A 72,089-nucleotide genomic window follows, 5' to 3' on the forward strand; every position below is an offset into this window, starting at 1 on the left:
GCTCTCCTTGAAACAAAAGAACTGCGAGTGATCTCCAGAAAAACGATCCGGGAGATTTACTTTCGGCTCCTTAACCCCTGAAGGCACTGCTGCTGCGGGAAATCCGCCAGCGGCCTGCGAGGTGTGCATTTTAATGGACAAATCATTAAATTGTCGAGTCAGGACCTGCACCTGATCGACCACCTGTTGCAAAGTATTTTTAGGGGTATGCTCCATATTCCCACAAAATTTCAACAGGATTATTAGGCTGCTGAATATGTTATGCACACCAGTGCCAGCAGGAATGTACTGGTGTCTGAATGGAGAGGGATGCAAAACAAATGAACTCACAGACAGACTGGGGAATATGACATTACATACATAGAAGGTGATAGGGTAACAAAATAAACACAAAGTGAACAGAGAAGCCCAAAGGCTAAGAAACTGGGTGTCTCCCTAGTATTAGGAATGCTCAGATGGAAAGAAGCGAGATGTTGTGATTTAATACGTAGAGAACCCGAAATGCTGTTGCTAAGGGCAACAGCAAAACCCTAAAGGGTTACCAACGGGTGTGGCAGTAAACTCCTTGGTCAGAGATGGAGTAATAGACACAAGGAGAGTCTCCACAATCCTAGTCCTCACTTGCAGTGCACTGGTTCAGCTTACTGCCACTAAACTGACACCTGAACACCTTGCACAGTGAGAAAGGATTTTGGCAGGCAAGTCTGAGAATACAGCCGCAAACCTGCTAGGTTCACAGAGTAGCAAAAGAACCCCAGCAGGTTAAACGACTGACTCCAGTCTTACTGCTAGGTCTGGATTGGCAGAGTGTAATACCAAATCCCAAGGCCTATTTGCAGTAAGCAACAAACAAATACAAAGTTTACACAGTACTAGCTAGCTTTCAGGAACTGACTAACCAACAAAGATTCAGCAGCATCTGCCTAACCTGAGAAGAGGGTTTATATAGCAGGTGCTGTCCACGCCCCACTCAGACCTCACAGACTGTGAGCACAAAAACCAGCACCGGATCCCCTGCCGTGCACAGAGCCTGTAACCACTGCACAGCAAAAGACCCGAACCGGAGTATCAGCTACGCTCAGGTTACTCCGCTAGCACTTGTCTCCCGGTTGCAATGACGTCGTGGCAACACAGAGCAGGAGACCCTAACAGTACCCCATCTGTGTCACCCCTGTCTGTCTACCCCTCCCCTTAGAATATAAGCTCTCACGAGCAGGGCCCTCTTCCCTCATGTGCTTATCCTTTTCTTACTTTAATAATCCTCAACTGCCCAAATCACGCAGTTTTTTGGCCACCTGGAACTTATCTCTGTCATTTACTGGTGTAGTTATGCTTAGTTACCCTGTACTTGTCCTATATTGTCTTCAACTGTAAGTCACTGTTTTCCTGTTTTGATTATGTGCATATGTACTCTGTAATTGGGCGCTGCAGAACCCTTGTGGCGCCATATAAATAAAGGATAATAATAATAACATAGAGGCAGTGTTGGGTACAGGTGGAGGCACAGAGAGGCAGTATAAGGTACAGGTAGAGGCACTGAGAGGCAGTAAGGGGTACAGGTAGATGCACAGAGAGGCAGTATGGGGTACAGGAAGAGACACAGAGAGGCAGTATGGGGTAGAGGTAGAGGCACAGAGAGGCAGTGTGGGTTACAGGTAGAGGAACAGAGAGGCAGTATGGGGTGCAGTTAGAGGCTCATAGAGGCAGTGTGGGGTACAGGTGGAGGCACAGAGAGGCAATGTGGGGTACAGGTAGAGGCACAGAGAGGCAGTGTGGGGTACAGGTAGAGTCACAGAGAGGCAGTATGAGGTACAGGTAGATGCACAGAAAGGCAGTATGGGGTAAAGGTCAATGCACAGAGAGGTAGTGCTGTGTACAAGTAGAGGAACAGAGAGGTAGTATGGGGTGCAGTTAGATGCAAAGAGAGGCAGTATGGGGTACAGGTATAGGCACACAGAGAGGAAGTGTGGGGTAAAGGTAGATGCACAGAGTGGCAGTATGGGGTACAGGTAGAGGAACAGAGAATCAGTATGGGGTACAGGTAGAGGCACTGAGAGGCAGTGTGGGGTACAGGTAGAGGCACTGAGTGGCAGTAAGGGGTATAGGTAGAGACACACAAAGGCATTATGGGGTACAGGTAGAGGCACAGAGAGGCAGTGTGGGTTACAGGTAGAGGAACAGAGAGGCAGTATGGGGTGCAGTTAGAGGCACATAAAGGCAGTAAGGGGTACAGGTGGAGGCACAGGGAGGCACAGGTAGAGTATGGGGTACAGGTAGATGCACAGGGAGCAGTTTGGGGTAAAGGTAGAAGCACAAAGAGGCAGGATGTGGTAGAGGTTGAGGCACAGAAAGGCAGTATGGAGTACAGGTAGAGGTAAAGAGAGGCAGTATGGGGTACAGGTAGAGGGACAAAGAGGCAGTATGGAGTACAGGTAGAGGAACACAGAGAGGCAGTATGGGGTAAAGGTAGATGCACAGAGTGGCAGTATGGGATACAGTTAGAGGAACGGAGAGGCAGTATGGGGTACAGGAAGAGGCACAGAGAGGCAGCATGGGGTACAGGTAGAGGAACAGAGAGGTTGTATGGGGTGCAGTTAGAGGCACACAGAGGCAGTGTGGGGTACAGGTGGAGGCACAGAGAGGCAATATGGGGTAAAGGTAGAGGCACAGAGAGGCAATATGGGGTGCAGATAGAGGCATATAGAGGCAGTGTGGGATACAGTTGGAGGCACAGGAGAGGCAGTGTCGGGTACAGGTAGAGGCACAGAGAGGCAGTGTGGGATAAAGGTAGAGGCACAGAGAGGCAGTGTGGGGTACAGGTAGAGTCACAGAGAGGCAGTATGAGGTACAGGTAGATGCACAGAAAGGCAGTATGGGGTAAAGGTCAATGCACAGAGAGGTAGTGCTGTGTACAAGTAGAGGAACAGAGAGGTAGTATGGGGTGCAGTTAGATGCAAAGAGAGGCAGTATGGGGTACAGGTATAGGCACACAGAGAGGAAGTGTGGGGTAAAGGTAGATGCACAGAGTGGCAGTATGGGGTACAGGTAGAGGAACAGAGAATCAGTATGGGGTACAGGTAGAGGCACAGAGAGGCAGTATGGGGTACAGGTAGAGGCACTGAGAGGCAGTGTGGGGTACAGGTAGAGGCACTGAGTGGCAGTAAGGGGTATAGGTAGAGACACACAAAGGCATTATGGGGTACAGGTAGAGGCACAGAGAGGCAGTGTGGGTTACAGGTAGAGGAACAGAGAGGCAGTATGGGGTGCAGTTAGAGGCACATAAAGGCAGTAAGGGGTACAGGTGGAGGCACAGGGAGGCACAGGTAGAGTATGGGGTACAGGTAGATGCACAGGGAGCAGTTTGGGGTAAAGGTAGAAGCACAAAGAGGCAGGATGTGGTAGAGGTTGAGGCACAGAAAGGCAGGATGGAGTACAGGTAGAGGTAAAGAGAGGCAGTATGGGGTACAGGTAGAGGGACAAAGAGGCAGTATGGAGTACAGGTAGAGGAACACAGAGAGGCAGTATGGGGTAAAGGTAGATGCACAGAGTGGCAGTATGGGATACAGTTAGAGGAACGGAGAGGCAGTATGGGGTACAGGAAGAGGCACAGAGAGGCAGCATGGGGTACAGGTAGAGGAACAGAGAGGTTGTATGGGGTGCAGTTAGAGGCACACAGAGGCAGTGTGGGGTACAGGTGGAGGCACAGAGAGGCAATATGGGGTAAAGGTAGAGGCACAGAGAGGCAATATGGGGTGCAGATAGAGGCATATAGAGGCAGTGTGGGATACAGTTGGAGGCACAGGAGAGGCAGTGTCGGGTACAGGTAGAGGCACAGAGAGGCAGTGTGGGATAAAGGTAGAGGCACAGAGAGGCAGTGTGGGGTAATTGTAAAGGCACAGAGAGGCAGTAGGGGGCACAGTGAGATGCACAGAGAGGCAGTATGGGGTACAGGTAGAGGCACAGAGAGGCAGTATGGGGTAAAGGTAGAGGCACAAAGATGCATTATGGAGTACAGGAAGAGGCACAGAAAGGAAGTATGGGGTAAAGGTAGAGGCACTGAGAGGCAGTAAGAGGTATAGTTAGATGCACAGAGAGGCAGTATGGGGTACAGGTAGAGGCACAGAGAGGCAGTATGTGGTACAGGTAGAGACACACAAAGGCATTATCAGGTACAGGTAGAGGCACATAGAGGCAGTGTGGGTTACAAGTAAGGGAACAGAGAGGCAGTATGGGGTACAGGTAGAGACACAGAAAGGCAGTGTGGGTTACAGTTAGAGGAACAGAGAGGCAGTATGGGGTGCAGTTAGAGACACATAGAGGCAGTGTGGGGTACAGGTGGAGGCACAGAGAGGCAGTATGAGGTACAGGTAGAGGCACTGATAGGCAGTAGGGGGCACAGGTAGATGCATAGAGAGGCAGTATGGGGTACAGGAAGAGACACACAGAAGCAGTATGGGGTACAGGTAGAGGCACAGAGAGGCAGTGTGGGTAACAGGTAGAGGAACAAAGAGGCAGTATGGGGTGCAGTTAGAGGCACATAAAGGCAGTGTGGGGTACAGGGGGAGGCACAGGGAGGCACAGAGAGGCAGTATGGGGTACAGGCAGAGTGACAGAGAGGCAGCATGGGGTACAGGTAGATGCACAGAGAGGCAGTATGGGGATAGGTAGAAGCACAAAGAGGCAGAATGTGGTACAGGTTGAGGCACAGAGAGACAGTGTAGGATACAGGTAGGGGCACAGAAAGGCAGTATGGTGTACAGGTTGAGGCACAGAGAGACAGTATGGGATACAGTTAGAGACACATAGAAGCAGTATGGGGCACAGGTAGAGGCACAGAGAGGCAGCATGGGGTACAGGTAGAGGAACAGAGAGGTAGTATGGGGTGCAGTTAGAGGCACACAGAGGCAGTGTGGGGTAAAGGTGGAGGCACATAAAGGCAATGTGGGGTAAAGGTAGATGCACAGAGAGGAAGAATGGGGTGCAGATTAGAGGCATATAGAGGCAGTGTGGGATACAGTTGGACGCACAGGAGAGGCAGTGTGAAGTACAGGTAGAGGCACAGAGAGGCAGTGTGGGGTAAAGGTAGAGGCACAGAGAGGCAGTATGGGGTACAGGTAGAGGATGGAGAGGCAGTATGGGGTACAGGTAGAGGCACAGAGAGGAACTGTGGTGTAGAGGTAGAGGCACAGGGATGCGTTATGGAGTACAGGAAGAGGCACTGAGAGGCAGTATGGGGTACAGGTAGAGGCACAGAGAGTCAGTATGGGGTACAGGTAGACGCATAGAGAGGCAGTACTGGGTACAGGTAGAGGCACATAGAGGCAGTATGGGATACAGGTAGAGGGACATAGAGGAAGAATGGGGTAAAGGTAGAGGCACAGAGCGGCAGTATGGGGTACAGGTAGAGACACAGACAGGCAGCATGGGGTACAGGTAGACCCCCACTCTAATATATACTGCAGACGCCAGGCGCATCTTATTACCATATACGATAAAAGTGCGCTGTACATCGCAAAACACTGCATCCCATAAGAGAAAACAATACACCCACACATTATCTGAGTTCCAAAGCTCATTGATGTATATATTTGTTATTAAAAGGATATGGATTCAATATATTACAATGTACAGTATACCTATAGTTACAACTCATACAGTAAGCAGTTAATATATACAGTTACATACAGTTACATACAGTACAATACCATTCCCTCAATGCTTATGTCTCTCTCTCTCTCTCTCTCTCTATAAAATCATGCTGGGACTCCATCTTACTCTGAGACCAAAACATGAACTGAACTCATGTGTGATCAGCAATGTGTTATCTAGTTTGGGGTAGGGAACTTACTCATTCATGATGAGTCACTAGTCTCTTTGTATATGCTAAACAGGTTCAGCCTTGGGAACGTCCAAAGGGGCTGGCATGAGCTTCATGCCCACTACCTGTTTGGAATATATATTGTTCTAACAAAAGTGATTTTAGCTTACATACATTTAATCATAATTATTTGTTGCAATGTCCTACAACTTTATAACAAGTATCAAATTAATCTACACATTAATCTGGTTGCTTAAATACCAAATATGACAGGTGTATCTGGTTTCGTTCAAAAAATACACATTCATGACATTACTTCTTTATATAATTTTAAATCATCATGATGTCTGGCGCTTGATATTATTATAGTTATGTACTGTATGAAATAAGTGTCGAAACCATCTCTGTGGCATGTCCGTGTAAATGCGTGTGTTACCATATATTGCTGTGCTCGCTGCGCGTATTTGCAAGTATAGTGACTCATAATGTGTGTAGTCTGTATGTTCTTTTTATGTAATATTTTTGACTACGACAGTCCACCCTTTGGCAGTAAACAATAACTGCCATCATTTATTAACCTAAGGAAAAAAAAATATTTCATACAATATTCGGTGACCTAGACACAAGTATGTATGCATTTCGCAAATCAGACACTTGACTATATTTGGGGAAGACAGGGAGGAGGACGAGACATCCTCTATATGCACTCGGCTGTCACGGGACCACTGGTTGGGTGTGGGACAACATTCAACCTATAGAGTATGCTGGGACAGTGCTTTGGCCTATAATGTCTGATTTGCAATGAACATTTCACAAATACATGTATCTACGTCTTTGTACACTGATGTTTGGATTCGATTGAGGTTCTGCTGGGTAGATGAAGAAGACACAAACAAATCGTGACAGTGACATATAAAATTTTCATGATCTATATATTCCTATCATTTTCTGAACATTGTTTCCATTTCTGGAACGTATGCTAGGTCTGTTTAATCATTGAACAAGGGTTATAAGTAGTGTCCTTCCTAAATAACATAAACCTTTGGAGTTCGGGGAGAGCCACTCATAAACCTTTTCTTACTTTAGCCTAGACAATGAACTTATTCAAAATTGGCACTATTTTTGTGACCTAATTTCATTGGCGAAGTATATAAGGTAGTTATTTTATATTTATATTCTATATAGGATTTTTTCTTCTGCACTTTCAGGCTATCAGACTAAACACTAAGCCTGTTTTTGGTGCTCATTTTTAAATATGGAAATAAAAATTTTAATTTTTATATTGAATAATTATTACAAAAGAGTGCGCCACACACTAAGCCTCTTTTTAGTGTTGGGCCCACTAGTGGCTCACACTAATAACTCTTCCCCATAAAATACTATAACTCAGCTTAGTGGCGCACCTCCAACCCCCAATGACTTTCACAGGGACTTTTCATTGGCCCTAATTATAAATCTCTCTTTAAATGGTTGGTTCATTTATTGAAATTCTTTGATAAATCACTGTTCACCTGTGCAGCGTCCTTTGGACCTTGTGTCCACTCTTTAGACACACCAATACATAACAATAATTCCTAAAGGGTGTTAAAGTACAAAGTCGATTTGTATTTCCTGAAAAGATCCGTCTGCAGGAGGGATATGGGATGGCTCTGTTGGTATTGCTTTACCAATATTCTTCCTCAAGCAAGCAAGACAGGTCATTGCTCTCTTACCTGCATGAGAATAGAATCCTGGTGCACACCAGTAGGCTCTCATCAGCCTGCACATACCCTCTTTGCCTAGATGAGTCAGACCGTGTGCCACCTCAGCTAGACTTGGAAGGATGGGTTCTGGGGGCTACTGGCTTTCCGTGTCCACCTGTCCACAGTCCTGAGGACTCCTGGCCATACCCCTTTGTCCTCCAGACTGCCTTTTCCTGTAGGGAACACAAATTTTTGTATCTTAATTTAACTATCGTGTGTTTGCAATGTAGAGTACCATGAGCATAACTCGAAAAAAAAAAAAAGAAAAAAGAAACATCTCTAGAGGAGAGAAAGAATAAGAAAATGAAAAAGAAAATGTCAGGTTTGCCATTCACCAACAGGCATATCAGTGTCTATACAAAATTTCCCTTCACCAGTATTCCCATTCTCCACCCTTTGTGCATGACAAGGCACACTGCAGTAATACTGGTGTCTTCGTGCTGTTGAGATATACTGGGTTCGGCCAGAACTCGGAAGGACCTAGGCATGTGGAGCTTGAACTGTACTCGGGTCCATGTATTGTACCACCCTGTGTGAACGCAAAAGATGAAGAGGAAAACTGTAGAGAAACAGAATAGAGGTTGGTGACAGATGAGTTTGTAGAGGTGAAGATTTTATAAAAATTTGACAACTGGATTGGGCACTACGGGGAAGTGATTCTCTACTTGGTCTACTCCCCTTAAAAAAATGTCTGTGTTTGTCGTATCGCTATTGGGACTATCCCAGCCATCAATCCAGTGTCCTGTCCATCCTAAGTTCATAGGGAACCCGGTATCTGTGAGATAATTTCCTCTACCTGTGATGGACATGCATCTAGAACAGTAGAATGCGACATTAGTCTTCGTGGGTGTCTAACATACTTTGTACTTCCTGAGCGGGAGCATAGTATATGTATATCATATCTAACAAAATTAAGTTAATCAGGGGCCATTTCTGCTAGGAAAAAGAAGCAAAAGTTTAGAGGCCCCATCTTAACCCCAGCAAGTTTTGTCAGAGGATAATGTTGCATTTATTTTGTTCTTCCCATTAGCCGACTCTGTGTTTTCTATATGACTTATGATTCCTTACTATATGTCCCTTGGTCCCGTCTATGTGTTTAATAATGTGGCTTGTGTTTTCTGTCTAGGGGATCTATATTGACTATGTGTCCTACTACTCCTACAATCTCTGGCAAAATGCCCTTCCTTCCTACAAGTGTAACATATTATTGACCATTAGGGATCTGGGGTTTGGACTGATGGGTCTTTCCTGTATGTGCCAGTATACTTACCGTCCTCAACCTCTCCATCTGTTGTTCTCTGCACCTAGCACTATTCTTGTGATGTTCAATAGCACACTATCTAAGATTAGCTACTGTGACCCCTTTCCAATTTTGCAAAGATGTCTGCACCCTGACACTCAATGCCTTATTGAGCCCGTCCATTTGCACAGAGACAGCCACCTCCCATTTGCCGAATTAGTGTTTACCAGTGGTCTTATCCAGATTGAGAGTTTTCTATTACTGCAAGAGACAAAAAAAAAAAGTTTAACAAGCTTCTAGGTCATGCGAAGTATTCATTCAATCCTTCTCATCCCGTATTAAGGGTCTGTACATGGTCCAACAAACATTTCCGAGCTCATCTTTACTAGGGGCATTACTAGGAATGAATATTTCTTATATGGTAACTGAAAGAAGGAGAGCGAAATGACAGGCATAGGAATGGAGAGAGTAAAACCTCCTGTGAGGGGTGGACCTAACTGTTATGAAAAGTACAGCCAATGGTAGAGAGGGGAGGGATCAGTATATATAGGGATGTATAGGCTAGCTAGGTCTCTCTTGCTGCTGGTTTGCCTGCTGGTGAGTGTTGCTGAATTGCGCATGCACTAGTGTTTCTTAGCTAGCTAATTAGAGTATTCAATTATCACTGTTTCACAGTATTCACTGTAATAGCTTCACCCTCCTCTCTCATCTCCCCCACATACTGCTTTGGTATAATGGCCGCCTCTCGCCCCCTCCGCTCTGCCGTGACCCCAGCTCGTTACCGCTCTGCTGGCGATGAAGCTGGGTCTGCGGATGGGCCTGCGGGCTCATCTGCCCGTTCCCCGTCCACCGGCGCGGGCGCGGGTGCCCGCGCAGCGGTGGCTGGGCGGACCCGGTCTTCCCTGCCCCTGACTTTGGGTCCGGTGTTAACCTCTGGCCGCGGGCGGCAGGGGGGGCCGGGGGCACGGGGGAGCCGTCCGGAGGTGGCCGGCATCGGCCGGGCATCGGCCTTCACCTCCTCCTCTTGAGGGTGAGGTGCCGTTGCCGGGAACAGGCACCCGCGGGCGTGCGCGTGCGCACCAGAGCGGGCGGCCTTCGGGGGCTCCCATCCCATCTCCCCACCCATCCCCCTTGTCACGGGTGCGGAGTGATGCCGGGCGAGGGGGCCGGGGTGGGCGGAGAGCGGCAGCAAGTCGGCCGAGGCCTGTCGCGGGGCCTCGTCCGGCGGTCCCTGCTGGTGGCCCGGACGGTGGCGGGAAGCTGCAGGCCGCGTGCACGGGGGGCGCGCCCGCCCGCGCTCTCAGCGAGTGGTGCCATTTGCGCACGTGTGCGCGCAGCGGCGCCGCCAGTTTCAGCGTCTCCCCTGCTGCCTCCCTTACAGCCGGAGTCCGGCGGGGAGCGGCGGCGGGGGGGGGAGGGCGTCCCAGGATAGGGAGCAGCAGCATTGAGCCACGCAGAGGTGCCTTCCCTGCAGACGGAGAGAGCTCCGGCCTGCGGGGGGAGGGCATGCGCGGGGGACAGGTGGCAGGCACAGCAGCGATAGTGAGGGCCAGCAGGTGCAGGATAGGTTAGAGGATTGGTGGGGGTCCACGCCAATCGTGGTCAGTGGGGCCAGCGGATCACCAGCAGGCCACACGGGGCATTGGCCGTTGGGTCCCTTATTGGCGCCTGCCGGCCGACGGGCCAGCAGAGGTGCGCCGGCATCTGCGGGGGCTCCCGCCGGTGCCGGCCGCGATTTTTGGGGAAGTCAGGAGGCTTCCAGAGAGTTGGCGTCGGCTCTGTCGACGGTGGTGGCGGCATTGGGCCCATTGGCCGCAACAGCATTCCCAGGGGCAGCAAGGCATTCTGGCACGCGCGCTGAAGCGGGGGCGTCCGGTACGCAGCAGGGGTCAGCGGCTCAGAGAATAGCGCGCGCTTGCCGTGACCTGGGGGCGGCCGCGGCGCAGTTGGGACACCGTCCAGTACGGATGGAGCGCGGACGCGAGGTGGGGACGTCTTTGCCCCAGATTGCTAGGCATGCCCCGGGAGTGGCTTCCGGGTCCCGTGCTTTGTCTTCTTTTTCAGGTGATCGCGGAGAGGTTGAGGTGGACGTGAGCGATGAGGAGGATTTCGAAGTTTCCACGCCGGAGGACTCCCAGTCCGAACAGTCGACAGCGTCAGGTGAGGTTGACCAGTCGGCATCGGGCTCCAGCGTGCGCTCCAGTTCTCTCAGTTCCTCCTCTTCTTCATCCCTGTCGTCACAAGCGTCTGACGTCAGTAGCACGACTAGGGCAAAAAAGCGTGCGATGAAGTACCCTAAGAGGGTGGCGGGGCAGCAGGAGAGGCGGAAGAGACGCAAGCAGCTTAGCGAGGACGCTCGCAGGGCCAAGAAGCGCCGCGATTTGCCGGGAGTAGTCCACTGTGATTATACGGCAGTTTTGAGGGGGTTGCGGGATAGCTGCCGTAGGAAGATCTGCAGAGGCGATTACGTGGATATGTTCGTGCTGACTAAGGACGCGAAGAAGGAGTATAAGGCAGCGACGGCTAAGAAAGGCATCGGAGCTGAAGCTTTCCGTACTTTAGACAACTGGCTGGCCGGTTTTTGCGTCTTTGCGGCGTGTTATCTGGAAGATAGGCCTGAGGAACATATGAACGTCATAAGATTCCTGCACTTGATACACGATATGCAGCGCACATCGTCAGGAATCGAATGGCGGACGTATGATGAGAAGTTCCGAGAGAAGCAGGACTGCTTACAGATTATTGACTTCGGTTGCAAGGACGTGGAGGTCTAGCTCCAGGTCACCCGGGCTTCTCAACCCGCAAAGGAGCCCCGGAATCCAGGGGGCGGACGGGCAACGCGCAGGATCGTCCGCTCAGGGGAGTAGCACAGAAGGGGGACCGGGTAGGAAAGGTAGGTTGGCTATCCGCGGGGGTGGGCAGGCCGCCGCGAGGGGGAAGTGCTTCACATTTAATAATGCGACCTGTTCCTTCGGCAAGCAGTGTCGGTTTCGACATTCGTGCTTGCAATGTGGCGGCTTCCACCCGGCTTCCAACTGTTTTAAAGGAAATCGGCAAGGCGCGAGGGGAAAGCAAAGCTACGCAAGACCCGGCGCAAGCTGAATCTCTCCGCAGGGCCCCAACGTTAATTAATTTGGACGCCATGTCCAAATGGTTGGATTGGTATCCGAATAGTACGGATGCTCAGTTTTTGTTTCAGGATTTTAAGTTTGGTTTCCGATTGCCAGTTGCGGGCGAAGTATCGGTCAAGGCTCTCCGGAATCTTCAGTCCGCTCGCGCCTTGCCGTCTGTTTTGCGCGAGAAAGTTGATAAAGAGGTGCGAATGGGTAGGATGGAGGGCCCGTTCAGCTCGCCCCCAGTGGATGACTTGGTCATTTCCCCAGTGGGGGTAGTCCCCAAGATGACTCCGGGTGCCTTTCGGCTCATTCAACATCTTTCTTACCCGTCAGGGTCGTCGGTCAACGACGCGATACCGCCGGCGCACTGCTCAGTGGTGTACCAGTCGTTTGACGAGGCGCTGGAGTTGGTTCGTAGTTACGGCCCGGGAGCTCTGATGGCTAAGATCGATGTTGAGTCCGCGTTTCGGTTGCTCCCGTTGCATCCGGACTCATTCCGTTTTATGGGTTTTCGGATCGGAGCAGAATATTTCATTGACAAATGTTTGCCGATGGGATGTTCCGTTTCCTGCTCGTTTTTTGAAAGGTTTAGCACATTCTTGCATTGGTGCGGGGAGTCTTCTTCAGGGGGTCATGGAGTCGCACATTACCTCGATGATTTCCTCTGTGTGGGACCGGCGAATTCGCCGCGCTGCAGCGACTTGCTGTTCAGCATCCGCGCGTTGTTTTATCATTTTGGCGTTCCTGTAGCCGAGGATAAAACGGAGGGGCCGGTTTCCTGTTTGTCGTTCTTGGGGATTAAAATCGACACGGTGGCAGGCTCGTGTCGCCCTCCTCAGGCCAAGGTCGCGAAGCTCCGCGAGGTTATTTTCCAGTTCGTGATGTTGCGCAAAGTCACGCTGAGGCGGGCGCAGTCCTTGCTGGGCCTCTTGTACTTTGCTTGACGGGTGATCCCGATGGGCCGGGTTTTCTGCCGAAAACTGGAGAGGGCGACTGCGGTGTGTGCCAGGCCGCATCATTTCATTCGTTTGTCCTCCGAGATTAAGAGGGATTTGGCCATCTGGGCCTCATTCATGGAGGACTTTAATGGGGTGCGTATCTGGCTGACCCTAATGATCGACAATGCTAGGTTACAGCTGTTTACCGACGCGGCGGGTTCCTCTGGGTTCGGTTGCTACCTAGAGGGATCTTGGGGCGTGGCCTCGTTGCCTGAGAATTGGCATCGCGAAGGTTTCACTAAGGACCTTTTGCTGCTTGAGCTTGACGTGACAAAGAGCGGGCTTCTGGTAAAGGCGATGAAAGGGTGGGCGCGCGTGGCGCCAACGCCACCTGATAGGCGCCGGCCATCGATGCGGCCTTGCTACCGGCTGTCATCGATGCGGTAGGCAGTATTGCGTCGTCAATTATTGAATCGCTTTTGTTCCAGTTGGCGTTCTCCGTGGCTTACCACAGAGCCTTTCGGGTTTCGGAGCTGGTAGCGCCATCTAAGCGGGCAGACTCGCGCATGCTTCTGGATGACGTGGTGGTGGGTGAGAGGTCCTTGCTGTGCAGACTACATCGCTCTAGGACGGACCAAGCAGGTAGAGGGCGATGGGTCACTTTGGTACCGTCTCTGGAGGGGAGCATTTGCCCGGTGAGATTGGCATCGAAATATGCAGCGGTTCGGCCCGGTGTGCAGGGGTCGTGGCTGCTGCATTATGACGGTTTACCTTTGACGAAATATCAGTTTCGTTGGATGCTGAGTCGCTGTCTGGCGAGCTTGGGCCTTTCACCCGCTGCTTTCGGTATGCATTCCTTCTGAATTGGGGCGGCGACGTCGGCGGGTTTTTCCGTTGCGGAGATTCAGGCAGTGGGGCGATGGAAGTCGTCAAGTTACAGACGATACATTCGCCCAGTTTCATGAGTTTTTAGTTTGATTAACAGTTCAGTTTTATTAGACGTTGTATAAGTTCATGTTGTAAGGTTAAGTACGTCCTTGTGCAGTTGTGTCTGTTTGTCTTCCCTGTTCATCCTACTCAGAGATTAGCTACTCGCCGCTGCTGGCAGCGGGGGTCTGGAGTTCTTTTGCGATTTTTTTTGCCTGACTTGACGGACTGAATTTCAATCTACAATTCGGCTGATCAGTACAAATCAAAGTCCCTCAGCAGGTTTTTACGCTTTCACCTCCAGCTGAGTTCTTACATGTTTTTTCCCATTTTAAACCCCCCCCCCCCTTTTTATTTTCCTTATTTTACTTTGATCTTTCCCGTTGTATTTTTATGTTATGCTTCGATTGGCTGGAAGCTTGTGTAGATCGGCTAGGCCGTGACTTATGCAAGACACGAAAACCCCTTTTTTCTTTTGGCAGATCCTTCAGGTTAATGCATTCAATAAGCTCCTGTTAGGATTCTTATTAACCGATTTTTACTCCTTTCCTTCTCTTCAGGTTGGGTTGACGACGATTTGGCAATCTGGGTAGTTGGCCACTCTTATGTTTACTGGGAAGCCAGGTTTTTGGCCTCGGAGGGGGCGCAGTTTTTTCCTTGGGCTCATGGCGTTCGTTGGCTCGGTTGGCGAGGGATGATGTGGCAAGATCTGAAGAGTAGATTGGTCAGTCAGGTCAGCGAGCATGGAGTCCCTAGGGTGCTGGTTGTCTATTTGGGTGGCAACGATCTGGGGAAGAGGACATCTTTGGAGCTGCGATGGGCCATGATGGAGGATCTGGCCAGTGTGGCCGCAGCGTGGCCCAATTGTGTTTTGGTGTTCTCTATGATGGTGCCAAGGTTGCGTTGGCGAGGAGTGGCGGACGGTCGCCCGATTGATGAGGCCAGGCAAAAGGTGAATGCGGCGGTGGCGAAGTGGGTGTTGGCTCACGGAGGGAAAGTGGTTCACCACCCTAGGATTCGGTTTCGTGCCAGTCACCTTTTCGGCCTGATGGTGTGCATCTGTCCAAGGAGGGGATGTTGTTTTTCCTGGAGGATCTGTTTCTGGTGTTGCAGGAGTTAGGTTGAGGGTATGGTGGCAGTGCGAAGACTCTGGGGAAGAGTCTTTCGCTGTTGGCGGAAAAGAACGGCAGGTTGTAGTTTGACTTGTTAGTTACAGTTGTTTACAGTATTGGTGCGGTTTAAGTGCACTCACCTCCATTGACTTTTAAGGCCGCTAGATCACCCATCAGGGGGCAGCGTCATCACCCATCAGGGTGGGCAGTCAGCGTGGAGGTCTGAGTCGCGCACCTATTACCTATGTATGGTTTGTGGTAAATTAGGATCGTTTGGGTTTTAATGTTTTTTGAGATTATCGTCAGTGTAATATGTGGAATATAGCCGTTCTTTTTTCTGCCACCATATGCCGGCTGAATCGGCATGTTAACTTAAATTTTCCTTTACAAGTTTTTTCTAATGGTTAGGGTACAATAAATAGCTAACAATTTTCTGACAAATTCAAGTCTCCGTGTCATTATTTCTTGGTATTAAAGGTACTGAATGCTTTACTTTTTGAATAAGGGTCCACACATTATCATTAGGAGGTTTAGGAGAGCGAAATGACAGCATAGGAATGGAGAGAGTTAAACCTCCTGTGAGGGGTGGACCTAACTGTTATGAAAAGTACAGCCAATGGTAGAGAAGGGAGGGATCAGTATATATAGGGATGTATAGGCTAGCTAGGTCTCTCTTGCTGCTGGTTTGCCTTCCCGCCCTCCCACCCCATTTAGTAGAGGTTTTGGCACGGAGTGCCTTAGCTCTAAATTGTTAGTTGTGATTTATCGTTGGCTATTTGTTGGCGGAAAAGAACGGCAGGTTGTAGGTTGACTTGTTAGTTACAGTTGTTTACAGTATTGGTGTGGTTTAGGTGCACTCACCTCCATTGACTTTAAAGGCCGCTAGATCACCCATCAGAGGGCAGCGTCATCACCCATCAGGGTGGGCAGTCAGCGTGGAGGTCTGAGTCGCGCACCTATTACCTATGTATGGTTTGTGGTAAATTAGGATCGTTTGGGTTTTAATGTTTTTTGAGGTTATCGTCAGTGGAATAGAGCCGTTCTTTTTTCTGCCACCATATGCCGGCTGAATCGGCATGTTTACTTAAATTTTACTTTACAGGTTTTTTCTAATGGTTAGGGTACAATAAATAGCTAACAATTTTCTGCCAAATTCAAGTCTCCATGTCATTATTTCTTGGTATTAAAGGTATTGAATGCTATACTTTTTGAATAAGGGTCCACACATTATCATTATGAGGTTTAATAGCCGGGGGTTACCTTGTCTCTGTCCGCTTTCCTACTGGCAAATACTAATGTGTGGACAGGTTTTTTCTCATTTCTGACGTTACTTTCTTGATTTTTTTTTTGTTTTACTATATATGTACACGAATGATACCATACTTACCTGTTCCACTGGTCTCAGCCACTTCCCCCACAGGCTACTGCTCTTCTTTCACTGGTTGGATACTCCTCTGGGTACATGAGAAATGGCTGAAAACAATCAGGTCACCTTCTCTTCCTAAATAAAACTTCAACATTCATTAGTACATATATAGGTTACAGTCATATTTTTCATATTTTTATTATTTTCTATAGTTTGTATGCTGGCCGTAACTACTTCCACTTCTACATATGGCGGTGTACTTGCATTCTCTTTTTTTCTTCCTACTTGTTTATTGTTGCTACAAGTTCAAACAGTTCTTATATTTCCATTCTTGTCTTATATGACTTTGGTTAGACACATAACCTGCAATACCTTAGGATCAAACTCACCAACCCCTCTTGCTGCCACAGGTTTAAACACTTTGTATGTCTGACCCTTTGTTTTCTGGATTTTATCAGACATATCCTTATCCTTAAGTTCTGCAATACCTCTGGTTCAAAGCTGTCCACCTTAGGGAATGGTACCCTATCTTTGTCAGTCATACGTAACCATTCATTGCAAAAAGCTTCCGTGTGTGAACCATACTTTTCACACATAATAAACCTTGCTGACCCTCTCAGTCGCAATTCTGACCTTCTCGGTCCCGAGTCTGACCTTCTCGGTCCAAACTCTTCTTCAGCCTGAACCCTAGCTACCAAACGCCCACTGCTTGTGCAATTGGATCCCATCACGGACTTTTTGCCAATAAACGCAATCCCCAATGCACACCACAAATAGATGGTGAAAGACACCTAGCGCTTTCACTCGCTCCTTCTCCACTGAGTACCACGACTCACTCCAATAGTGAACACCGCGTACCCAGTGAGGCCCTATTGGTTTCTATTTACTGGAAGTGTTAGGAGTGACTTACTTTTTCCAGTAAATATCTGCCGCTGGAGATTTTCCTGAGAGAGACCAGCAAAAACTCCCTATACACTTTTTTATACACAAATCACGCTTGCATATGCTCCATACAGCGCTAATGATACCGCGATTCTACGCAAAAAGCTCGTAAAAAGGGTATCAAGTTGCGCTATCTATCGCACCCACAAAAGCGCGGTACAATCGCACAGCGTAAAGGTACTTGTTACCTATCTGCCGTGCAACCACGGGTCAATGTACAAACTGTGATCCTTAGCTCGGAGCGTAACAAAAAACCTTTTTACTTCAATACTACACAATGCACAATTCCCTATTACGCGCCTCTGCAAATCTCCTCACAATTTGCGTATTAAACCTTATACTAATGTGAGTCAGCCGCCTCACACCATCAAGCCTCCACTTACTTGATGTACCACACTACGGGATCCCGAATTCCCTGGGTTCAATATCCACTCACTCCTAGGTTCGCTCACTCAAATACACTTTGGTTTTTTTTTCTGTACAGAAAATGTTAGTTCATTCAGATAGGCAGCTTTACCCCAGAGGCAATACAGTTTAAACAAAAGTTTTATACTAATCTGCTTTAGAAACCGGGTAGTTTTGTGCTCTTGTATTAAATGTCTACTATCCCACCTTTGAACTAAACAACACCATTGTGTAATTTGTACTTAGCGCCCACATTCTTACGCACTTTGTGTACACACACGACCGTGCGTGTCTCACGCTGCATGCGCAGTCTTTTACTTTGTCCGAGACACGTGTACAAAACCCAGCATCCGCAATAAAACAAATCACACAGCTCTATAAATGTGAACAATACTAATTACTATTGTCCACTAGACACAACTTGTTCTGTATAAACTTTTATGCAGACCTGCGTTTGTGTCTTTACACTTCCTTAAAATACTGTTATTTCAAATGTACCTATATAGCAACAAATGTATCCTATTTCACACAGATCTATAATGACTCTAGCAATAATCAATAATTTAAATGATATGATTCAGTTTGGATAGCTATCTTGCAGAACATACACTGATATAAATATACATATAATTATAATAATATTATATATATATGTACCATTCACTATGAGACACCATACTTCTTATTTGCATATCAAAGCTATTTGCTTTTCCACTGCTAAAAAAAAAACAGTTACACAGGTTAATTTGCATTTCATTGGCTATCCTATAGCAAGCAGATTCTACAAGTCTTGGAAGGAAAAAGAAAAAAAAAACCCTTTCTTTCCTTTTTCTATCTGTGTGCAATATCTTACTTGATGTAAAGTAAATACGCACAGTCAAGAAGGACAGGAAAAAAAAACTTATCTCACCATTTACTCTCACTAGGCCCAACTGAAACTATTTGTAATTGACTATGGCATGGGTTAAATAAATGCATTGGTAAATCATAAATTGTGCTTGATGTGACCAAGGAAACTGATTATTCTGAGCAGACTAAAAATCAGCTATTTAGAAAATGATCTTCCTAAAATGGCCACTGCTCCTCCCCCTTCCACAACCATGAGGTTTACACAAAATGGTGGACAGGTCATGTGGATAGTCCAAAATGGAGGACAGACCATGCGGCTTCCTTTGTCACAAAGAAATCACACATTAAACAAGCACCTGAAGTTATTTTAGGCCTGAGTTAAAAAAAAACTATATAAGGCTATGCAGCAACTTTTAAATGTACTTTTAAACCTGCTTAACAGATAAACAATCCAATCTGAATCAAACACAATATGACTTATTTGAACTTTGTTTTGCAACAATAGAAATACATTTTAGCATCTTAAATATTTTGAGAAACGCATTGTCCCTTGAAATTTCATATCATTGGCTTACTGATATCACAACAATACACGTGGATGTTATTTTCATCAGTGTCGCGATGCGTCCATCGGAGCCGGTCGATTACAGCCGCGTTTGTATTGCACAGTGCATCATGAAGACCCTGATATCCCGTAAGAGCCCTCATCTGTGAATGCCAAATTGCTTTCTCACAAATATTTAAAATGCCCACTCTAATATATACTGCAGACGCCAGGCGCATCTTATTAGCATATACGATAAAAGTGCACTGTACATCTCAAAACACTGCATCCCATAAGAGAAAACAATACACCCACACATTATCTGAGTTCCAAAGCTCATTGATGTATATATTTGTTATTAAAAGGATATGGATTCAATATATTACAATGTACAGTATACCTATAGTTACAACTCATACAGTAAGCAGTTAATACATACAGTTACATACAGTTACAGTTACATACAGTTACAGTTACATACAGTTACAGGCCAGCAATACAATACCATTCCCTCAATGCTTGTGTCTCTCTCTCTCTCTCTCTCTCTCTCTGTAAAATCATGCTGGGACTCCATCTTACTCTGAGACCAAAACAGGAACTGAACTCCTGTGTGATCAGCAATGTGTTATCTAGTTTGGGGTAGGGAACTTACTCATTCATGATAAGTCACTAGTCTCTTTGTATATGCTAAACAGGTTCAGCCTTGGGAATGTCCAAAGGGGCTGGCCTGAGCTTCATGCCCACTACCTGTTTGGAATATCTATTGTTCTAACAAAAGTGATTTTAGCTTACATACATTTAATCATAATTATTTGTTGCAATGTCCTACAACTTTATAACAAGTATCAAATGAATCTACACATTAATCTGGTTGCTTAAATATCAAATATGACAGGTGTATCTGGTTTCGTTCAAATAATACACATTCATGACATTACTTCATTATATAATTTTAAATCATCATGATGTCTGGCGCTTGATATTATTATAATTATTTAATGTATGAAATAAGTGTTGAATCCATCTCTGTGGCATGACCGTGTAAATGCGTGTGTTACCATATATTGCTGTGCTCGCTGCGCGTATTTGCAAGTATAGCGACTCATAATGTGTGTAGTTTGTATGTTCTTTTTATGTAATATTTTTGACTTCGACAGTCCACCCTCTGGCAGTAAACAATAACTGCCATCAATTATTAACATAAGAAAAAAAAATATTTCATAGAATAATCGGTGACCTCGAAACAAGTATGTATCTATTTCGCAAATCAGACACTTGACTATATTTGGGGAAGACAGGGAGGAGGATGAGACATCCTCTATATGCACTTGGCGGTCACGGGACCACTGGTTGGGTGTGGGACAACATTCAACCTATAGAGTATGCTGGGACAGTGCTTTGGCCTATAATGTCTGATTTGCGACGAACATTTCACACATACATGTACCTACATCTTTGTACACTGATGTTTGGATTCGATTGAGGTTCTGCTGGGTAGATGAAGAAGGCACAAACAAATTGTGACAGTGACATATAAAATTTTCATGATCTATATATTCCTATCATTTTCTGAACATTGTTTCCATTTCTGGAACGTATGCTAGGTCTGTTTAATCATTGAACAAGGGTTATAAGTAGTGTCCTTCCTAAATAACATAAACCTTTGGAGTTCGGGGAGAGCCACTCATAAACCTTTCTTCCACATATATTAATGAGCTCTTTATCTGCAATGTGTGAATAGCCATTGTCTGATTGTTCCTGATTACCTCTGAACTCCATAACTACTAGAACTTTGAATTTTCTCTGAGTTTAGCAAACTGATGGGCTAATCCTGGGATCCTATAAGGAAATCACTCCTTCCTCCAGAACCAGTTCCATTCCCACACTCGACTCCTCATAAAAAAAAAACTTGCAAAAATAGAATATCCTGAAATAAAATGTTTGTCAGCGGGAAAGAGAGAAAAGAGAAATAGAACAAAACAACTCTTGTTCATAACAAATCAATTACAATGACTGGTCTTTCTGCAATCCTTTAGTACGCTCAGGTAGTGTTCAACAGTGCCGCCTCTCAGTCTTCACGGAACAGAGTCTCTTGTGATACTTTTGCGATCTCACTCCATTTACGAGTTCCTTCCAGACTACCGACTTTCCTGTAATGGGAATCGTGGACCCAAGTCTCTCTCTCGGCTACTTTCACTGGGATAGTCCTCTCAACAAAACTTGGTATGGTCCTTCCCACCTGTCTATTAGGCAACCTGAGCGTAAGAACAATCACATAGTCTCTTGGTTCACAATCAAGACAGTTAGCATTTGGCATACTAGCAATCAACAGTTTCAAGTTCTTTTGTCAAGTTCCCAAATGCTGGCTCATCTCTATAAAGTACTGTAGTGTCACCTTATTGGTGCATCTCTAATCATTGTGCGGATCAATCATGACATGAGGTTATCTTCCAAAAACAACCCAAAAAGACACAAATACCAAAACAAAAACAAATTTCGAAGAGTGTGATTTGTTGAGTGAAGATCTGGGAGTGGTTCCGAAGCTACATAATACTAGTGGCAGTATCTATGATCACAATAGTACAATTTCAAGCTTTGCTCCTACTTCTAGGGGTACCATTATCTACACACAAATTTCTGCGCAATTTTTCTTTGCGGTAAACACAGCAGCATCCGTGGTGGCAGGAAATGCCTCTACCCAGTTTGAGAAAACGTCAGTGCACACCAATACATAACAATAATTCCTAAAGGGTGTTAACTGTACAAAGTCGATTTGTATTTCCTGAAAAGATCTGTCTGCAGGAGGGATATGGGATGGCTCTGTTGGTATTGCTTTACCAATATTCTTCCTCAAGCAAGCAAGACAGGTCATTGCTCTCTTACCTGCATGAGAATAGAATCCGGGCGCACACCAGTAGGCTCTCATCAGCCTGCACATACCCTCTTTGCCTAGATGAGTCAGACCGTGTGCCACCTCAGCTAGACTTGGAAGGTATTTTCTGGGGGCTACTGGCTTACCGTGTCCACCTGTCCACAGTCCTGAGGACTCCTGGCCATACCCCTTTGTCCTCCAGACTGCCTTTTCCTGTAGGGAACACAAATTTTTGTATCTTAATTTAACTATCGTGTGTTTGCAATGTAGAGTACCATGAGCATAACTCAAAAAAAAAAAAGAAAAAAAAGAAAAAAGAAACATCTCTAGAGGAGAAAAAGAAGAAGAAAATGAAAAAGAAAATGTCAGGTTTGCCATTCACCAACAGGCATATCAGTGTCTATACAAAATTTCCCTTCACCAGTATTCCCATTCTCCACCCTTTGTGCTTGACAAGGCACACTGCAGTAATACTGGTGTCATTATGCTGTTGAGATATACTGGGTTCGGGCAGAACTCGGAAGGACCTAGGCATGTGGAGCTTGAACTGTACTCGGGTCCATGTATTGTACCACCCTGTGTGAACGCAAAAGATGAAGAGGAAAACTGTAGAGAAACAGAATAGAGGTTGGTGACAGATGAGTTTGTAGAGGTGAAGATTTTATAAAAATTTGACAACTGGATTGGGCACTACGGGGAAGTGATTCTCTACTTGGTCTACTCCCCTTAAAAAAATGTCTGTGTTTGTCGTATCGCTATTGGGACTATCCCAGCCATCAATCCAGTGTCCTGTCCATCCTAAGTTCATAGGGAACCCGGTATCTGTGAGATAATTTCCTCTATCTGTGATGGACATGCATCTAGAACAGTAGAATGCAACATTAGTCTTCGTGGGTGTCTAACATACTTTGTACTTCCTGAGCGGGAGCATAGTATATGTATATCATGTCTCACAAAATTAAGTTAATCAGGGGCTATTTCTGCTAGGAAAAAGAAGCAAAAGTTTAGAGGCCCCATCTTAACCCCAGCAAGTTTTGTCAAAGGGTAATGTTGCATTTATTTTGTTCTTCCCATTAGCCGAATCGGTGTTTTCTATATGGCTTATGATTCCTTACTATATGTCCCCTTGTCCCGTCTATGTGTTTAATAATGTGGCTTGTGTTTTCTGTCTAGGGGGTCTATATTGACTATATGTCCTACTACTCCTACAATCTCTGGCAAAATGCCCTTCCTTCCTACAAGTGTAACATATTATTGACCATTAGGTATCTGGGGCTTGGACTGATGGGTCTTTCCTGTAAGTGCCAGTATACTTACCGTCCTCAACCTCTCCATCTGTTGTTCTCTGCGCCTAGCACTATTCTTGTGATGTTCAATAGCATACTTTCTAAGATTAGCTACTGTGACCCCTTTCCAATTTTGCAAAGATGTCTGCACCCTGACACTCAATGCCTTATTGAGCCCGTCCATTTGCACAGAGACAGCCACCTCCTATTTGCCGAATTAGTGTTTACCAGTGGTCTTATCCAGATTGAGAGTTTTCTATTACTGCAAGAGACAAAAAAAAAAGTTTAACAAGCTTCTAGGTCATGCGAAGTATTCATTCAATCCTTCTCATCCCGTATTAAGGGTCTGTACATGGTCCAACAAACATTTCCGAGCTCATCTTTACTAGGGGCATTACTAGGAATGAATACTTCTTATATGGTAACTGAAAGAAGGAGAGCGAAATGACAGGCATAGGAATGGAGAGAGTAAAACCTCCTGTGAGGGGTGGACCTAACTGTTATGAAAAGTACAGCCAATGGTAGAGAGGGCAGGGATCAGTATATATAGGGATGTATAGGCTAGCTAGGTCTCTCTTGCTGCTGGTTTGCCTGCTGGTGAGTGTTGCTGAATTGCGCATGCACTAGTGTTTCTTAGCTAGCTAATTAGAGTATTCAATTATCACTGTTTCACAGTATTCACTGTAATAGCTTCACCCTCCTCTCTCATCTCCCCCACATACTGCTTTGGTATAATGGCCGCCTCTCGCCCCCTCCGCTCTGCCGTGACCCCAGCTCGTTACCGCTCTGCTGGCGATGAAGCTGGGTCTGCGGATGGGCCTGCGGGCTCATCTGCCCGTTCCCCGTCCACCGGCGCGGGCGCGGGTGCCCGCGCAGCGGTGGCTGGGCGGACCCGGTCTTCCCTGCCCCTGACTTTGGGTCCGGTGTTAACCTCTGGCCGCGGGCGGCAGGGGGGGCCGGGGGCACGGGGGAGCCGTCCGGAGGTGGCCGGGCATCGGCCGGGCATCGGCCTTCACCTCCTCCTCTTGAGAGTGAGGTGCCGTTGCCGGGAACAGGCACCCGCGGGCGTGCGCGTGCGCACCAGAGCGGGCGGCCTTCGGGGGCTCCCATCCCATCTCCCCACCCGTCCCCCTTGTCACGGGTGCGGAGTGATGCCGGGCGAGGGAGCCGGGGTGGGCGGAGAACGGCAGCAAGTTGGCCGAGGCCTGTCGCGGGGCCTCGTCCGGCGGTCCCTGCTGGTGGCCCGGACGGTGGCGGGAAGCTGCGGGCCGCGTGCACGGGGGGCGCGCCCGCCCGCGCTCTCAGCGAGTGGTGCCATTTGCGCACGTGTGCGCGCAGCGGCGCCGCCAGTTTCAGCGTCTCCCCTGCTGCCTCCCTTACAGCCGGAGTCCGGCGGGGAGCGGCGGCGGGGGGGGGAGGGCGTCCCAGGATAGGGAGCAGCAGCATTGAGCCACGCAGAGGTGCCTTCCCTGCAGACGGAGAGAGCTCCGGCCTGCGGGGGGAGGGCATGCGCGGGGGACAGGTGGCAGGCACAGCAGCGATAGTGAGGGCCAGCAGGTGCAGGATAGGTTAGAGGATTGGTGGGGGTCCACGCCAATCGTGGTCAGTGGGGCCAGCGGATCACCAGCAGGCCACACGGGGCATTGGCCGTTGGGTCCCTTATTGGCGCCTGCCGGCCGACGGGCCAGCAGAGGTGCGCCGGCATCTGCGGGGGCTCCCGCCGGTGCCGGCCGCGATTTTTGGGGAAGTCAGGAGGCTTCCAGAGAGTTGGCGTCGGCTCTGTCGACGGTGGTGGCGGCATTGGGCCCATTGGCCGCAACAGCATTCCCAGGGGCAGCAAGGCATTCTGGCACGCGCGCTGAAGCGGGGGCGTCCGGTACGCAGCAGGGGTCAGCGGCTCAGGGAATAGCGCGCGCTTGCCGTGACCTGGGGGCGGCCGCGGCGCAGTTGGGACACCGTCCAGTACGGATGGAGCGCGGACGCGAGGTGGGGACGTCTTTGCCCCAGATTGCTAGGCATGCCCCGGGAGTGGCTTCCGGGTCCCGTGCTTTGTCTTCTTTTTCAGGTGATCGCGGAGAGGTTGAGGTGGACGTGAGCGATGAGGAGGATTTCGAAGTTTCCACGCCGGAGGACTCCCAGTCCGAACAGTCGACAGCGTCAGGTGAGGTTGACCAGTCGGCATCGTGCTCCAGTGTGCGCTCCAGTTCTCTCAGTTCCTCCTCTTCTTCATCCCTGTCGTCACAAGCGTCTGACGTCAGTAGCACGACTAGGGCAAAAAAGCGTGCGATGAAGTACCCTAAGAGGGTGGCGGGGCAGCAGGAGAGGCGGAAGAGACGCAAGCAGCTTAGCGAGGATGCTCGCAGGGCCAAGAAGCGCCGCGATTTGCCGGGAGTAGTCCACTGTGATTATACGGCAGTTTTGAGGGGGTTGCGGGATAGCTGCCGTAGGAAGATCTGCAGAGGCGATTACGTGGATATGTTCGTGCTGACTAAGGACGCGAAGAAGGAGTATAAGGCAGCGACGGCTAAGAAAGGCATCGGAGCTGAAGCTTTCCGTACTTTAGACAACTGGCTGGCCGGTTTTTGCGTCTTTGCGGCGTGTTATCTGGAAGATAGGCCTGAGGAACATATGAACGTCATAAGATTCCTGCACTTGATACACGATATGCAGCGCACATCGTCAGGAATCGAATGGCGGACGTATGATGAGAAGTTCCGAGAGAAGCAGGACTGCTTACAGATTATTGACTTCGGTTGCAAGGACGTGGAGGTCTAGCTCCAGGTCACCCGGGCTTCTCAACCCGCAAAGGAGCCCCGGAATCCAGGGGGCGGACGGGCAACGCGCAGGATCGTCCGCTCAGGGGAGTAGCACAGAAGGGGGACCGGGTAGGAAAGGTAGGTTGGCTATCCGCGGGGGTGGGCAGGCCGCCGCGAGGGGGAAGTGCTTCACATTTAATAATGCGACCTGTTCCTTCGGCAAGCAGTGTCGGTTTCGACATTCGTGCTTGCAATGTGGCGGCTTCCACCCGGCTTCCAACTGTTTTAAAGGAAATCGGCAAGGCGCGAGGGGAAAGCAAAGCTACGCAAGACCCGGCGCAAGCTGAATCTCTCCGCAGGGCCCCAACGTTAATTAATTTGGACGCCATGTCCAAATGGTTGGATTGGTATCCGAATAGTACGGATGCTCAGTTTTTGTTTCAGGATTTTAAGTTTGGTTTCCGATTGCCAGTTGCGGGCGAAGTATCGGTCAAGGCTCTCCGGAATCTTCAGTCCGCTCGCGCCTTGCCGTCTGTTTTGCGCGAGAAAGTTGATAAAGAGGTGCGAATTGGTAGGATGGATGGCCCGTTCAGCTCGCCCCCAGTGGATGACTTGGTCATTTCCCCAGTGGGGGTAGTCCCCAAGAAGACTCCGGGTGCCTTTCGGCTCATTCAACATCTTTCTTACCGGTCAGGGTCGTCGGTCAACGACGCGATACCGCCGGCGCACTGCTCAGTGGTGTACCAGTCGTTTGACGAGGTGCTGGAGTTGGTTCGTAGTTACGGCCCGGGAGCTCTGATGGCTAAGATCGATGTTGAGTCCGCGTTTCGGTTGCTCCCGTTGCATCCGGACTCATTCCGTTTTATGGGTTTTCGGATCGGAGCAGAATATTTCATTGACAAATGTTTGCCGATGGGATGTTCCGTTTCCTGCTCGTTTTTTGAAAGGTTTAGCACATTCTTGCATTGGTGCGGGGAGTCTTCTTCAGGGGGTCATGGAGTCGCACATTACCTCGATGATTTCCTCTGTGTGGGACCGGCGAATTCGCCGCGCTGCAGCGACTTGCTGTTCAGCATCCGCGCGTTGTTTTATCATTTTGGCGTTCCTGTAGCCGAGGATAAAACGGAGGGGCCGGTTTCCTGTTTGTCGTTCTTGGGGATTAAAATCGACACGGTGGCAGGTTCGTGTCGCCCTCCTCAGGCCAAGGTCGCAAAGCTCCGCGAGGTTATTTTCCAGTTCGTGGTGTTGCGCAAAGTCACGCTGAGGCGGGCGCAGTCCTTGCTGGGCCTCTTGTACTTTGCTTGACTGGTGATCCCGATGGGCCGGGTTTTCTGCCGAAAACTGGAGAGGGCGACTGCGGTGTGTGCCAGGCCGCATCATTTCATTCGTTTGTCCTCCGAGATTAAGAGGGATTTGGCCGTCTGGGCCTCGTTCATGGAGGACTTTAATGGGGTGCGTATCTGGCTGACCCTAACGATCGACAATGCTAGGTTACAGCTGTTTATCGACGCGGCGGGTTCCTCTGGGTTCGGTTGCTACCTAGAGGGATCTTGGGGCGTGGCCTCGTTGCCTGAGAATTGGCATCGCGAAGGTTTCACTAAGGACCTTTTGCTGCTTGAGCTTTTCCCCATTATGGTAGCACTGGAGGTTTGGGGCGATCGTCTGGCTCATTGCAGCATTTTGTTTAGATGCGATCAATAACCAGAGGGCAAAGTCACTGGTGGTTCTGAGGGTGCTTGGGCGATTGCTGCTGACTGTCAAAGTCAGAAAAATGTCTCTATGCACACTGCCATATTTGCACCGCACACTGGTACATGCTGCGCATGCGTGCGCTTTCCCGTGACTGCGCATACCCGCTATTGCGTGCACCCGCTCGCACGGTATGCGTATTTACGGTAAAGAGTATGTAGTCGTAGCGTGCGACTCATTCGTTACAAATGTTCACAATTAATGTAGTTTATAGATCATGGTCCCTTTGATAGATTCTGAAAGTTTGGTTAAAATAGAATGTCCCTGAGCTGAGGAATCCCTCTTTGCATCGTACGAAGGGTCTAACAGGAATCATACAGCAGTGTTTGGTACCCATCGGAAGAGTATTTAATTAGTAATATTCCGGTGTTGGTTTGGAGCGTATTAATCGCTCGTGCGAATAGTTATGGACATAAGAAGTTTATGTCCATTTCTATTATTTACACATACTCAGGTATGCGGCGGGAAACCCAGTTTCCCACCCACCTGAGCTGTTGGAAATCGTCACAGCCCACCTGTATGAATCAACCTATGACCTTTTGTTATGATGCAGGGCCGAATTCCGACGTCCAATGGACAATGGGATTGTAGGGACTATGAGATTGCATTGTGTGTGGGGCATAAATAGGCAGGCCGACCATATCCAACTTCACTCTCTCATCAACGGTTATCTGCTGATAGCCGGGAGCTGGATATCGAGGCGCATGCGATCATACCCTTTGTGCGTAAGTTTTCTCTCCGTAATCATTGTCTTACTGTGAGCCAATTTCTCTCATCTCTCTCCGTCTCTCTCTCTCTCTCCTCTTTTCTCTTATATCTCTCATAGTATTATAGCATTGTATTGTATTGCATTTAGGTCAGTGTAGTATTGTCTTTTTGTATTTATTGTTTAGTTCTGTGGTTAGGAAGTCTTTGTTATATTGGAGTGTATCATTTGTACTGTTATCCCCTTTTTACAAGTATATTAGATATAATACAGTTAATAGGCTTCGGACCCTAAACCAGTATCTGTGTATTTTCTATAGTGTTAAGTGTTCACTTGAGCGTCGGTGACGCTCAAGCAGCTTTGTAGTTAGTCAGGTTACACAAGGATGCACGTACACCCTGTATTCACATTAAGGTATTCTGTGTATTTCATTGGTATAAGGTTTAGACATAAAGGTATAGCATTGTGAGCGTCTGCGCCGCTGGTGACCTCGTGGTCTTGAGCGTAAGCTACGCCACAGCGAATCATTACTCTAGTCATAGCCAATAACGTGTCCTGTGATCACTGGGCCGTGAGCGAACGTGACGCTTGAGCGTCTCGCCTACGGCTGAGCGATCGTTACGCAACTAGCGTACCATTACGGTACTTCTTAAGCAAACAGCGTACAGTGTTCTTAGACTTCATAAAGGGTTGTTTATACGACAAAGGAATTTAGCATTGTCAATTGGGGACTCGTCCTATCCTTCTCATATCTGCACTAGGTAGATCAGCAGACATTATCCCCCCAGCAAAGGGTGGGAGGTTGTCTCCCAGTGCTGACGGGATAAGCGTCTGCTTCGCTTAGATAAAGAGTGCTGAAGGAATCCGGGAACCGGAAGTAAGAACAAAACGCTTGTGTCTTTTAAAACTGTTTTATTTCTCTTCTGTCTTGCGTATACACGCACGCATACATTTATCTGCATTTCTTTTTCAATTTCGTATATCACTATTCCTGTTTGCCAATTTTTATAGTTGATAGAAAGTGCAAAAAAAGAGATTTGCTGTTATTTCATAGTAAAGGTAATAGTTAAAGTATAGAACAACACACGATTTGTCTAGGAGACAAGGCAGTCAGTGTGGATTGCGGTAGATGATCAGGGATCATTTACATTGATAAAAGTATATATTGTGTTACGGTGGATCTTTGCATTGCGTACACGTGTCGCTAACAAAGACTAGCGTACGCAATCCAAAAGGCAGACGCACGCAGCGTTCATTACGCAACGTAGCGTCCGGTTACGCCCACGCAGCTCAAGTCACGAAAAGTTGAATTAGCGCAAAGCGATAATTAGCGCAAAGGCGATAAGTAACGCACCGCGGTAGATAACGCGAAGCGGTAAATAACGCAAATCTATTTTTGGAAAAATCTGAAATTTAGTTTAACAGATCCTGCTCCTAATTGGTAACACTGTTGGACTGAAGACAATTTCTGCGCAGAAATAGATATAGAAACAAAAGTGTACATGTGTTGAGTGAGTGTGTTTTTTATACATAAGTTTATACAACTTTAAGGTGGAACCAAAAGGAAAGTCGGGTACTCGTCAAGGGACATACGTGTAAGTGACATATACGGTGGCTAGGGAGGCATCCCTGGTTAAATAATATTTGAGCATTAGAGTATAGCGGACCATAAGGTAACAAGACCAGGAGGTCATAAGGTCAAGACCAGGAGGTCACAAGGTACTAAAAGGTCCGCTATAAAGGTACAAGAGGCACAACGCCTGGGGTGTTGGTGCAGAACCCATATAGGCCATAAGCTCTTGCTGAAGGAATCGCGGCCGGAAACATCGATTCCATTAAATCTCTCAGTACATAACAGGTAGTGCTTATGTACTGAACGATTGGACCGCACGTAATTATGTGCAGTAGTTAGTAATCTGACCTAATACCATTAGAGTAAAGTGGTCACAAACGCTATTTGTACATTCTGACGTGATTTGTGTAATTTTTTATTTTTAAAGGGAAGTTCGCTGGTCACTCAGGAACTATCTAACAACCCCACCTTTACTGGAAAGAGTAAGTGTCCTGCGGGTAACCCTCATATGTTCCAGTAAACAGAAGGTTTTTGGTAGGGCCCTGTATCGAGTACGCCAGCACCACGTCGGTGTGATCAGGTCGTATTGGTCGAGGTGGGCGAGTGAGTGGGGTACTCGGTAAACCGCCACCGCCGGCCTACTGTGGAGTAATTTGGTTGTCTGTAAAGGCTTGCTGAAAACCTTGATACAGAAATCCAAGGAGGACTAAGCAACACCTGCAGACTATGGGGGCCAGTTGCTCAGGTAGGGGGCGATCAACCTTGGTTCAGGTTGATTCTGTGAACCGACCAGTTGGGTCGGCACGATATGTAATGTGTGAAAAATATGGAAGTCACACCGAATCTTTATGTGATGAATGGGAAAGAATGACTGTACAAGACAGGGACAAATTCCCAAGAATAGGTAGCTTTAGTCCAGAAGTGTTACAAAATTTAAGGAGGAGGATATGTCTCGTAAAATCAACAAAGAGACGAATTCAACATCATGATTATTTACAGTTATGGCACCAGGAAGGTGAGATACAGAGAGGTTTGGCTCTGGCGGCAGGATCTGGGGCAGTCAGGAAGCTGATAGCCACAGCTCCTCCTCCACCATACATTGCAGGAGAGAAGTTGATTGCGGAGAGAAACGCACTGGGTTGTAAAACACAAACTCTTAGTAACCCTGTAAATGTTAATGATGTTAACCAAATAACTCATGCAAGTATTAACCCGTGCAAGATGTACCCTGTTTTGAACCTTCCTCAGGAGTGTGATCAAGAAGACGATTCAGCAACAATTTCAGCTCTCTCTCTTGCAGCCACCATAGCAGAGACCACAGTAGGCACAGCGACACCCACGAGATTAGTGAAAGCCCCTAGCGGAGGGATAGGTGAGGTCGTGTCAACGGGTAAGTACGGCACCATGCACTACACTGAAACAATTGTACCACAACAAGCAGTAGAATCTACACAGGAAGAGGCTGTTAGAATTGCTCCTGTAAGGGTAATAGCAGTTCCCAATGGAAAAACAGATGTGTCTGGAGCCACTCCCATAAGGAACATTGCCATGTACACTCCATTTTCCAGAATGGAATTAAGAACAATAGTGTCCGAATTTCCTGACCCCAGGAAGGACTTAGTTGCTAGCCAAAAATACATCAGGGATCTAGGTAACACTGTAGAACCCAACAACAAGGATTGACAGATACTGCTAAGAGCTTGTTTACCTTCCAATGTTGACGCAACTCAATTTTTAGCTGACTGTGCATTGGATAAAGATGTACCGCTTACAGACGTGTACAACAAGGATAATGTAAAAAGGATAAATTTACAGCTAAAGGAGTATTTCCCAGCCGTTGTTAAATGGAACAAGATATTCTCCATTAAGCAAAAGGAGTCCGAAACGGCAACAGAATATTTTCACCGGGCACTATTAGAAATGGCAAAGTACACTGGTATAGAAGACATTAAGACCAACCCAAGCCATCGAGAAGTAGCAGTATCTGTACTGATGGATGGTTTGAAAGAAACATTAAAAGCTAGGGTACAGACCACGCAGCCATGTTGGCGAGGTCTGTCAGTGTCCACATTGAGAGAGGCTGCTATTGATCACGACAGAAACATCACTAGGCACAGGGAATCGCAAAGTGATAAGTTGATGTCCGTAAGTATACAGGCGCTGACCACAAGGCAGCCTGCGTATGTACCACCGAACCCTGTGGGTAAGGCAAGTGTAATAACATGTTTTTCTTGTAACAGACCGGGACACTATGCACGAGAATGTAGAACAAAGAGTGTACAAAGATCTTTTCAACCCCCTAGACAACGACACGACACACGACATTGGGAGCAGGGTCCACAGAGGCGGAGTTTTGAGCCACATACAGGGGAAACAAAAAGATATCCCCCGAACAGAGATTGGCATGCCTCTGGTAGTTCCCAGCTAACCCCCGCACAAGTAGTCGCTGCCAGCAGGATTCAGGGAGGTCAGCATACCCAATAGGGGTGTGGCCATACCTGTAATCTGCACCCAGTTAAGTTGATTGCTAGTCTTGGAAGCGAACCAGAGATTGCAATCAATGTAGCTGGTAAAACTTTAAACTTTCTTGTAGACACAGGGGCGGCCAAGTCAGTGATAAATTCGACAGTGGGCATGAGAACCACTGGTAGGACAATTCCAGCCATGGGAGTAACAGGAGTAGTCCAGCACTACCCTGTTAGCAAACCAGCCGAGATTACAATAGGGCCTTTGCATACCAAGCATTCCTTTTTGCTGGCTGCATCGGCACCAACTAATCTCCTGGGAAGAGACTTACTATGTAAAATGGGTTGCGTCATTTATTGTACTCCTGAAGGTGTATTCTTGGACATCCCTGAGAATCACGCTCAGGAAGTACGAGACATGTTAGACTCCCCATCAAAATTAATGTCACATTCCATTATGACAAATAGGAACCCATCCCAAGTAGAAGAGATGACATCTCAGATACCAGAATCACTTTGGACAAAAGATGGACAGGACACTGGATTAATGGCAAACGTAGCTCCAGTAGTTGTACAAGTAAAAGATGGTAGGATAGCTCCAAAAATCCCACAGTATCCTCTGAAGCCAGAGGTGGAGTTAGGAGTTTTCCCAGTAATAGAGCGCTTGCTACAACAGGGCATTCTAGTAAGAACGTCCAGCACAGCAAATAGTCCCATCTTCCCTGTTAAAAAGAGTGGGGGGAGGGGTTACAGGCTAGTGCAGGATCTAAGGGGGATTAACAAAATAGTATAGAGTCAGTTCCCCGTAGTGCCTAATCCAGCTGTCATCCTAATGCAAATTCCTCCCACTGCCAAATTTTTCACTGTTATTGACCTCTGCTCCGCATTCTTTTCGGTACCTCTGCACCCTGACAGCCAATATTTGTTTGCATTCACATACAGAGGAGTCCAATACACGTGGACTCGGTTACCCCAAGGTTTCATAGATAGTCCAAGTATATTTTCTCAAGCTTTGCATGATTGTTTACAGTCTTTCCAACCGGAGAGTGGATCAGTGTTGATACAGTACGTGGATGATCTACTACTGTGTTCTGATTCATTGGAGGCATCCCTGAAGGATACGAAACAGCTCCTGTTTCATCTTTCAGACACAGGTCACAAGGTTTCCAAAGACAAGTTGCAATTATGCCAAACTAAGGTAAAATATTTGGGACACTGTCTAACACAAGGACTGAGACACCTGACCGCTGATAGAATCCAAGCCATTAGAGACATGACACTGCCACAAACCCAGCAACAGATCAGGACGTTTTTAGGAATGTGTGGGCATTGCCGTAATTGGATCCCAGGGTTTTCCATATTGGCGCTACCTTTGCAGGAAATGGTCTCCTCAAACAAACCTGATCGGATTTCGCATACAGACGAATCCGAAACAGCATTTGAGAGACTCAAACAGTGTCTAACGCAGGCACCAGCACTAGGTATGCCAGACTATGGGAAACCCTTTGAACTATACGGAACAGAAAGTGCTGGGTGCGCAGCAGGTGTACTAACACAAAAACACGGTGACGCCAGCAGGCCAATTGCATACTACAGCGCCCAGCTAGACACGGTAGCGCGATCCCTCCCCACATGCTTGCATAGCGTTGCGGCGATAGCATTGCTAGTGACGAAAAGCGAAGATGTCGTGCTAGGCCACAACCTCACAATCCATACACCGCATGCGGTATCTGCCTTATTGAATTCTGCCCAAACCAGACACGTCTCATCAGCAAGGTTTACAAGATGGGAATTGGCATTAATGGCCCCAGTAAACATCACCATAAGGAGATGCAGTGCATTAAATCCTGCAACATTTCTCCCAGGTGTGCCTGGTCAGGCACAAAGGGTGGAAGGTGAGAGTGATGGGGAAGGAGGATTTAATGCAAAGGAAGATACACATGATTGTATGGAATATTTGACCCAAAATTTTACCGCAAGGCCTGACATCAGTGACAACCCACTGGAAGATGCAGAACTCACGTTCTACACGGACGGTAGTTGTCATAGACAGTCAGACTCGGGAGACTTGTGTACTGGATACGCAGTCGTAGATGACCAAGGCACCATAGAAGCGGAACCGCTAGGCCCACCTCACTCAGCCCAGGTTGCTGAACTGGTCGCCCTAACCAGAGCATGTGAATTGGCTAAGGGTAAGTCAGCCAATATCTACACCGATTCTAGATACGCCTTCGGGGTAGTACATGATTTCGGAGCGCTATGGCGGCTCAGAAATTTCATGACGGCGGCTGGTACACCGATAGCGCATGCAGCTTATATAAAAAGGCTTCTAACAGCGATACAGGAACCCGACAGAGTGGCTGTTATCAAATGTAAAGCACATACATATAGCCAAGACCCAGTATCCCTTGGTAACAGCCGAGCAGACGAGGCCGCAAAGCTTGCAGCTGCTACCCCCATACGGACAGACACCACACAACTGATGGTATTTAATACCATCAACACACAGAAGTTGTGTGAGATGCAGAATTTGTGTTCCACACAGGAAAGAGCAGTCTGGAGGGCAAAGGGATATGGCCAGGAGTCCTCAGGGCTCTGGACGGATGGACATGGTAAACCAGTGGCCCCCAGGGCATACCTTCCATGTCTGGCTGAAGCAGCTCACGGGCTGACTCATCTAGGCAAGGAGGGGATGTGCAAATTGGTAAGAGCATACTGGTGCGCCCCAGGATTCTCCTCTCATGCGAGTAAAAGAGCAATGTCATGCCTTACCTGTCTGAGAAAGAATATTGGAAAAGCAATACCTACAGAACCATCCCATATCCCACCTGCCGGCGGCCCTTTCCAGGTAATACAAATTGACTTCATTCAATTACCCCCATGTCGAAATTTGAAATATGTACTTGTTTGTATAGATGTTTTCTCGAATTGGGTCGAAGCTTTTCCAGCAGCTACAAATACCGCTATGTTTACAGCTAAGAAAATTGTGCAGGAATTTGTATGTAGATATGGTATCCCTAGAATCATTGAAAGTGATAGGGGTACCCATTTTACAGGTGATGTCTTTCAAGGAATGTGTAAGTTGATGGGAATTGATAGTAAGCTGCACACTCCGTACCGTCCACAGGCGAGTGCGAAGGTCGAAAGAGTGAACAGCACTATTAAAAATAAATTGAGTAAGGTAATGACAGAGACAGGATTGACGTGGCCAGAAGCTTTACCCATTGTTTTGTATAGCATCAGAACCACTCCCAGGTCCCCCCTTAATCTGTCTCCTTTTGAAATCTTGTTTGGTCGACAACCGCATGTCATGATTAACCCTCAGGATGATTTGAAATGTAACAATGAAGTAACTGTAAAGTACTTGATTAACATGAGTAAGCAGTTGAGGAGTCAAAATGATAATCTGAAGTTGGTGATTCCTGATTTACCAGGTAGTAATTGTCATGACATTGAACCTGGGGATTATGTAATGATACGAAATTTTCTACGCTCAGGTTGTCTTATTGATAGATGGGAAGGACCATACCAGGTCTTATTGACTAGCACCACAGCATTGAAGGTTGCTGAGAGAGAGACTTGGGTCCATTCATCCCACTGCAAAAAGGTTGCTGATCCAGAGAAGTCCCGTGATAAGGAACAGACGGTAGAGGTTGTATCACTGGAGTGTCTGTTCCATGAGGACTGAGGCGGCACCTGAGCCTTGAAGACCGAAAGCAGTTGTCGACTCCCTTCTCCCTTTTATTGTTTTTCTCCACTTCCCAGCCCCTCTCCCTTAAAATTTCTTTTTCCCCCTTCTCATTCTTCTCTATTTCCTCCTCAAAGATGGACTTGCCCCAAGAGACTGTGATCCGGATTTTGATGTTAACCATGATGTTGACCAGAGCAGTCTGTTCCGGCGAGAGTACCATAGAGGTCGAAAGAGGTTCTGGAATGGGTTCCGATTATGATGATGGAGGCGTAGTTTTCCAAGATCAACCAAACCAACAAGCAAAGGCGAGTATCAGAAAACGATCCGATAGAAGAAATTGTGATGGATTGTTAGCTGAAGAAAATTGTATCTGTAGGCTCTGTGATAATCTGGTTGAAGATGGGTGCATAAAGAAATGCCAATCCAGTTTTAATATCCATATGGACCGGCATCCATTGAGTGACTATCACTCCTTAGTGGGTAACGTGTTAAACCAAACAGATTGTTGGGTATGCTCTCAAGTACCTCAGGGTCACAGCAAATCAGGACTAGTACCATTTCCTTTAACGTTAGGGGAGGTACTTGAGCTAAGTGGTGGGAGACCGGTGGACCGGAGGTTTAACATCTCCAGCCCTCCTAGTTTGAAGCTCCACCAATACCATGTGGATAGGTCCCTCATATGTTTTAACATCTCCAATCCCAGAAAACCGGGAAATTGGGAAGTGTCATGGAGTAACCACACCATGACCTTTTCACACAGAGCAGATAGAATGCCTACAGATACAGAGCTCGTACGCCATATAGCCAGTAGAGGAAAATCTTTTCGGTATCGATATACCTTAGGAAATAGGATTACTAGAGTTGGAGAGGTATCACCAGGATACTGTGCACATATCGTACAAACTGATACGTGCATTAAGCAGATGGAAGAATTAGGGTCAGGAGATTTCACCTGGAAGGTTTGTAACATGGTCATGTCCTTCTCCGTCCCTTATGTTCTCCCCGATGATGCATATTTCATATGCGGGAGAAAGGCGTACAAGTGGCTTGCCCCAAACTCTGAAGGATTGTGTTATATTGGAAAAGTATTGCCTGAAGTGATGACTGTTACACATGACAAAATGAAGGACATACACCGTGGTGCCCAAGCTCCTTATACTCACACTCATTACGAGCACCGAGTTAAAAGACAGCTGTCAGAAAGGTTAGAGCATCCGGCCTCTGATCTTATCCATGAATCCACCGGGATTCAGGTTCTGGTAGTGTTAGATTTCACTCGTACCGCTCGAGGAGTGATGAATTATAGATACATTTCCGCACTCGCCAATTTGTTAGATAATATCACTGAAATGTATGATGACACGTTTAGATACACTGGAAGAGAACTTCAAGCTTACAAAACAGAACTAGTTCAGCATAGGATGGTTCTTAATTATCTTACAGCAGTAACAGGTGGATATTGTGTTACATTGGCAACACAGTACGGCATAAAGTGTTGCACGTATATCACAAATAGCACCGAGGATCCGGTAGAGGTCATAGACCAAAAGATGGACGATATTCTGCAATTAAAGTGGGAATTTCGTCGAAAACACAATCTCACCCTTGCTGCTGTAGGTAATGAGCTGACTGGTTGGGTGTCATGGTTGAACCCGCGAAATTGGTTCTCCGGTTTAGGAGACTGGGCTCAAGGAGTCATAATGAATGTTGGAAAGTTTCTACTATGTATCTTGGGTGTCGTTATATCGATTGGATTGATATTTAGATGCGGGCAGGCTTTAATGAGGTGCAAACAAAGTACAAAAGTGATGAGCTTGAGGAGTGAGGAAACCGTAATTAACCTGGATTTGATTTATGACCCAATGATAGAAACCAGAATGTGATGAAAATGCGATTATACAGTCTGTTTCTTTCACCTGTTTTTCTGTTTTTCTCCAAGATACAAAGACCCCCTTGGACGAGGAAGCTGACGAGACGAGATGTATACAGACAACAGACAAGCACCAAAGATGAAGTTTTGACAACCTATGATATGGACACTTGATGAACTTTGCCATGGATCCCCAGTTTCCCTAGTATTTTTAAACTCACGCTAGCCCAACATTTTTTGTAAATCCGATGGCTCTGACAAAGCTATTTGCTCATGCCCAAGGAGCAATACAGCGCAAAGAAGACGACTCTCAACAGATACCGAACACAACTTCAACAACAGATGTACATTTCCCTGACATAGAATATCATTGCATTTTTCGTAAGTGTTCTTTATCTTCATCTCTACAACCCCCAGGTAACGACACACATAGACGATAGGGAATACAGGCACAGATAGCAGCAACCACATACCTCCCCCATTCATGTATCATCAACTAAAATGTGCATCCCCATTTTGTTACAACCACAGCCGAAATGAGCTCGGTAGAGTTTGACAGCCCATCCACAGACCTGTACCACAGGATAAGAAGGAATTCAAATGTATACTTCGCAATACCTCGAAGCTTGATTTACCACACGTACGGCACGATGATACATGACCCTCCAAACATGGACTCATACACACATGCTTCTACTTTCTCACTAGGTCATACCCTTTTCACACCTACTCCTCTCTTCTTCCTTACCCCACCATGGAAATCAATTAACCCCTGACTTACATTTTTCTCCTTAAATATTTTAGAAGGTGGCAGTTATTATTGACTGCCAAAGGGTGGACTGTCAAAGTCAGAAAAATGTCTCTATGCACACTGCCATATTTGCACCGCACACTGGTACATGCTGCGCATGCGTGCGCTTTCCCGTGACTGCGCATACCCGCTATTGCGTGCACCCGCTCGCACGGTATGCGTATTTACGGTAAAGAGTATGTAGTCGTAGCGTGCGACTCATTCGTTACAAATGTTCACAATTAATGTAGTTTATAGATCATGGTCCCTTTGATAGATTCTGAAAGTTTGGTTAAAATAGAATGTCCCTGAGCTGAGGAATCCCTCTTTGCATCGTACGAAGGGTCTAACAGGAATCATACAGCAGTGTTTGGTACCCATCGGAAGAGTACTTAATTAGCAATATTCCGGTGTTGGTTTGGAGCGTATTAATCGCTCGTGCGAATAGTTATGGACATAAGAAGTTTATGTCCATTTCTATTATTTACACATACTCAGGTATGCGGCGGGAAACCCAGTTTCCCACCCACCTGAGCTGTTGGAAATCGTCACAGCCCACCTGTATGAATCAACCTATGACCTTTTGTTATGATGCAGGGCCGAATTCCGACGTCCAATGGACAATGGGATTGTAGGGACTATGAGATTGCATTGTGTGTGGGGCATAAATAGGCAGGCCGACCATATCCAACTTCACTCTCTCATCAACGGTTATCTGCTGATAGCCGGGAGCTGGATATCGAGGCGCATGCGATCATACCCTTTGTGCGTAAGTTTTCTCTCCGTAATCATTGTCTTACTGTGAGCCAATTTCTCTCATCTCTCTCCGTCTCTCTCTCTCTCTCCTCTTTTCTCTTATATCTCTCATAGTATTATAGCATTGTATTGTATTGCATTTAGGTCAGTGTAGTATTGTCTTTTTGTATTTATTGTTTAGTTCTGTGGTTAGGAAGTCTTTGTTATATTGGAGTGTATCATTTGTACTGTTATCCCCTTTTTACAAGTATATTAGATATAATACAGTTAATAGGCTTCGGACCCTAAACCAGTATCTGTGTATTTTCTATAGTGTTAAGTGTTCACTTGAGCGTCGGTGACGCTCAAGCAGCTTTGTAGTTAGTCAGGTTACACAAGGATGCACGTACACCCTGTATTCACATTAAGGTATTCTGTGTATTTCATTGGTATAAGGTTTAGACATAAAGGTATAGCATTGTGAGCATCTGCGCCGCTGGTGACCTCGTGGTCTTGAGCGTAAGCCACGCCACAGCGAATCATTACTCTAGTCATAGCCAATAACGTGTCCTGTGATCACTGGGCCGTGAGCGAACGTGACGCTTGAGCGTCTCGCCTACGGCTGAGCGATCGTTACGCAACTAGCGTACCATTACGGTACTTCTTAAGCAAACAGCGTACAGTGTTCTTAGACTTCATAAAGGGTTGTTTATACGACAAAGGAATTTAGCATTGTCATGACATGCTTACATAAGAATGTATGGTTCCGCGTGCAGCATGTGCCAGGACTTGTGAACGGAATTGCCGACGCGTTGTCCCGCGGTCAGTGGGAGAGATTTCAATGTCACGGTTATGTCTGGCAGGTGATCGGACCGGACTGGAGGGTCTAGCGATGCGGTCAGTGGCTCCGAACACGCTCAAGGCTTACGGTTAAGCTTGGAGCGAGTGGGAAGAGTTTGTTCGAGGACGTAGTCAAGAAGGTAAGAGCGGGCATCGGATGATGCTTTCTTTTATTTGGCAGCTTTTTGTCACGGGTAGGCCCAGAGCGGTGGTGTCCCAATACTTAGCAGGGATTTCATTTTTTAATAAAACCAAGGGTGTCCCTGACGTGACAAAGAGCGGGCTTCTGGTAAAGGCGATGAAAGGGTGGGCGCGCGTGGCGCCAACGCCACCTGATAGGCGACGGCCCATCGATGCGGCCTTGCTACCGGCTGTCATCGATGCGGTAGGCAGTATTGCGTCGTCAATTATTGAATCGCTTTTGTTCCAGTTGGCGTTCTCCGTGGCTTACCACAGAGCCTTTCGGGTTTCGGAGCTGGTAGCGCCATCTAAGCGGGCAGACTCGCGCATGCTTCTGGATGACGTGGTGGTGGGTGAGAGGTCCTTGCTGTGCAGACTACGTCGCTCTAGGACGGACCGAGCAGGTAGAGGGCGATGGGTCACTTTGGTACCGTCTCTGGAGGGGAGCATTTGCCCGGTGAGATTGGCATCGAAATATGCAGCGGTTCGGCCCGGTGTGCAGGGGTCGTGGCTGCTGCATTATGACGGTTTACCTTTGACGAAATATCAGTTTCGTTGGATGCTGAGTCGCTGTCTGGCGAGCTTGGGCCTTTCACCCGCTGCTTTCGGTATGCATTCCTTCTGAATCGGGGCGGCGACGTCGGCGGGTTTTTCCGTTGCGGAGATTCAGGCAGTGGGGCGATGGAAGTCGTCAAGTTACAGACGATACATTCGCCCAGTTTCATGAGTTTTTAGTTTGATTAACAGTTCAGTTTTATTAGACGTTGTATAAGTTCATGTTGTAAGGTTAAGTACGTCCTTGTGCAGTTGTGTCTGTTTGTCTTCCCTGTTCATCCTACTCAGAGATTAGCTACTCGCCGCTGCTGGCAGCGGGGGTCTGGAGTTCTTTTGCGATTTTTTTTGCCTGACTTGACGGACTGAATTTCAATCTACAATTTGGCTGATCAGTACAAATCAAAGTCCCTCAGCAGGTTTTTACGCTTTCACCTCCAGCTGAGTTCTTACATGTTTTTTCCCATTTTAAACCCCCCCCCCCTTTTTATTTTCCTTATTTTACTTTGATCTTTCCCGTTGTATTTTTATGTTATGCTTCGATTGGCTGGAAGCTTGTGTAGATCGGCTAGGCCGTGACTTATGCAAGACACGAAAACCCCTTTTTTCTTTTGGCAGATCCTTCAGGTTATTGCATTCAATAAGCTCCTGTTAGGATTCTTATTAACCGATTTTTACTCCTTTCCTTCTCTTCAGGTTGGGTTGACGACGATTTGGCAATCTGGGTAGTTGGCCACTCTTATGTTTACTGGGAAGCCAGGTTTTTGGCCTCGGAGGGGGCGCAGTTTTTTCCTTGGGCTCATGGCGTTCGTTGGCTCGGTTGGCGAGGGATGATGTGGCAAGATCTGAAGAGTAGATTGGTCAGTCAGGTCAGCGAGCATGGAGTCCCTAGGGTGCTGGTTGTCTATTTGGGTGGCAACGATCTGGGGAAGAGGACATCTTTGGAGCTGCGATGGGCCATGATGGAGGATCTGGCCAGTGTGGCCGCAGCGTGGCCCAATTGTGTTTTGGTGTTCTCTATGATGGTGCCAAGGTTGCGTTGGCGAGGAGTGGCGGACGGTCGCCCGATTGATGAGGCCAGGCAAAAGGTGAATGCGGCGGTGGCGAAGTGGGTGTTGGCTCACGGAGGGAAAGTGGTTCACCACCCTAGGATTCGGTTTCGTGCCAGTCACCTTTTTCGGCCTGATGGTGTGCATCTGTCCAAGGAGGGGATGTTGTTTTTCCTGGAGGATCTGTTTCTGGTGTTGCAGGAGTTAGGTTGAGGGTATGGTGGCAGTGCGAAGACTCTGGGGAAGAGTCTTTCGCTGTTGGCGGAAAAGAACGGCAGGTTGTAGTTTGACTTGTTAGTTACAGTTGTTTACAGTATTGGTGCGGTTTAAGTGCACTCACCTCCATTGACTTTTAAGGCCGCTAGATCACCCATCAGGGGGCAGCGTCATCACCCATCAGGGTGGGCAGTCAGCGTGGAGGTCTGAGTCGCGCACCTATTACCTATGTATGGTTTGTGGTAAATTAGGATCGTTTGGGTTTTAATGTTTTTTGAGATTATCGTCAGTGGAATATAGCCGTTCTTTTTTCTGCCACCATATGCCGGCTGAATCGGCATGTTAACTTAAATTTTCCTTTACAAGTTTTTTCTAATGGTTAGGGTACAATAAATAGCTAACAATTTTCTGACAAATTCAAGTCTCAGTGTCATTATTTCTTGGTATTAAAGGTACTGAATGCTTTACTTTTTGAATAAGGGTCCACACATTATCATTAGGAGGTTTAGGAGAGCGAAATGACAGCATAGGAATGGAGAGAGTTAAACCTCCTGTGAGGGGTGGACCTAACTGTTATGAAAAGTACAGCCAATGGTAGAGAAGGGAGGGATCAGTATATATAGGGATGTATAGGCTAGCTAGGTCTCTCTTGCTGCTGGTTTGCCTTCCCGCCCTCCCACCCCATTTAGTAGAGGTTTTGGCACGGAGTGCCTTAGCTCTAAATTGTTAGTTGTGATTTATCGTTGGCTATTTGTTGGCGGAAAAGAACGGCAGGTTGTAGGTTGACTTGTTAGTTACAGTTGTTTACAGTATTGGTGTGGTTTAGGTGCACTAACCTCCATTGACTTTTAAGGCCGCTAGATCACCCATCAGAGGGCAGCGTCATCACCCATCAGGGTGGGCAGTCAGCGTGGAGGTCTGAGTCGCGCACCTATTACCTATGTATGGTTTGTGGTAAATTAGGATCGTTTGGGTTTTAATGTTTTTTGAGGTTATCGTCAGTGGAATAGAGCCGTTCTTTTTTCTGCCACCATATGCCGGCTGAATCGGCATGTTTACTTAAATTTTACTTTACAGGTTTTTTCTAATGGTTAGGGTACAATAAATAGCTAACAATTTTCTGCCAAATTCAAGTCTCCATGTCATTATTTCTTGGTATTAAAGGTATTGAATGCTATACTTTTTGAATAAGGGTCCACACATTATCATTATGAGGTTTAATAGCCGGGGGTTACCTTGTCTCTGTCCGCTTTCCTACTGGCAAATACTAATGTGTGGACAGGTTTTTTCTCATTTCTGACGTTACTTTCTTGATTTTTTTTTTTGTTTTACTATATATGTACACGAATGATACCATACTTACCTGTTCCACTGGTCTCAGCCACTTCCCCCACAGGCTACTGCTCTTCTTTCACTGGTTGGATACTCCTCTGGGTACATGAGAAATGGCTGAAAACAATCAGGTCACCTTCTCTTCCTAAATAAAACTTCAACATTCATTAGTACATATATAGGTTACAGTCATATTTTTCATATTTTTATTATTTTCTATAGTTTGTATGCTGGCCGTAACTACTTCCACTTCTACATATGGCGGTGTACTTGCATTCTCTTTTTTTCTTCCTACTTGTTTATTGTTGCTACAAGTTCAAACAGTTCTTATATTTCCATTCTTGTCTTATATGACTTTGGTTAGACACATCACCTGCAATACCTTAGGATCAAACTCACCAACCCCTCTTGCTGCCACAGGTTTAAACACTTTGTATGTCTGACCCTTTGTTTTCTGGATTTTATCAGACATATCCTTATCCTTAAGTTCTGCAATACCTCTGGTTCAAAGCTGTCCACCTTAGGGAATGGTACCCTATCTTTGTCAGTCATACGTAACCATTCATTGCAAAAAGCTTCCGTGTGTGAACCATACTTTTCACACATAATAAACCTTGCTGACCCTCTCAGTCGCAATTCTGACCTTCTCGGTCCCGAGTCTGACCTTCTCGGTCCAAACTCTTCTTCAGCCTGAACCCTAGCTACCAAACGCCCACTGCTTGTGCAATTGGATCCCATCACGGACTTTTTGCCAATAAACGCAATCCCCAATGCACACCACAAATAGATGGTGAAAGACACCTAGCGCTTTCACTCGCTCCTTCTCCACTGAGTACCACGACTCACTCCAATAGTGAACACCGCGTACCCAGTGAGGCACTATTGGTTTCTATTTATTGGAAGTGTTAGGAGTGACTTACTTTTTCCAGTAAATATCTGCCGCTGGAGATTTTCCTGAGAGAGACCAGCAAAAACTCCCTATACACTTTTTTATACACAAATCACGCTTGCCTATGCTCCATACAGCGCTAATGATACCGCGATTCTACGCAAAAAGCTCGTAAAAAGGGTATCAAGTTGCGCTATCTATCGCACCCACAAAAGCGCGGTACAATCGCACAGCGTAAAGGTACTTGTTACCTATCTGCCGTGCAACCACGGGTCAATGTACAAACTGTGATCCTTAGCTCGGAGCGTAACAAAAAACCTTTTTACTTCAATACTACACAATGCACAATTCCCTATTACGCGCCTCTGCAAATCTCCTCACAATTTGCGTATTAAACCTTATACTAATGTGAGTCAGCCGCCTCACACCATCAAGCCTCCACTTACTTGATGTACCACACTACGGGATCCCGAATTCCCTGGGTTCAATATCCACTCACTCCTAGGTTCGCTCACTCAAATACACTTTGTTTTTTTTTTCTGTACAGAAAATGTTAGTTCATTCAGATAGGCAGCTTTACCCCAGAGGCAATACAGTTTAAACAAAAGTTTTATACTAATCTGCTTTAGAAACCGGGTAGTTTTGTGCTCTTGTATTAAATGTCTACTATCCCACCTTTGAACTAAACAACACCATTGTGTAATTTGTACTTAGCGCCCACATTCTTACGCACTTTGTGTACACACACGACCGTGCGTGTCTCACGCTGCATGCGCAGTCTTTTACTTTGTCCGAGACACCACGTGTACAAAACCCAGCATCCGCAATAAAACAAATCACACAGCTCTATAAATGTGAACAATACTAATTACTATTGTCCACTAGACACAACTTGTTCTGTATAAACTTTTATGCAGACCTGCGTTTGTGTCTTTACACTTCCTTAAAATACTGTTATTTCAAATGTACCTATATAGCAACAAATGTATCCTATTTCACACAGATCTATAATGACTCTAGCAATAATCAATAATTTAAATGATATGATTCAGTTTGGATAGCTATCTTGCAGAACATACACTGATATAAATATACATATAATTATAATAATATTATATATATATGTACCATTCACTATGAGACACCATACTTCTTATTTGCATATCAAAGCTATTTGCTTTTCCACTGCTAAAAAAAAAACAGTTACACAGGTTAATTTGCATTTCATTGGCTATCCTATAGCAAGCAGATTCTACAAGTCTTGGAAGGAAAAAGAAAAAAAAAACCCTTTCTTTCCTTTTTCTATCTGTGTGCAATATCTTACTTGATGTAAAGTAAATACGCACAGTCAAGAAGGACAGGAAAAAAAAACTTATCTCACCATTTACTCTCACTAGGCCCAACTGAAACTATTTGTAATTGACTATGGCATGGGTTAAATAAATGCATTGGTAAATCATAAATTGTGCTTGATGTGACCAAGGAAACTGATTATTCTGAGCAGACTAAAAATCAGCTATTTAGAAAATGATCTTCCTAAAATGGCCACTGCTCCTCCCCCTTCCACAACCATGAGGTTTACACAAAATGGTGGACAGGTCATGTGGATAGTCCAAAATGGAGGACAGACCATGCGGCTTCCTTTGTCACAAAGAAATCACACATTAAACAAGCACCTGAAGTTATTTTAGGCCTGAGTTAAAAAAAAACTATATAAGGCTATGCAGCAACTTTTAAATGTACTTTTAAACCTGCTTAACAGATAAACAATCCAATCTGAATCAAACACAATATGACTTATTTGAACTTTGTTTTGCAACAATAGAAATACATTTTAGCATCTTAAATATTTTGAGAAACGCATTGTCCCTTGAAATTTCATATCATTGGCATACTGATATCACAACAATACACGTGGATGTTATTTTCATCAGTGTCGCGATGCGTCCATCGGAGCCGGTCGATTACAGCCGCGTTTGTATTGCACAGTGCATCATGAAGACCCTGATATCCCGTAAGAGCCCTCATCTGTGAATGCCAAATTGCTTTCTCACAAATATTTAAAATGCCCACTCTAATATATACTGCAGACGCCAGGCGCATCTTATTAGCATATACGATAAAAGTGCACTGTACATCTCAAAACACTGCATCCCATAAGAGAAAACAATACACCCACACATTATCTGAGTTCCAAAGCTCATTGATGTATATATTTGTTATTAAAAGGATATGGATTCAATATATTACAATGTACAGTATACCTATAGTTACAACTCATACAGTAAGCAGTTAATACATACAGTTACATACAGTTACAGTTACATACAGTTACAGTTACATACAGTTACAGGCCAGCAATACAATACCATTCCCTCAATGCTTGTCTCTCTCTCTCTCTCTCTCTCTCTCTCTGTAAAATCATGCTGGGACTCCATCTTACTCTGAGACCAAAACAGGAACTGAACTCCTGTGTGATCAGCAATGTGTTATCTAGTTTGGGGTAGGGAACTTACTCATTCATGATAAGTCACTAGTCTCTTTGTATATGCTAAACAGGTTCAGCCTTGGGAATGTCCAAAGGGGCTGGCCTGAGCTTCATGCCCACTACCTGTTTGGAATATCTATTGTTCTAACAAAAGTGATTTTAGCTTACATACATTTAATCATAATTATTTGTTGCAATGTCCTACAACTTTATAACAAGTATCAAATGAATCTACACATTAATCTGGTTGCTTAAATATCAAATATGACAGGTGTATCTGGTTTCGTTCAAATAATACACATTCATGACATTACTTCATTATATAATTTTAAATCATCATGATGTCTGGCGCTTGATATTATTATAATTATTTAATGTATGGAATAAGTGTTGAATCCATCTCTGTGGCATGACCGTGTAAATGCGTGTGTTACCATATATTGCTGTGCTCGCTGCGCGTATTTGCAAGTATAGCGACTCATAATGTGTGTAGTTTGTATGTTCTTTTTATGTAATATTTTTGACTTCGACAGTCCACCCTCTGGCAGTAAACAATAACTGCCATCAATTATTAACATAAGAAAAAAAAATATTTCATAGAATAATCGGTGACCTCGAAACAAGTATGTATCTATTTCGCAAATCAGACACTTGACTATATTTGGGGAAGACAGGGAGGAGGATGAGACATCCTCTATATGCACTTGGCGGTCACGGGACCACTGGTTGGGTGTGGGACAACATTCAACCTATAGAGTATGCTGGGACAGTGCTTTGGCCTATAATGTCTGATTTGCGACGAACATTTCACACATACATGTACCTACATCTTTGTACACTGATGTTTGGATTCGATTGAGGTTCTGCTGGGTAGATGAAGAAGGCACAAACAAATTGTGACAGTGACATATAAAATTTTCATGATCTATATATTCCTATCATTTTCTGAACATTGTTTCCATTTCTGGAACGTATGCTAGGTCTGTTTAATCATTGAACAAGGGTTATAAGTAGTGTCCTTCCTAAATAACATAAACCTTTGGAGTTCGGGGAGAGCCACTCATAAACCTTTCTTCCACATATATTAATGAGCTCTTTATCTGCAATGTGTGAATAGCCATTGTCTGATTGTTCCTGATTACCTCTGAACTCCATAACTACTAGAACTTTGAATTTTCTCTGAGTTTAGCAAACTGATGGGCTAATCCTGGGATCCTATAAGGAAATCACTCCTTCCTCCAGAACCAGTTCCATTCCCACACTCGACTCCTCATAAAAAAAAACTTGCAAAAATAGAATATCCTGAAATAAAATGTTTGTCAGCGGGAAAGAGAGAAAAGAGAAATAGAACAAAACAACTCTTGTTCATAACAAATCAATTACAATGACTGGTCTTTCTGCAATCCTTTAGTACGCTCAGGTAGTGTTCAACAGTGCCGCCTCTCAGTCTTCACGGAACAGAGTCTCTTGTGATACTTTTGCGATCTCACTCCATTTACGAGTTCCTTCCAGACTACCGACTTTCCTGTAATGGGAATCGTGGACCCAAGTCTCTCTCTCGGCTACTTTCACTGGGATAGTCCTGTCAACAAAACTTGGTATGGTCCTTCCCACCTGTCTATTAGGCAACCTGAGCGTAAGAACAATCACATAGTCTCTTGGTTCACAATCAAGACAGTTAGCATTTGGCATACTAGCAATCAACAGTTTCAAGTTCTTTTGTCAAGTTCCCAAATGCTGGCTCATTTCTATAAAGTACTGTAGTGTCACCTTATTGGTGCATCTCTAATCATTGTGCGGATCAATCATGACATGAGGTTATCTTCCAAAATCAACCCAAAAAGACACAAATACCAAAACAAAAACAAATTTCGAAGAGTGTGATTTGTTGAGTGAAGATCTGGGAGTGGTTCCGAAGCTACATAATACTAGTGGCAGTATCTATGATCACAATAGTACAATTTCAAGCTTTGCTCCTACTTCTAGGGGTACCATTATCTACACACAAATTTCTGCGCAATTTTTCTTTGCGGTAAACACAGCAGCATCCGTGGTGGCAGGAAATGCCTCTACCCAGTTTGAGAAAACATCAGTGCACACCAATACATAACAATAATTCCTAAAGGGTGTTAACTGTACAAAGTCGATTTGTATTTCCTGAAAAGATCTGTCTGCAGGAGGGATATGGGATGGCTCTGTTGGTATTGCTTTACCAATATTCTTCCTCAAGCAAGCAAGACAGGTCATTGCTCTCTTACCTGCATGATAATAGAATCCGGGCGCACACCAGTAGGCTCTCATCAGCCTGCACATACCCTCTTTGCCTAGATGAGTCAGACCGTGTGCCACCTCAGCTAGACTTGGAAGGTATTTTCTGGGGGCTACTGGCTTACCGTGTCCACCTGTCCACAGTCCTGAGGACTCCTGGCCATACCCCTTTGTCCTCCAGACTGCCTTTTCCTGTAGGGAACACAAATTTTTGTATCTTAATTTAACTATCGTGTGTTTGCAATGTAGAGTACCATGAGCATAACTCAAAAAAAAAAAAAGAAAAAAAAGAAAAAAGAAACATCTCTAGAGGAGAAAAAGAAGAAGAAAATGAAAAAGAAAATGTCAGGTTTGCCATTCACCAACAGGCATATCAGTGTCTATACAAAATTTCCCTTCACCAGTATTCCCATTCTCCACCCTTTGTGCTTGACAAGGCACACTGCAGTAATACTGGTGTCATCGTGCTGTTGAGATATACTGGGTTCGGGCAGAACTCGGAAGGACCTAGGCATGTGGAGCTTGAACTGTACTCGGGTCCATGTATTGTACCACCCTGTGTGAACGCAAAAGATGAAGAGGAAAACTGTAGAGAAACAGAATAGAGGTTGGTGACAGATGAGTTTGTAGAGGTGAAGATTTTATAAAAATTTGACAACTGGATTGGGCACTACGGGGAAGTGATTCTCTACTTGGTCTACTCCCCTTAAAAAAATGTCTGTGTTTGTCGTATCGCTATTGGGACTATCCCAGCCATCAATCCAGTGTCCTGTCCATCCTAAGTTCATAGGGAACCCGGTATCTGTGAGATAATTTCCTCTACCTGTGATGGACATGCATCTAGAACAGTAGAATGCGACATTAGTCTTCGTGGGTGTCTAACATACTTTGTACTTCCTGAGCGGGAGCATAGTATATGTATATCATATCTAACAAAATTAAGTTAATCAGGGGCCATTTCTGCTAGGAAAAAGAAGCAAAAGTTTAGAGGCCCCATCTTAACCCCAGCAAGTTTTGTCAAAGGGTAATGTTGCATTTATTTTGTTCTTCCCTTAGCCGAATCGGTGTTTTCTATATGGCTTATGATTCCTTACTATATGTCCCCTGGTCCCGTCTATGTGTTTAATAATGTGGCTTGTGTTTTCTGTCTAGGGGGTCTATATTGACTATGTGTCCTACTACTCCTACAATCTCTGGCAAAATGCCCTTCCTTCCTACAAGTGTAACATATTATTGACCATTAGGGACCTGGGGTTTGGACTGATGGGTCTTTCCTGTATGTGCCAGTATACTTACCATCCTCAACCTCTCCACCTGTTGTTCTCTGCGCATAACACTATTCTTGTGATGTTCAACATCACACTATCTAAGATTAGCTACTGTGACCCCTTTCCAATTTTGCAAAGAAGTCTGCACCCTGACATTCAGTGCCTTATTGAGCCCGTCCATTTGCACAGAGACAGCCATCTCCCATTTGCTGAATTAGTGTTTACCAGTGGTCTTATCCAGATGGAGAGTTTTCTATTACTGCAAGAGACAAAAACAAAAAAAGTTTAACAAGCTTCTAGGTCATGCGCAGTATTCATTCAATCCTTCTCATCCCGTATTAAGGGTCTGTACATGGTCCAACAAACATTTCCAAGCTCATCTTTACTAGGGGCATTACTAGGAATGAATACTTCTTATATGGTAACTGAAAGAAATTCCCGGGGGATACCTTGTCTCTGTCCGCTTTCCTACTGGCAAATACTAATGTGCGGACAGGTTTTTTCTCCATTTCTGACGTTACTTTCTTGATTTTTTTGTTTTACTATATAAGTACACGAATGATACCATACTTACCTGTTCCACTGGTCTCAGCCACTTCCCCCACAGGCTGCTGCTCTTCTTCTTTTACTGGTTGGATACTCCTCTGGGTACATAAGAAATGGCTGAAAACTAGAGATGAGCGGGTTCGGTTTCTCTGAATCCGAACCCGCACGAACTTCATGTTTTTTTTCACGGGTCCGAGCGACTCGGATCTTCCCGCCTTGCTCGGTTAACCCGAGCGCGCCCGAACGTCATCATGACGCTGTCGGATTCTCGCGAGACTCGGATTCTATATAAGGAGCCGCGCGTCGCCGCCATTTTCACACGTGCATTGAGATTGATAGGGAGAGGACGTGGCTGGCGTCCTCTCCATTTAGATTAGGAGAGAGAGAGAGAGATTGACCTGAGGCTGATACTGTAGAAGAGAGTGCAGAGTTTAGTGACTGACCACAGTGACCACCAGCAGTGCAGTTGTTTTATTTAATATATCCGTTCTCTGCCTGAAAAAAACGGTACACACAGTGACTCAGTCACATACCATATCTGTGTGCACTGCTCAGCCCAGTGTGCTGCATGCCTGCATCATCTATGTATATATTATATATCTGACTGTGCTCAGCTCACACAGCTTATAATTGTGGGGGAGACTGGGGAGCACTGCAGTGCCAGTTATAGGTTATAGCAGGAGCCAGGAGTACAAGACAGTCACATACCATATCTGTGTGCACTGCTCAGCCCAGTGTGCTGCATCATCTATGTATATATTATATATCTGACTGTGCTCAGCTCACACAGCTTATAATTGTGGGGGAGACTGGGGAGCACTGCAGTGCCAGTTATAGGTTATAGCAGGAGCCAGGAGTACATATTATATTAAAATTAAACAGTGCACACTTTTGCTGCAGAAGTGCCACTGCCAGTGTGACTGACCAGTGACCTGACCACACTGACCACCAGTATAGTTAGTAGTATACTATATTGTGATTGCCTGAAAAAGTTAAACACTCGTCGTGTGACTTCACTTGTGTGGTGTTTTTTTTTTATTCTATAAAAAACTCATTCTGCTGACAGACAGTGTCCAGAAGGTCCGTCATTATATAATATATATACCTGTCCGGCTGCAGTAGTGATATATATATATTTTTTATATCATTATTTATCATCCAGTCGCAGCAGACACAGTACGGTAGTTCACGGCTGTAGCTACCTCTGTGTCGGCACTCGGCAGTCCATCCATAATTGTATACCACCTACCCGTGGTTTTTTTTTCTTTCTTCTTTATACATACATACTACTACATCTCTTTATCAACCAGTCTATATTAGCAGCAGACACAGTACAGTACGGTAGTTCACGGCTGTGGCTACCTCTGTGTCGGCACTCGGCAGTCCGTCCATAATTGTATACCACCTAACCGTGGTTTTTTTTTCTTTCTTCTTTATACATACATACTACGACATCTCTTTATCAACCAGTCTATATTAGCAGCAGACACAGTACAGTACGGTAGTTCACGGCTGTGGCTACCTCTGTGTCGGCACTCGGCAGTCCGTCCATAATTGTATACCACCTAACCGTGGTTTTTTTTTCTTTCTTCTTTATACATACATACTACGACATCTCTTTATCAACCAGTCTATATTAGCAGCAGACACAGTACAGTACGGTAGTTCACGGCTGTGGCTACCTCTGTGTCGGCACTCGGCAGTCCGTCCATAATTGTATACCACCTAACCGTGGTTTTTTTTTCTTTCTTCTTCATACATACATACTACGACATCTCTTTATCAACCAGTCTATATTAGCAGCAGACACAGTACAGTACGGTAGTTCACGGCTGTGGCTACCTCTGTGTCGGCACTCGGCAGTCCGTCCATAATTGTATACCACCTACCCGTGGTTTTTTTTTCTTTCTTCTTTATACATACATACTACTACATCTCTTTATCAACCAGTCTATATTAGCAGCAGACACAGTACAGTACGGTAGTTCACGGCTGTGGCTACCTCTGTGTCGGCACTCGGCAGTCCGTCCATAATTGTATACCACCTACCCGTGTTTTTTTTTTCTTTCTTCTTTATACATACATACTACTACATCTCTTTATCAACCAGTCTATATTAGCAGCAGACACAGTACAGTACGGTAGTTCACGGCTGTGGCTACCTCTGTGTCGGCACTCGGCAGTCCGTCCATAATTGTATACCACCTAACCGTGGTTTTTTTTTCTTTCTTCTTCATACATACATACTACGACATCTCTTTATCAACCAGTCTATATTAGCAGCAGACACAGTACGGTAGTTCACGGCTGTAGCTACCTCTGTGTCGGCACTCGGCAGTCCGTCCATAATTGTATACTAGTATCCATCCATCTCCATTGTTTACCTGAGGTGCCTTTTAGTTGTGCCTATTAAAATATGGAGAACAAAAATGTTGAGGTTCCAAAATTAGGGAAAGATCAAGATCCACTTCCACCTCGTGCTGAAGCTGCTGCCACTAGTCATGGCCGAGATGATGAAATGCCAGCAACGTCGTCTGCCAAGGCCGATGCCCAATGTCATAGTACAGAGCATGTCAAATCCAAAACACCAAATATCAGTAAAAAAAGGACTCCAAAACCTAAAATAAAATTGTCGGAGGAGAAGCGTAAACTTGCCAATATGCAATTTACCACACGGAGTGGCAAGGAACGGCTGAGGCCCTGGCCTATGTTCATGGCTAGTGGTTCAGCTTCACATGAGGATGGAGGCACTCAGCCTCTCGCTAGAAAAATGAAAAGACTCAAGCTGGCAAAAGCAGTAGCACCGCAAAGAACTGTGCGTTCTTCGAAATCCCAAATCCACAAGGAGAGTCCAATTGTGTCGGTTGCGATGCCTGACCTTCCCAACACTGGACGTGAAGAGCATGCGCCTTCCACCATTTGCACACCCCCTGCAAGTGCTGGAAGGAGCACCCGCAGTCCAGTTCCTGATAGTCAGATTGAAGATGTCAGTGTTGAAGTACACCAGGATGAGGAGGATATGGGTGTTGCTGGCGCTGGGGAGGAAATTGACCAGGAGGATTCTGATGGTGAGGTGGTTTGTTTAAGTCAGGCACCCGGGGAGACACCTGTTGTCCGTGGGAGGAATATGGCCGTTGACATGCCTGGTGAAAATACCAAAAAAATCAGCTCTTCGGTGTGGAACTATTTCAACAGAAATGCGGACAACAGGTGTCAAGCCATGTGTTCCCTTTGTCAAGCTGTAATAAGTAGGGGTAAGGACGTTAACCACCTCGGAACATCCTCCCTTATACGTCACCTGCAGCGCATTCATAATAAGTCAGTGACAAGTTCAAAAACTTTGGGTGACAGCGGAAGCAGTCCACTGACCAGTAAATCCCTTCCTCTTGTAACCAAGCTCACGCAAACCACACCACCAACTCCCTCAGTGTCAATTTCCTCCTTCCCCAGGAATGCCAATAGTCCTGCAGGCAATGTCACTGGCAATTCTGACGAGTCCTCTCTTGCCTGGGATTCCTCCGATGCATCCTTGCGTGTAACGCCTACTGCTGCTGGCGCTGCTGTTGTTGCTGCTGGGAGTCGATGGTCATCCCAGAGGGGAAGTCGTAAGCCCACTTGTACTACTTCCAGTAAGCAATTGACTGTTCAACAGTCCTTTGCGAGGAAGATGAAATATCACAGCAGTCATCCTGCTGCAAAGCGGATAACTGAGGCCTTGACAACTATGTTGGTGTTAGACGTGCGTCCGGTATCCGCCGTTAGTTCACAGGGAACTAGACAATTTATTGAGGCAGTGTGCCCCCGTTACCAAATACCATCTAGGTTCCACTTCTCTAGGCAGGCGATACCGAGAATGTACACGGACGTCAGAAAAAGACTCACCAGTGTCCTAAAAAATGCAGTTGTACCCAATGTCCACTTAACCACGGACATGTGGACAAGTGGAGCAGGGCAGGGTCAGGACTATATGACTGTGACAGCCCACTGGGTAGATGTATGGACTCCCGCCGCAAGAACAGCAGCGGCGGCACCAGTAGCAGCATCTCGCAAACGCCAACTCTTTCCTAGGCAGGCTACGCTTTGTATCACCGGTTTCCAGAATACGCACACAGCTGAAAACCTCTTACGGCAACTGAGGAAGATCATCGCGGAATGGCTTACCCCAATTGGACTCTCCTGTGGATTTGTGGCATCGGACAACGCCAGCAATATTGTGTGTGCATTAAATATGGGCAAATTCCAGCACGTCCCATGTTTTGCACATACCTTGAATTTGGTGGTGCAGAATTATTTAAAAAACGACAGGGGCGTGCAAGAGATGCTGTCGGTGGCCAGAAAAATTGCGGGACACTTTCGGCGTACAGGCACCACGTACAGAAGACTGGAGCACCACCAAAAACTACTGAACCTGCCCTGCCATCATCTGAAGCAAGAAGTGGTAACGAGGTGGAATTCAACCCTCTATATGCTTCAGAGGTTGGAGGAGCAGCAAAAGGCCATTCAAGCCTATACAATTGAGCACGATATAGGAGGTGGAATGCACCTGTCTCAAGCGCAGTGGAGAATGATTTCAACGTTGTGCAAGGTTCTGATGCCCTTTGAACTTGCCACACGTGAAGTCAGTTCAGACACTGCCAGCCTGAGTCAGGTCATTCCCCTCATCAGGCTTTTGCAGAAGAAGCTGGACACATTGAAGGAGGAGCTAACACGGAGCGATTCCGCTAGGCATGTGGGACTTGTGGATGGAGCCCTTAATTCGCTTAACAAGGATTCACGGGTGGTCAATCTGTTGAAATCAGAGCACTACATTTTGGCCACCGTGCTCGATCCTAGATTTAAAGCCTACCTTGGATCTCTCTTTCCGGCAGACACAAGTCTGCTGGGGTTGAAAGACCTGCTGGTGAGAAAATTGTCAAGTCAAGCGGAACGCGACCTGTCAACATCTCCTCCTTCACATTCTCCCGCAACTGGGGGTGCGAGGAAAAGGCTCAGAATTCCGAGCCCACCCGCTGGCGGTGATGCAGGGCAGTCTGGAGCGACTGCTGATGCTGACATCTGGTCCGGACTGAAGGACCTGACAACGATTACGGACATGTCGTCTACTGTCACTGCATATGATTCTCTCACCATTGAAAGAATGGTGGAGGATTATATGAGTGACCGCATCCAAGTAGGCACGTCACACAGTCCATAGGAAAAAGAGGCAATTTGGAGGCCATTGCACAAACTGGCTTTATTCTACCTAAGTTGCCCTCCCACAAGTGTGTACTCCGAAAGAGTGTTTAGTGCCGCCGCTCACCTTGTCAGCAATCGGCGTACGAGGTTACATCCAGAAAATGTGGAGAAGATGATGTTCATTAAAATGAATTATAATCAATTCCTCCGCGGAGACATTGACCAGCAGCAATTGCCTCCACAAAGTACACAGGGAGCTGAGATGGTGGATTCCAGTGGGGACGAATTGGCCCTGAAAATCTATGTTTCCAGGACAGCTGGAGTCAGAAAGACTGACTCGCTATTTATCCTGTATGCGCCCAACAAGTTGGGTGCACCTGCTTCAAAGCAGACTATTGCTCGCTGGATCTGTAGTACGATTCAGCTTGCACATTCGGTGGCTGGACTGCCGCATCCTAAATCAGTGAAAGCCCATTCCACGAGGAAGGTGGGCTCTTCTTGGGCGGCTGCCCGAGGGGTCTCGGCTCTACAACTTTGCCGAGCAGCTACTTGGTCGGTGTCAAACACATTTGCAAAATTCTACAAGTTTGACACCCTGGCTGAGGAGGACCTAGAGTTTGCCCATTCGGTGCTGCAGAGTCATCTGCACTCTCCCGCCCGTTTGGGAGCTTTGGTATAATCCCCATGGTCCTTACGGAGTCCCAGCATCCACTTAGGACGTCAGAGAAAATAAGAATTTACTCACCGGTAATTCTATTTCTCGTAGTCCGTAGTGGATGCTGGGTGCCCATCCCAAGTGCGGATTGTCTGCAATACTTGTATATAGTTATTGTTTAACTAAAGGGTTATTGTTGAGCCATCTGTTGAGAGGCTCAGTTGTTATCATACTGTTAACTGGGTATTGTATCATGAGTTATACGGTGTGATTGGTGTGGCTGGTATGAGTCTTACCCGGGATTCAAAATCCTTCCTTATTGTGTCAGCTCTTCCAGGCACAGTATCCTAACTGAAGTCTGGATAAGGGTCATAGTGGGAGGAGCCAGTGCACACCAGTAGTCTAAAGCTTTCTTTATAGTTGTGCCCAGTCTCCTGCGGAGCCGCTATTCCCCATGGTCCTTACGGAGTCCCAGCATCCACTACGGACTACGAGAAATAGAATTACCGGTGAGTAAATTCTTATTTTTTCTTCCTACTTGTTTATTGTTGCTACACGTTCAAACAGTTCTTATATTTCCATTCTTGTCTTATATGACTTTAGTTAGACATACCACCTGCAATACCTTAGGATCAAACTCACCAACCCCTTTTGCTGCCACAGGTTTAAACACTTTGTATGTCTGACCTTTTGTTTTCTTGATTTTATCAGAAATATCCTTATCCTTAAGTTCTGCAATACCTCTGGCTCAAAGCTGCCCACCTTAGGGAATGGTACCCTATCTTTGTCAGTCATACGTAACCATTCATTGCAAAAAGCCTCCGTGTGTGAACCATACTTTTCACACATAATAAACCTTGCTGACTCTCTCGGTCGCAATTCTGACCTTCTCGGTCCTGAGTCTGTCCTTCTCGGTCCTAACTCTTCTTCAGCCTGAACCCTAGCTACCAAACGCCCACTGCTTGTGCAATTGGATCCCATCACGGACTTTTTGCCAATAAACGCAATCCCCAATGCACAGTGCAAATAGACGGTGAAAGACATCTAGCGCTTTCACTCGCTCCTTCTCCGCTGAGTGCCACGACTCACTCCAATCGTGGTTTCTATTTACTGGAAGTGTTAGGAATGACTTACTTTTTCCAGTAAATATCTGCCGCTGGAGATTTTCCTGAGAGAGACCAGCGAAAACTCCCTATACACTTTTTTATACACAAATCACGCTTGTGTATGCTCTATACAGCGCTAATGATACCGCGATTCTACGCAAAAAGCTCGTAAAAAGGGTATCAAGTTGCGCTATCGCACCCACAAACGCGCGATCCAATCGCACAGCATATAGGTACTTGTTACCTATCTGCCGTACAACCACGGGTCAATGTACAAACTGTGACCCTCAGCTCGGAGCGTAACAAAAAACCTTTTTACTTCAATACTACACAATGCACAATTCCCTGTTACGCTCCTCTGCAAATCTCCTCACAATTTGCGTATTAAACCTTATACTAATGTGAGTCAGCCGCCTCACGCCACCAAGCCTCCACTTACTTGATGTACCACACTTCGGGATCCCGAATTCCATGGGTTCAATATCCACTCACTCCTACGTTCGCTCACTCAAATACACTTTGGTTTTTTTTTCTGTACAGAAAATTTCAATTCATTCAGATAGGCAGCTTTACCCCGAGGCAATACAGTTTAAACAAAAGTTTTATACTAATCTGCTTTAGAAACCGTGTAGTTTTGTGCTAATGTATTAAATGTCTACTATCCCACCTTTGAACTAAACGACACTATTGTGTAATTTGTAATTAGCGCCTGCATTCTTACGCACTTTGCGTACACACGTGACCGTGCGTGTCTCTTACGTTGCGTGCGCAGTCCTTTACTTTGTCCGAGACACGTGTACAAAACCCTGCGTCCGCAATAAAACAAATCACACAGCTCTATAAATGTGAACAATACTAATTACTATTGCCCACTAGACACAATTTGTTCTGTATAAACTTTTATGCAGACCTGCGTTTGTGTCTTTACACTTCCTTAAAATACTGTTATTTCAAATTTACCTATATAGCAACAAAAGTATCCTATTTCACACAGATCTATAATGACTCTAGCAATAATCAATAATTTAAATGATATGATTCAGATTGGATAGCTATCTTGCAGAACATACACTGATATAAATATACACATAATTATAATAATATTATATATATGTACCATTCACTAGTCTCCTATGAGACACCTTACCTCTTATTTGCATATCAAAGCTATTTGCTTTTCCACTGCTTAAAAAAAACAGTTACACAGGTTAATTTGCATTTCAATGGCTATACTATAGCAAGCAGATTCTACAAGTCTTGGAAGGAAAAAGAGAAAAAAAACCAAAACCCTTTCTTTCCTTTTTCTATCTGTGTGCAATTTCTTACTTGATGTAAAGTAATTACGCACAGATAAGAAGGACAGGGGAAAAAAAACTTCTCACTATTTACTTTCACTAGGCCCAACTGAAACTATTTGTAATTGACTATGGCATGGGTTAAATAAATGCATTGGTAAATCATAAATTGTGCTTGATGTGACCAAGGAAACTGATTATTCTGAGCAGACTGAAAATCAGCTATTTAGAAAATGACCTTCGTAAAATGGCCACTGCTCCTCCCCCTTCCACATCCATGAGGTTTACACAAAATGGTGGACAGGTCATGTAGTTAGTCCAAAATGGAGGACAGACCATGCGGCTTCCTTCTTCACAAAGAAATCAAACATGGGCCCTCATTCCGAGTTGATCGGTCGCAAGGCGAATTTAGCAGAGTTACACACGCTAAGCCGCCGCCTACTGGGAGTGAATCTTAGCTTCTTAAAATTGCGACCGATGTATTCGCAATATTGCGATTACTAACTACTTAGCAGTTTCAGAGTAGCTCCAGACTTACTCTGCCTGTGCGATCAGTTCAGTGGTTGTCGTTCCTGGTTGACGTCACAAACACACCCAGCGTTCGGCCAGGCACTCCCACCGTTTCCCCGGCCACTCCTGCGTTTTTTCCGGAAACGGTAGCGTTTTCAGCCACACGCCCCTGAAACGCCGTGTTTCCGCCCAGTAACACCCATTTCCTGTCAATCACATTACGATCGCCGGAGCGATGAAAAAGCCGTGAGTAAAAATACTTTCTTCATAGTAAAGTTACTTGGCGCAGTCGCAGTGCGAACATTGCGCATGCGTACTAAGCGGATTTTCACTGCGATGCGATAAAAAATACCGAGCGAACAACTCGGAATGAGGGCCATTATACAAGCACCTGAAGTTATTTTAGGCCTGAGTTTAAAAAAAAAACTATATCAAGGCTATGCAGCAACTTTTAAATGTAGTTTTAAACCTACTTAACAGATAAACAATCCAATCTGAATCAAACACAATATGACTTATTTGAACTTTGTTTTTGCAACAATAGGAGAAAAAAAGGAGAGCAAAGAATGTCTCTTTGTTGGCGCACGTAGAATAATTTTAAAATTTAACTTTTAATAAGTTCATTAAGACTATTCAAAAAGACGAAAATTTTGACAATACAATACAACAGATATTGACTGTGAGTGAAAATAACTAAATAAAATAAAGTGAATTTTAAAATCAAAAGCTCGCTACCTGTGTCATGTCTTATGTTACTTCTACTTTATTAGTATAATAGGGATCACTTACGGATCTAAGTATTCTGAAATAGTTGGTCTGTGAGATTGTAATCAATCCATAAATTCAGTCTCTAAACAGATTTCCAATGAATTCCTAAGAAGTTGCTGTATTATGGTAAGTTTGGTATGATAACCAATATAATCACTCTGTGAATTTGATTTCTAAATAATATTAATAGGAACGCTTAGCATACAGAAGTAGGTTAGTGTGTTTGATAATTGAAAACCAAATAATAAATATTACAACTATGATTCAAATACAATGAATAAGAACTGTCAGTATAATTATTTGGTGAATACACACATACTCAGTAGCTTATTAAGTATTAGATAGTTGCAATAATTAAATGTTGCCTTTGTTGCTGACAGCTATGTCAGATGAAAGTGTGCCACTATAGATGGATCCCTTATATCACTGACCTGGTTTGGAAGTGTTGTGGACTCGGGGTTTCTTCCGGTGACCGGGAAGAGGAACCGCTACTGGGTCGCAGAAGAGAAGGCCGGATGTAGGTTTTCCTCATGCAGGATTTGGACGGTAGGCAGAAGGCACGGGTGGACGCTTGAAGGTCTCCTGAAAGACAAGACTTGTAAAGGTGCTGATGAATTGGTGGAGAGTACCAAAAGCTCGCTGTGAGCGATGTTGTGCTGCTAGAGGCACTGAGGTGCTAAAGGCACTGAAATGCAAGAGGTACTGAGGTGTTTGAAGGCGCTGAGGCGCTTAGAGATGCTGAGATGCTTGGAGGCACAGAGGTGCTGAGGCACGGAAGTGCTGAGGCATGGAGGTGCTGAGGCATGGAGGTGCTGGAGGCACGGAGATGCTGAGGCACGGAGGTGCTGGAGGCACGGAGATGCTGAGGCACGGAAGTGCTGAGGCACAGAGGTGCTGAGGCACGGAGGTGCTGGAGGCATGGAGATGCTGAGGCACGGAGGTGCTGGAGGCACGGAGATGCTGAGGCACGGAAGTGCTGAGGCACGGAGATGCTGAGGCACGGAGATGCTGAGGCACGGAAGTGCTGAGGCACGGAGTCTGGAGATCACATGTACAGCAGTAGTAGCGATGATACTCAGGCACTGGAGCTCTGCCCGGCGTCTGAATTTGTACTTCCCGCCAGCACCCGATTGGAGAGGCGCTGATGACGTCACCCATCCCCAGTGCACGTCGGGCGCACCCGTGACGTCCACACTACGGGCGCCGTACGGAGTGCCGGGAGGCAGAGACCGCCAGCGGGGACGGCCGCCCGGGCAGCCAGCAACCTCAGAGGGACAAGCTATTTTTATATATTGCTTTTATATATTTATATAATTTATATAAATATATATTGCCTTTATTGCTAATAGCTATGTCAAATGAAAAATGTGTAACTGTAGCTGGATCACTTGAGAATGAATTTTTTCAGCAGATAGCTGTTTTATTACTGACGGCTTGTGTGTTTCCTTAGTTGTTAGCAGCTATGCCAAATAAGAGTGTGCGACTGTAGCTGAATCACTTGAGAACAGATATTTTCAGCACGTAGCTGTTTTTATTGCTGACCACTAAATACAGTAAAAGCATTTCTCACACACATATTCCTATATGATAGCGTTGGATAATTACAGTAGTTGTATATTGCCTTTATTACTGGTAGCTATGTCAGATGAGAATAGGCACCTGTAGCTAGAACACATAAGAACGGATATTTTCAGCAGATAGTTATTGTTATTGCTGACAGCTAAGCACAGATAACTGTAGCGGAGTAACTTGAAGCAGATGCTTTTAACAATAAGCTGTATTGACCACTGTTACATACAATGTAACTATAAGATTTTTGAATGGAATCACCAAGTGGTGTGGTATGTTCATATAAACACATCCTGTCAGCAGTATTTTACAGCAATATTAAGTACACTGCTAGTGAACACTACAGCTAACAAGTTTTGTATTCTAAAGCATTTCTTACACACATATTTCCATATGGTAATGTGAAGCTCCTATTAAAGAGCCACACTAAATTGTGTATTAGTATATGTAATAGGTAGCGCTCTCATGGATTAGCAAAAAGGCAATCTGTTCAATGTTGTACTGGATCCATAAATATCAAGATGTCTAGCCTGCTTTATTGCTGGCAGCTATATCAATTAAGAGTGTATCATTGTAGCTGGATCACTTAGAAACAGATACTTTCAGTAGATAGCTGCTTTTATTGCTAACAGCTAAACAGAATAATATTGTGTGACTGCAACTGAATGGCTTGAGAGTAGATACTTTTAACAAGAAACTGTATCAGCCACTTTTGCATACAATGTAACTATTGAAACAGAGGTGGTCATTCCGAGTTGTTCGCTCAGTAAATTTCTTCGCATCGCAGCAATTTTCCGCTCTAATGCGCATGCGCAATGTTCGCACTGCGACTGCGCCAAGTAAATTTGCTATGCAGTTAGGAATATTACTCACGGTTTTTTCATCGTTCTGGTGATCGTAATGTGATTGACAGGAAGTGGGTGTTTCTGGGCGGAAACAGGCCGTTTTAGGGGCGTGTGGGAAAAAACGCTACCGTTTCTGGGAAAAACGCGGGAGTGGCTGGAGAAACGGAGGAGTGTCTGGGCGAACGCTGGGTGTGTTTGTGATGTCAAACCAGAAACGACAAGCACTGAACTGATCGCACTGGCAGAGTAAGTCTCGAGCTACTCAGAAACTGCACAGAGATGTCTTATCGCAATATTGCAAATCTTTCGTTCGCAATTTTAAGATGCTAAGATTCACTCCCAGTAGGCGGCGGCTTAGCGTGTGCAATGCTGCTAAAAGCAGCTTGCGAGCGAACAACTCGGAAGACCCCCAGAGTGAGATCACCAGGTGGTGTGGTATGTTAATATAAACACATCCTGTCAGCAGTATTCTACAGCAACATTAGATATAGCACTAGTGAGTACTGCAGCTGTTAGGTTTTTATATTCTAAAGCAGGGGTGGGGAACCTTTTTTCTATCGAGGGCCATTTGGATATTTAAAAAATCCTTCGGGGGACATACAAAAATTCTCAACTTAAAAAATTACCCTGCCCCCAGTAGGTCTGCCCCTTAGAGGTACTGTGTGTGAGCGCCGGAGGCGCGTGCGCCAAAAAATGGGTGTGGCCAGTTAAAATGGGACGTGATAAACATATGCCCCCAATAGTGAGGTGCCAGATCCACAATTGCCCCCACAGTGCCAGGTATACAGATGCCCCCACAGTGCCAGGTATACAAATGCCCCTCACAGTGCCAGGTATACAGATGTCCCCACAGTGCCAGGTATACAGATGTCCCCACAGTGCCAGGTATACAGATGTCTCCACAGTGTCAGGTATACAAATGCCCCTCACAGTGCCAGGTATACAGATGTCCCCACAGTGCCAGGTATACAAATGCCCCTCACAGTGCCAGGTATACAGATGCCCCCATAGTGCCATGTATACAAATGCCCCTCACAGTGCCAGGTATACAGATGTCCCCACAGTGCCAGGTATACAGATGCCCCCACAGTGCCAGGTTTACAGATGTCCCCACAGTGCCAGGTATACAAATGCCCCTCACAGTGCCAGGTATACAGATGTCTCCACAGTGACAGGTATACAAATGCCACTCACAGTGCCAGGTATACAAATGCCCCCATAGTGCCAGGTATACAAATGCCCCTCACAGTGCCAGGTATACAGATGTCCCCACAGTACCAGGTATACAGATGCCCCCACAGTGCCAGGTATACAGATTTCCCCACAGTGCCAGGTATACAGATGTCCCCACAGTGCCAGGTATACAGATGCCCCCCACAGTGCCAGGTATACAGATGCCCCCCACAGTGCCAGGTATACAGATACCCCCCACAGTGCCAGGTATACAGATGCCCTCCCCTCCGTGCTGTTTGCGGCGGGACAGGGAGGAGAGCACAGCTATGTTGGGCGGTGGCGGCATGTAGGACTTGAAACCAGCAGCCGGTTCGAGAGCCAATCAGAGCTCGCGGACCGGCAGCCGCGGCTTCTGATTGGCTGCCGGTCCGCGAGCTCTGATTGGCTCACGAACCGGCGGCTGGTTTCAAGTCATACACGCCGCTGCTCCCACCCGACAGCCGCACTCTCCTCCCTGTTCTGACAGCTGAGACACGCTGCCGCCGGACTGAGCGGCAGCGTGTCTCACTGACACAAGCTGGTGGGCCGGACCAAACGGCTTCGCGGGCCTTATACGGCCCGCGGGCCGGAAGTTCCCCACCCTTGTTCTAAAGCATGTCTCACACACATACTATATGGAAGTGTGGAGCTCCTAATATAAAGCCACATTAAGTTGATGTATTGGTATCTGCATTAGGTAGCTCTCTCATAGATTGAAACAAAAACTATCTGTTTTTATCTTGTACTAACTCCGTAAGTGTCTGAATATTTAACCTATTACATGCAAATCATTATATTAGACAGGTCAGGTAGTGGCCATAGCACCGCCGACACGTGATTCGTCTTTCAAAAAAAACTTTTTCTAGGCTAATCCGATTGTTTGTACTGGTTACTCTATATTGATAACCAGTGGCCAATCCGGTGTTTGCTACAGGCTCATGTGTTCCCCCCTGGCCTATCACGCTACTCCCATAGTAAGTATGGGAGAAGCGCTCGTAACTTCCCGCTCTGAGCTGGTGGAACCGAGTCACGCCAATCACGTGACCATTGCGGCCAATCGCATTACTCATGTGTTAAACATAGGACAGGCGCTGATAATTGTCTGATCCCAATCCACGCCACCCCTTGTCACGCCGATCACGTGTCTTGCACAGTCAGTAGTAATCTTCCGATTCTAAATATAGAAGATTAATCACATGTGGCCTCTTGACCAATGAACTGTTCACTATGTTAAATATAGGTGTACGAACAGATGCTCCATAAAGATCCTATTTGTGTTGATATTCAATCAATATATTATATTAAAAAAAACAATAGAACAATTGCAACAATATAAATACATTTTAGCATCTTAAATATTATGAGAAACGCATTGTTCCTTGAAATTTCATATCATTGGCTTACTGATATCACAACAATACATGTGGATGTTATTTTAAATAGCGTCGCGATGTGTCCATCGGAGACAGTCGATTACAGCCGCGTTTGTAATGTACAGTGCATCATTAAGACCCTGATATATTCCGTAAGAGCCCTCATCTGTGAATGCCAAATTGCTTTCTCACAAATATTTAAAATGCCCACTCTAATATATACTGCAGACGCCAGGCGCATCTTATTACCATATATGATAAAAGTGCGCTGTACATCGCAAAACACTGCATCCCATAAGAGAAAACAATACAACCACACATTATCTGAGTTCCAAAGCGCATTGATGTATATATTTGTTATTAAAAGGATATGGATTCAATATATTACAATGTACAATATACCTATAGTTACAACTCATACAGTTAGCAGTTAATACATACAGTTACATACAGTTACAGTTACATACAGTTACATACAGTTACAGTTACATACAGTTACAGGCCAGCAATACAATACCATTCCCTCAATGCTTATCTCTCTCTCTCTCTCTGTAAAATCATGCTGGGACTCCATCTTACTCTGAGACCAAAACAGGAACTGAACTCCTGTGTGATCAGCAATGTGTTATCTAGTTTGGGGGAGGTAACTTACTCATTCATGATGAGTCACTAGTCTCTTTGTATATGCTAAACAGGTTCAGCCTTGGGGACGTCCAAAGGGGCTGGCCTGAGCTTCCTGTCCACTACCTGTTTGGAATATCTATTGTTCTAACAAAAGTGATTTTAGCTTACATACATTTAATCATAATTATTTGTTGCAATGTCCTACAACTTTATAACAAGTATCAAATGAATCTACACATTAATCTGGTTGCTTAAATACCAAATATGACAGGTGTATCTGGTTTCGTTCAAATAATACACATTCATGACATTACTTCATTATATAATTTTAAATCATCATGATGTCTGGCGCTTGATATTATTATAGTTATGTACTGTATGAAATAAGTGTCGAATCCATCTCTGTGGCATGTCCGTGTAAATGCGTGTGTTACCATATATTGCTGTGCTCGCTGCACGTATTTGCAAGTATAGCAACTCATAATGTGTGTAGTTTGTATGTTCTTTTTATCTAATATTTTTGACTTCGACAAGTGCAACTAAACTTATCATCCACTCACCGGTCATCTCACGACTCGACTACTGCAATGTTCTCCTCACTGGCCTCACTTGCTCCCATCTCGCTCCAATCTGTCCTGAACTCCGCAGCTATTCTTATCTTCCTCTCCCGCCGCACCACATCTGCCACTCCCCTTCAACAAAATCTACACTGGCTCCCATTCCCCTACAGAATCCTCTTCACACTCCTCACCCTCACATACAAGGCCATCTCTAATTCCACTGCTCCCTACATCTCCAACCTCCTCTCCCTTCATACTCCCTCCCGCCCCCTACAGTCTACCGATGACCGCCGCCTCTCCTCTGCCTTGGTCGCTGATTCCCATGCACGAGTTCAAGACTATGCCCGTGCTGCACCCCTTCAGTGGAACTCACTCCTCCACTCCATTAGACTCTCTCCGACCTTGCAAAGCTTCAAACGGGCACTAAAAACCCACCTATTCATCAAAGCCTTCCCTTCCGATGCATAACCGAGTCCTGAGGCTGCTCCTCCACCCCCCTGCCTCATGCCGTGAACTTCTCTGCTTTGCTTGCATACTGCCATCAGGCTTCCTCCTGCTTGTTTGAACCTCATGTCATCTGTCTGTCACCCCTCCCCACTAGATTGTTAGCTCTTCAGAGCAGGGCCCCCTTTACTCTTATTGTCTAAGCCCTCTTCTCAACACATTTCACTCAGCAACCATCTTTACCTGCTTTTTCTCCTACAGGTAAAGACTCATCTCTATCTATAGCCGCCAGCCCCTAGTAGTACAATGATTACTCCCTCGCTACTTACATCTTATCTGTATTATGTATGAGAACTGTGTTGCTCTGTGTTACCTGTACTCTATTTCTGTTATTTATTTACTGTAATTCTAAGTTTTGTCTCCCTGTACTGTCCTTTCTACGGCGCTGCCAAACACTTGTGGCGCCATATAAATAAAATGTAATAATAATAATAATAATAATAATAATAATAATAACAACAGGTAGAGTCACAGAGAGGCAGAATGAGGTACAGGTAGAGACACAGAGAGGAAGTATGGGGTACAGGTAGAGTCACAGAGAGACAGAATGGAGTACAGGTAGAGGCACAGAGAGGCAGTATGGGGTACAGGTAGATGCACAGAGAGGCAGTATGGGGGTACAGGTAGAGACACAGAGAGACAGTATGGGGTACAGGTAGAGACACAGAGAGGCAGTATGGGGTACAGGTAGATGCACAGAGAGGTAGTATGGGGTACAGGTAGAGGCACAGAGAGGCAGTATGGGATACAGGTAGAGGCACAGAGAGACAGTATGGGGTACAGGTAGAGACACAGAGAGGCAGTATGGGGTACAGGTAGATGCACAGAGAGGTAGTATGGGGTACATGTAGAGGCACAGAGAGGCAGTATGGGGTACAGATAGATGCACAGAGAGGTAGCATGGGGTACAGGTAGAGGCACAGAGAGGCAGTATGGGGTACAGGTAGATGCACAGAGAGGCAGTATGGGGTACAGGTAGAGTCACAGAGAGACAGTATTGGGTACAGGTAGATGTATAGATAGGCAGTATGGGGTACAGGTAGAGGAATAGAGAGAAAGTATGGGGTACAGGTAGATGTACAGAGAGGCAGTATGGGGTACAGGTAGATGTACAGAGAGGCAGTATGGGGTACAGGTAGAGTCACAGAGAGGCAGTATGGGGTACAGGTAGATGTACAGAGAGGCAGTATGGGGTACAGGTAGAGTCACAGAGAGACAGTATGGGGTACAGGTAGAGGAACAGAGAGACAGTATGGGATACAGGTAGAGGAATAGAGAGGCAGTATGGGGTACAGGTAGATGTATAGAGAGGCAGTATGGGATACAGGTAGAGGCACAGAGAGACAGTATGGGGTACAGGTAGAGGCAAAGAGAGACAGTATGGGGTACAGGTAGAGTCACAGAGAGACAGTATGGGGTACAGGTAGATGCACAGAGAGACAGTATGGGGTACAGGTAGATGCACAGAGAGGCAGTATGGGGTACAGGAAGAGTCACAGAGAGACAGTATGGGGTACAGGTAGAGTCACAGAGAGGCAGTATGGGATACAGGTAGAGACACAGAGAGACAGTATGGGGTACAGGTAGATGCATAGAGAGGCAGTATGGGGTACAGGTAGATGCACAGAGAGGCAGTATGGGGTACAGGTAGAGGAACAGAGAGACAGTATGGGGTACAGGTAGAGTCACAGAGAGACAGTATGGGGTACAGGTAGAGGAACAGAGAGACAGTAAGGGGTACAGGTAGAGGCAAAGAGAGACAGTATGGGGTACAGGTAGAGTCACAGAGAGACAGTATGGGGTACAGGTAGATGAACAGAGAGGCAGTATGGGGTACAGGTAGATGCACAGAGAGACAGTATGGGGTACAGGTAAAGTCACAGAGAGGCAGAATTAGGTACAGGCAGAGACACAGAGAGGAAGTATGGGGTACAGGTAGAGTCACAGAGAGACAGTATGGAGTACAGGTAGAGGCACAGAGAGGCAGTATGGGGTACAGGTAGATGCACAGAGAGGCAGTATGGGGGTACAGGTAGAGACACAGAGAGACAGTATGGGATACAGGTAGAGGCACAGAGAGACAGTATGGGGTACAGGTAGAGATACAGAGAGGCAGTATGGGGTACAGGTAGATGCACAGAGAGGTAGTATGGGGTACAGGTAGAGGCACAGAGAGGCAGTATGGGATACAGGTAGAGGCACAGAGAGACAGTATGGGGTACAGGTAGAGACACAGAGAGGCAGTATGGGGTACAGGTAGATGCACAGAGAGGTAGTATGGGGTACATGTAGAGGCACAGAGAGGCAGTATGGGGTACAGATAGATGCACAGAGAGGTAGCATGGGGTACAGGTAGATGCACAGAGAGGCAGTATGGGGTACAGGTAGAGTCACAGAGAGACAGTATTGGGTACAGGTAGATGTATAGAGAGGCAGTATGGGGTACAGGTAGAGGAATAGAGAGAAAGTATGGGGTACAGGTAGAGTCACAGAGAGGCAGTATGGGGTACAGGTAGATGTACAGAGAGGCAGTATGGGGTACAGGTAGAGTCACAGAGAGACAGTATGGGGTACAGGTAGAGGAACAGAGAGACAGTATGGGATACAGGTAGAGGAATAGAGAGGCAGTATGGGGTACAGGTAGATGTATAGAGAGGCAGTATGGGATACAGGTAGAGGCACAGAGAGACAGTATGGGGTACAGGTAGAGGCAAAGAGAGACAGTATGGGGTACAGGTAGAGTCACAGAGAGACAGTATGGGGTACAGGTAGATGCACAGAGAGACAGTATGGGGTACAGGTAGATGCACAGAGAGGCAGTATGGGGTACAGGAAGAGTCACAGAGAGACAGTATGGGGTACAGGTAGAGTCACAGAGAGGCAGTATGGGATACAGGTAGAGACACAGAGAGACAGTATGGGGTACAGGTAGATGCATAGAGAGGCAGTATGGGGTACAGGTAGATGCACAGAGAGGCAGTATGGGGTACAGGTAGAGGAACAGAGAGACAGTATGGGGTACAGGTAGAGTCACAGAGAGACAGTATGGGGTACAGGTAGAGGAACAGAGAGACAGTATGGGGTACAGGTAGAGTCACAGAGAGGCAGTATGGGATACAGGTAGAGACACAGAGAGACCGTATGGGGTACAGGTAGATGCACAGAGAGGCAGTATTGGGTACAGGTAGAGTCACAGAGAGGCAGTATGGGGTACAGGTAGATGCACAGAGAGGCAGTATGGGGTACAGGTAGATGCACAGAGAGGCAGCATGGGGTACAGGTAGATGTACAGAGAGGCAGTATGGGGTACAGGTAGAGTCACAGAGAGACAGTATGGGGTACAGGTAGAGTCACAGAGAGGCAGTATGGGGTACAGGTAGAGTCACAGAGAGACAGTATGGGGTACAGGTAGAGGCACAGAGAGACAGTATGGGGTACAGGTAGAGTCACAGAGAGACAGTATGGGGTACAGATAGAGGCACAAAGAGGCAGTATGGGTTACAGGTAGAGTCACAGAGAGACAGTATGGGATATAGGTAGAGGCACAGAGAGACAGTATGGGGTACAGGTAGATGCACAGAGAGGCAGTATGGGGTACAGGTAGAGTCACAGAGAGACAGTATGGGGTACAGGTAGATGCACAGAGAGGCAGAATGGGGTACAGGTAGAGGCACACAGAGAGACAGTATGGGGTACAGGTAGATGCACAGAGAGACAGTATGGGGTACAGGTAGATGCACAGAGAGACAGTATGGATTACAGGTAGAGTCACAGAGAGACAGTATGGGGTACAGGTAGAGGCACAGAGAGACAGTATGGGGTACAGGTAGATGCACAGAGAGATAGTATGGGGTACAGGTAGATGCACAGAGAGGCAGTATGGGGTACAGGTAGAGTCACAGAGAGACAGTATGGGGGTACAGGTAGAGACACAGAGAGACAGTATGGGATACAGGTAGAGGCACAGAGAGACAGTATGGGGTACAGGTAGAGACACAGAGAGGCAGTATGGGGTACAGGTAGATGCACAGAGAGGTAGTATGGGGTACATGTAGAGGCACAGAGAGGCAGTATGGGGTACAGATAGATGCACAGAGAGGTAGCATGGGGTACAGGTAGAGGCACAGAGAGGCAGTATGGGGTACAGGTAGATGCACAGAGAGGCAGTATGGGGTACAGGTAGAGTCACAGAGAGACAGTATTGGGTACAGGTAGATGTGTAGAGAGGCAGTATGGGGTACAGGTAGAGGAATAGAGAGAAAGTATGGGGTACAGGTAGAGTCACAGAGAGGCAGTATGGGGTACAGGTAGATGTACAGAGAGGCAGTATGGGGTACAGGTAGAGTCACAGAGAGACAGTATGGGGTACAGGTAGAGGAACAGAGAGACAGTATGGGATACAGGTAGAGGAACAGAGAGGCAGTATGGGGTACAGGTAGTTGTATAGAGAGGCAGTATGGGGTACAGGTAGATGCACAGAGAGGCAGTATGGGGTACAGGTAGATGCACAGAGAGGCAGTATGGGGTACAGGTAGAGGCAAAGAGAGACAGTATGGGGTACAGGTAGAGTCACAGAGAGACAGTATGGGGTACAGGTAGATGCACAGAGAGGCAGTATGGGGTACAGGTAGATGCACAGAGAGGTAGTATGGGGTACAGGTAGAGGCACAGAGAGGCAGTATGGGATACAGGTAGAGGCACAGAGAGACAGTATGGGGTACAGGTAGAGACACAGAGAGGCAGTATGGGGTACAGGTAGATGCACAGAGAGGT

This window comes from Pseudophryne corroboree, chromosome 4 (assembly GCF_028390025.1).
Source record: "Pseudophryne corroboree isolate aPseCor3 chromosome 4, aPseCor3.hap2, whole genome shotgun sequence".
In the NCBI taxonomy this organism is placed as follows: domain Eukaryota; kingdom Metazoa; phylum Chordata; class Amphibia; order Anura; family Myobatrachidae; genus Pseudophryne; species Pseudophryne corroboree.